The sequence below is a fragment of the Chanodichthys erythropterus genome, chromosome 11 (genome assembly GCF_024489055.1).
Source record: "Chanodichthys erythropterus isolate Z2021 chromosome 11, ASM2448905v1, whole genome shotgun sequence".
Lineage (NCBI taxonomy): Eukaryota > Metazoa > Chordata > Actinopteri > Cypriniformes > Xenocyprididae > Chanodichthys > Chanodichthys erythropterus.
Genome location: NC_090231.1, coordinates 26,427,866 through 26,499,954, shown reverse-complemented (window position 1 = coordinate 26,499,954; position 72,089 = coordinate 26,427,866). Strand labels below are relative to the sequence as shown.

General features: G+C 37.1%; 2 protein-coding genes across 7 annotated transcripts in view; one reads left to right on the top strand and one right to left on the bottom strand.

The window, feature by feature from the left end:
* The window catches only part of ptprn2 (protein tyrosine phosphatase receptor type N2), a 218,961-nt gene extending 199,662 nt beyond the window's left edge, over positions 1-19,299 (top strand). Inside the window, exons 17-23 of the mRNA XM_067400639.1 lie at positions 3,070-3,147; positions 6,594-6,713; positions 6,896-7,062; positions 11,021-11,074; positions 12,022-12,086; positions 16,368-16,441; positions 18,960-19,299. Of these exons, the coding sequence (XP_067256740.1) occupies positions 3,070-3,147; positions 6,594-6,713; positions 6,896-7,062; positions 11,021-11,074; positions 12,022-12,086; positions 16,368-16,441; positions 18,960-19,031 (630 nt within the window). The 3' untranslated portion in view covers positions 19,032-19,299. The remainder of the gene's footprint in view (positions 1-3,069; positions 3,148-6,593; positions 6,714-6,895; positions 7,063-11,020; positions 11,075-12,021; positions 12,087-16,367; positions 16,442-18,959) is intronic.
* A 19,256-nt stretch (positions 19,300-38,555) lies between these two features.
* dnajb6b (DnaJ heat shock protein family (Hsp40) member B6b) lies at positions 38,556-71,760 on the bottom strand. Of its 6 annotated transcripts, none has more exons than XM_067402162.1 (12): positions 71,471-71,759; positions 66,775-66,892; positions 62,311-62,420; positions 60,823-60,876; positions 60,612-60,725; positions 56,629-56,757; positions 56,372-56,516; positions 56,120-56,190; positions 43,944-43,994; positions 41,722-41,877; positions 41,181-41,269; positions 38,556-38,582 (listed from the first exon to the last, which is right to left on the bottom strand). In XM_067402162.1, the coding sequence occupies exons 2-12, from the start codon at positions 66,837-66,839 to the stop codon at positions 38,571-38,573; spliced, it is 996 nt and encodes a 331-aa protein (XP_067258263.1). In that variant the 5' UTR covers positions 66,840-66,892; positions 71,471-71,759; the 3' UTR covers positions 38,556-38,570. The 6 variants fall into 6 exon arrangements, with proteins under 6 accessions (XP_067258263.1, XP_067258260.1, XP_067258261.1 ...); XM_067402159.1 differs by lacking the exon at positions 38,556-38,582 and adding an exon at positions 39,719-40,796 and having other exon boundaries at positions 71,471-71,760; XM_067402160.1 differs by lacking the exons at positions 38,556-38,582; positions 71,471-71,759 and adding exons at positions 39,719-40,796; positions 67,512-68,244.
* Between the last annotated feature and the right edge of the window lie 329 nt (positions 71,761-72,089).

Below are 72,089 nucleotides of genomic sequence, written 5' to 3'. Positions count from 1 at the left end.
GTCAATGTTTGTAGCTTCTTTCTCATTAGTTGCAAGAAAGAAAAAGGCCTCAAAGTAAATCATTCGTGATATTTTTTCACAACCTCCTCACACCAACACCCTCTCCTCCAGTTTTGGTGACTTTTTGGTGTTGTGTTATGCTGTGGCTCTCCATTTCTCTCTCTTTCAAATATACGCATGAAAAAGGTACAGATAAAGCGTTTTGGATGATGATATCGCATCTTTCTCATAAATGGGGAAACATGAGTCCTTTTCAGTAATATTGAGTAAATTAAAGCAGGAATAAAATATTACATTCTGTGTTTAATTCTATTAATCTTGACTCCAAATAATTTTGATTTGCTATACAAAATATCAAGGAAATGTATCCTGCAAACACTTTTCTATAATATCATCTTATGCTCATATCTTTGAGATTTTCCCCATATAGAGCATCACAGGATGCTAAATGTACTGATAAACTGATAAAAATCTCAGATCTTTTTTAAAGTAATTAGACTTTAAGAGCATGATCACCTCTCTTGAGTGTGAAATGACAAATCGACTATAATAACACCCTTTATAGAGAGTGGGTAGTCAAAAAACAGTTTCATATAGACTGCCGGCATTAGCCAGCTTGTGTATATATAATTGTTCTACCCTTAAATTGCTCTTGCCAACAATTAAGGTTGTGCAAAGCAATTATATCCATTTTCTGCCATGCTAATGGGTGTGCGTGTCATTCACTGTAACCATGGGGTTTGAATCTGTCTCTCTCATGCAGTGGTGTTTGATCTTTTTGTGAAGCTATAGAGAAATTAGTGCAGAAGTACTGAACCATGCAATTACTTTAGCAAAAGTTTTGAAAGGCTTTGTGATCGGCTTTTGTGCTTTAAAGATATACATACTCCCAAACGCACTCACAAAGACAGACATACGTGCTATCAAGCACACACTCACAACGACGGCTCTAGCATTTGATCAGCTTGGAGAACTTTTCATCAAATCATTTCATCAGCATTTTGGACATGAAAATGGCCACATATATCAGCAGTACTATGCTTTTTTAAATGACCTAAGCTTGAAGCTTCAAGATCACACACACATGCACATGAAAGAGCAGCAGCAACTCTGGAAGTGTTTGGAGCTTGTGTTAGAGTCTCGTCCACTCTCTAAACCTTCCATCATTTAATAAGCTCAGGTCTGACACCCCTAACAAGACCGCATACCTTACCTCCTTACAGCAAACATGCTTTTTTTATAGCTCAAAATGGACACATTCCAACCTGATGACAGATTTCCCTTTTTCTTTTCTTTTTTATAAAGAGACATTTCGGGTCAGGAGTATGTTCTCCTGTAATGCATCTAGACAATAATATCTTTCTCTAATGAGGATGTGTTGCAGGCAATGAAATATATATATATATATATATATATATATATATATATATATATATATATATATATATATATATATATATATATATATAAAATGTGTTTGCTTCATTTTTTCTTTTAGACCTAATGAATGGTAGTTATGTTCTTTGATGGACAGATAGTGGGATGTGTGCACTAATGGTCAGAGTGGAAGACCGGATGCTGTACTTCAGACAAATTGTGAATTGTGGTCATCACAGCTTGTAGTTTATTAAATAAGAATTGATAAATAGCATGCCCCATTCTAACCATTCTCCTGTACTGCATAAATCAGTAATTGCCAATTAGGTTTGCATGTACCCCAGAATATTTGTGCTACTTGTATTGATCAGTATTGAACATTCTTTGTTTTGTTTTCTACTTTAATAATATTAATGATTGCGCTAAATGAAATTCAGTATAATATGATATTAAAAATTGTCATTTTTAAAATCATGTGAACAGAATAAAATGTTAATGTTAAATGTTGATGTGCTTCACGTTGTACCCTCTTAAATGAATTGGTTTTATGCAAGTCAAACATGTTGTTTAACTTCACTGAATCAATCTAAATGCACAATGTTTTACCATCAAAACTATATTTAAGGGATAGATAAGTAGAAATAGCTCCTTACAGTTACAACTTTTAACAGTGAACACATTCTGGTTTGTGTCAGTGAAGAGTTACTTGGGTCTTACTGATGGGAAAAAGGTTGAGAAACACTGGCATAGTTTGACAGTTAGCAAACCTATTAGATTAAATAAGTTAAAAGAGGTGGATTGTCCCTTTGCTGCAGTTTGAAATCTACTTTTGCTTGTTATAGTTTTGCTGCTGATTAGCTGAAATGCTGGAGAAAATCTTGCCTGTCATTATTTAATTGTGGCTAGTGCATTATGAATGTCATAGTCCATATCCATATCAAGTTTTTTTTTCTCCATCATTAGCCTTTTTTCCATCGGGACAGCTTTCACTCAGACAGACACACAATTACACACAGACACCCTCCTCCAGCCACTGAGCTTCTCATCAATAAATGCGTTTGATTAGAGAGATGCCTTGCTTTACTCCCAGAGCCGGCTTTAATCAGAGGTATTAAAGAATGCACATGCTCGAAGAGGACAGACAGAGGAGAGAGAGGAAGAAGAGGTGACTGGAGATGATAGAACGATATAGAAATGGAAGAGAGAGTGGATGTGGAGTAGATAAAAATGAGAACGAGAAAGACAGGGAGAGAGGGAGAGAGGGGTCGGGAGAGGGGAGGTGGTCGTGAGAGAGACAACTGTGCTCTCATTAGTGACAGGCCTCTGTGCCTTCTCTTTATTTGATTTGCTTTTCCTTTTTTTTCTCTCTCAAGCTTTTTAACTCTAAACAGAAATTGTGGACGTTCTGTTTCTCTTGGCAGGAAGTTTGTTTACCCCTTCCCAAAAGATCGGAGGGGACTGAAGAAATGTTCAGAAAGCAAATAAATAAGATAAATGAAACAGTGCAGTTTGCATAGAGGATTCATGTCTGAGGAGAGCACCATATAAACTTCCATCCTATCACATATCACTCTTAAGATATCCTTTAAATGTCTATCAACAAGCTGCAAGGTGTATCATTTTCAATATTATTTGAAAATGATCATTTCATGGATATTCATGGAATATTTACTCTGTCTTTTCACCTTTAAGATGGACCATGACCCCAGAAATCCAGCCTATATCAGCTCTCAAGGTCCTCTTCCCTCCACTGTGGCAGACTTCTGGCAGGTAAGATACTCAGTCTGGTCCACGTCTATTTTAAATAGATGAACACAAGTGCAAGAATGAAAATGTTGGTCTATGTTGGTTTTAGGTCAATGATTCATGATTTAAAATCACTATTCATCACTATTCAGAGTTCCTTTTTTCGGTATGAGACTTGTTCAGGCAAACCCATTAGCAAGAATTAGTTTTGCTTTCATATCGGTATTAATATCTATCTGTAAAAGCTGTAAAAGAACTCACATTATGAAAGCATCTGTGCACCATATGAACTCTCGAATAAAAAAAGGCAAATTGGGCCTTTTTTATAGTGTTAAAGGTGCTAAAGAGGATGATTTGTTTTATACATTTTTGCAATATTACTTGAAACTGTCTTTACTTACTGATAAAAGACTATTTATTAGGTGCACTGAAAGGAATAATATTAATATACATCATCTGTGCGCAAGGTAGGGCCTTAAAAACATCAGCCAATCGTTTACGCGATCATCAGTTGACGAAAAGATCCTCTTTATCACCTTTAAGGTTAGAAAGGACACTTTCCTGCAATCCACAAAAAACTACTTTATAAACATCACTTTGTTACCTTAATTACGGGGGTCAAAGCCAAAGTCCCATAAGGTTTGAGATTACTCGCTAGTAGAACTGCACAAAGTGTCAGTGCTGAAAATGTAAATATAATTGTTTTTCTCCAACACATATTTAAATATTTTCCAACTGATCTAATAATCTGCAGAAGTGCAGATAGCTGCAGCTTTGAACATGCTTTCTTTTTGATTCCTCTTTGTTTGTTTTTTTTTTTTTTGTTGTTGTTTTTTTGAAGATTAGATAAGTAGATGGTGTTAAATACAAACCCAAATCTACATTTTAATGAATTGACTGTGGTAATGTGTTGATGTCACTTGACCCTCTATAATCACAAAGATGTGTTTACAAACAGATGTGAGTGTGCACTAATTGATGTTATTGGTTGTTTGAATTTGTCATTTTGTCAATTACTGGCAGAAAATTAATGATCTAAATTGATTTAATTTCATACAGATGAATTATAGACAGTCAGGCCAGTTCTGAATCCAGAAAAACCTATTAGAAGTTCCATTTAAATTAAAATGAGTGCATTAATCCCTGTCAATTAAAGTAGTGATGTCATTGTCTCAGTGTTCCTCCTCATTAATGAAAAGGTGATTCATACCAAACAGAGCCAAGCTTTTAAAGTTTTCTCCTTAAGAAAGGGCACGAGTTAATAAAAAGATCAAATTATAGCCTATACATACAGTACATAATAGCCTATAGAGAATGTGAAGCTGACGTCACCCCGTGTTGAGTTCTGGGTATCCGTCTTGTTTAGACGCCATATTAGGAGGACCGCACTGCCTTACTGCTAGTGAGTTTAAGGCGGCATTTTGGTTTTCTGTCGTGATTGTGAAAAAAGTCACCATTGTAGTGACATGATCATCGGCATCAAATGAAATCATCATTCAGGGAGAAAATTGGACAATGCAGTTGACAATGTTTCTCCTTTTCTATGTGTAAAAACACTAAGGGAAGCAGGTTGAGGGGGGGATGTCGGATAGCAAATCCATTAATAATGTCACTGATTAAACCCACAATGATCACATTACCAGTGATCAATTTGCTGAGTGTTTTTGAAAGTTTTTTTTATTTTGTTTGGTTTAAAATTACCTTTGCTAGTCAGCTTGTGAATTAGCAGAACTTGCACACAGCCACTACAAAACTGTTCACAAGTTGCCTTCTAGAGATTTGAGTTTGGCTGTCGTGTGTTGAAATAAATGCATAAAAAAAATTAAAAAAACAACTGAATGCGACCCACTATCTCTGATTCCCCTCCGTGGCCATGGGAAAGGGAATATTTACAATGACATCCATAAATCAGAAGCAGAGGGAGATCCTCTTAAGATGGAGGTGCCGCCCCACATTGCAACGCAGGGTGATGTAGCTTCACATTCTCTATACACAGTAATTCATCATTCGAAGAACAATAGAAACAGTGCTGATTAGTGCTAAGCATCTATGTTGTTTAAAGGTCTGAAGTCATTCATTGAACATCTGTGAATATACATCTAAAAAAAGTGATTATTAAAGAGATAAATATAAAAAATGTAGTTAAACAAAACTGTACATTACATATTGATGTTTTATGTCATTTTAGTACTCCTCTGTAGCCATTACCACTGAACTCTTAAAGATAAGCAGTGATGATCCATTATAGTGACCCCCTTTAGGTCCACATGTTATAACATGATGTTTTAATATGAAGAATTGGAGATTTGTATGCCAAATGTCAAAAAGGAAATTTGTTTTACCTATGCATAATATTGTTAAATGGAACGTCTACATCTTTCAGGCTTGATTCATGCAGTATTCATTTGTCGCTTTGTGCAATTTTGATTCAAAACTCTGACAAAGCAAGAGCGCTCAGTTCTGATCGTTGTGCAGGATGTTCCAGAAGCGTGTTTGTTGGTTTTGTTTGACCTTTTCTGCATATTGCACTGCAAAGCTTAAACTCAACAATATTTGATCACCTGGTCTGGAACATTAGTACAAGCTCCTTCGATGACCTTCTACTCCTGTATTTAAGAATAATACAGCATTGCGATCTATGTATATGAGCTCATCCATCAGAATGACTTAAACTACACAGTATGTGTTTTTATAATGCTGAATAACATTCATTATTTAACATTTATCATTTAACATAATTTAACCATTAATGTGTACATCGAAAAGCATCTTTATTCCTGTAGGCTAATAGTTGTACCGTAAATGCTGCTAGGATGAAACTTGTGAAACAAAATTAAAACTCTATTGAATACTCAATGAAAGCTGCTTTGTATTGCCATCATTCTCTCATCATATAATCATGACTTTAAGACATTTTATTTTTCATCAATTCCATCTCCAGTGTTTTGTGAGATTAAAAATGATAACATATTCATAATGATAACTTTATATTGCTTTTTGAACCACTTTTTCCATGGTGTAATGTCTCCACATTTCTCTGATAATGACTCTGTGGGGACGTGTGGCACATGAGTTTGATTATTTTATGAACAGGATCATTGTATTTTATTGCTCCCATAAAAGTCAGTGTTTTCCCTCATTTTCCTAATGGTCGCAGTGGGCCTTTCCGTGATTGAAGGACATGGTAAAAGTGTGATTAGGGGAAATGGAGCAAGGCTGAGGAGGTTCAGTATACAAGGGAAAGGGGAGGTTGAGAGATAAAGGGCAAGAGAGGTTGGCTGAAAGACTAAACTAAACCTCAATTACACTGACGAGTGGGGTTGAGTTATTAAGACCAATTATGTTTAAAGTGAGTTCTGCTGAAACTCTTTGAATCCGGTCATGCTTTTGAGGAAAGAATTTTTATTTTTGGCTGTCCTTCCCTGGCTACATTATAACATTGCTTGTGCATTTTCTGCTCTGTTGTGTAGATGGTTTGGGAGAGTGGCTGTGTGGTGATTGTCATGCTGACACCTCTTGCTGAAAACGGCATCAAACAGTGTCATCAGTATTGGCCTGATGAAGGGTCGGACCTCTACCACATATATGAGGTAAAGCACATCTGGAAATGTATTTTATTATTATTATATTATTTCAGGTTTACCTTTTACCTTAATATAGATTTTCAAACTTGACAGCCTCAAATGTATATTCTGACTAATTTATGTTTAATCTTTAAAAATGATTAAGGCTGTTTGTAGTGTAAAATCACACTCTCTTTATGTTCTTGAAGGTAAATCTTGTCTCAGAGCATATCTGGTGTGATGATTTCCTGGTGCGCAGTTTCTACCTGAAGAACGTCCAGACTAATGAGAGCCGCACAGTCACTCAGTTCCACTTCTTGTCCTGGATGGACCAAAATGTTCCAGAGTCTGCTAGAACCTTGCTGGACTTCCGCAGGTATGTGTCCAGCTACTATATTTCACTGGGATGTTAATGCCAGAATGTCTACCAACTGTTTTTTTTTGTTTTTTTCCGTTAAAGGTTTTGACTAATATACTAATTTTCCTCATTAGTTTTTGTTTACTGACCTTCTTTTGACCTTCAGCCTATGTTTTAGAGTGAATAGAGAGTATGCTTTTGAAGAAGAAAAAATGTAGCCCTTTAGTTTAATTATATATATATATATATATATATATATATATATATATATATATATATATATATATATATATATATATGTGTATATATGTGTATATATGTGTATATATATATATATACAGCTATGGAAAAAATTAAGAGACCACTTAACATTGATTTCTGAACTTGGAGTGGTCTCTTAATTTTTTCCATAGCTGTATATATATATATATATATATATATATATATATATATACCAGATCCCTATATAAAAGGCGTAAAACTAACTTTTTGCCACACTTGCCAATGGCCAGTGACTTTTTACCGGGCATGAATCCTTATTAAAGTTACAAAAGTTATTCAGTCAAGAGCAGTGAGTGATTTTTCTTCGTCTTTTGTTGTTTGATTAACATTAAAAACAGACAGCAGCAGGAATATTAGGCTACTGTCATTTTAAGAGCTTATGCATGGGTCCAGTAAACTAATACACGTTTTTTTCTCAACTGTTTACATTCACTTAAGAAATTACTGACTATGTTTAAGAGGATACTTGCCAAGACGGGTATTTTAACATTATGACATAGGGATAGTCGTGGCCTAATTGTTAGAGAGTCAGACTGGTAATCCAAAAGTTGTGGGTTCGATTCTCAATACTGGAAGCAAATGACTGAGATGCCCTTGAGCAAGGCATCTAACCCCCAATTGCCTCCAGGCTGCCCACTGCTCCGAGTGTGTGTGTCTACGGTTTGCAGGGTGTGTGTTCACTACTCCTAATGTGTGTACAATAACTGGCTTACCATACTTGGCCTTCACATGTCACTTTCACGTTTTCACTTCACTTATTTTGTTTAAATATGTCTCTTCAAGTGCAAGAAGACATGAAGGAGAACTCAATTCAGTAATTACGCGCTGTCTGAGATGCAGATTTCTGGGTACACGCTTTGGATGTGTGTGCATATTAAACTTCCCACACAGCGTGAGTGACGAATTGAGTTCTCTTGGTCTTCTTGGGCTTGAATATTTAAATTGTCAAGGCTCAAACTTTTGTGACGATACAGAACTATCCTGAGGATCATTCACATTTGTTCACGTTAATGTTCTCACAACACAGCATTGTTAGTATTCATAAGAATTTTACCAACAACTGCCGATTGACACCGTTATATACACTCGCCAGCACAGCGCTAGGAGCCAGTAAATTTTAGGCCTCCCACATAAGACTCCCTCATTTTTCACCTGCTGTGAGCTTTCTGAAGAAAGGCAATAGGCCTCTGGGGTACAACCTTAAAGAAATTTAACAACCCTGGTATAGGTGGATGTATACCTGCAATCCATTTTGGTCTTCCAGTTTCGTTGTTCATACTCAAGCTGTTGTGCTGTTACATTTAGTTTATTAATTCCACTACTTCACCATATAATGTTTTCCCCTTTTTAAAGATATGGAGAGCGGTGCTTTAAATTTCAAATAGTTCTCCAAATAGCTACTAAACACAGTGTTTGTCTTGGGGAAATGTCTTATTCTTTTAAATATGCAGGTGAATTAAGAATTACCTGTCATGAGATTGAAATTTATGTGTTAACATTTCTATAGTGTCAGATGTGGAGTGCTGATTTTGTTTTATGGAATCATGGGAAGTGTGTTGGATCATATGCACAGAGCATTTAAATCTGGAATGCTGATATTGGATCTTGTGCCCTGATAAATAAGATATTATATGAATAGGGTGGTTCTGCTCCTCAATCAGCAGTCTTACTGATGATTAACATATGGTCCTTGGTTCTGAATTAGCACTCCTATTCTGAGACCCATCTTGAAAAATGTCCTTAATATTCTTTTCACTTTAGGGAAATTCTCCCAAAGTTTCAATGACACCTTGAGCATTGAGTCATGAGATGGTTTTAACCCCGGTGCTTCTGTTTGACTTGCTCTGGTTTCTGATGCCATTCTGAATATGTCCCCAAAGGCCTGTGACACAGTCTTGTCTCAAACACTGCCATGACTCACACTGAATCTGTCAAACGCTCCTCACTCACCTCTTGTTTTTTCGTTGGCCAGCTAATTAGCGGTTGCCAGTGTCATTTTTGTGATGTTGCAGCTAGTTATATGAGCCCAGTTGCATAGTCACAAAAGTGATCATTGGAAACTGTATCTCCTCTTCCAGGCCCTTGATTTTTCCTTGCCTCCCCTCCTGCATCTCTCATTTACCAGATCTCCCTGTTTCTCACACTCACCCACCCTTTTTCTCTGCCCCTCTGTCTTACCCAGAAACACGTTGCTGTCGTAAAGTCCCTAATGCATGATGATCCCCTCTGCACTCTTTCAGATCTGCCACATCTCAAACAAAACTACTCAAAGAATCACCTTTATTACATTTCTTGTGTAGAAAGCATCACACTTTATTTTATATTTCTTTCAAGGTCCAAAGTTAATTAATGTACGGATCTAGAATTCAGTTATTTTTTTAATAGAAATGTATTTTGCGCTATTTTTATTAAAACCATTTTTATTAAAAAACTCCTACTTTAATTTTTATGGCTTAATGCAATGAATATTTCACATTTGTATTGTTAAAAGAAAGAAAAAAAAAAACTTAAGGCATCCTACTGATGGTCATTTTTCCACACTATTAAAAATTTCTAGAAGATATGCAAGTCATGAGAATTGTTTTTTATTAATAGTTTTTCATAGTTTTTTTTTAATATTTTAATCGAGCATGGCACTTACATCAGCGTGGGTCAAATTGCCATTCTTACACTTTTGACTTAAACCATGTAAAATGCTGTAGTTCCTTATAAAGTTAAAGTTAATAAATTCTGTTAAATAAAATTCTCTCCAAAGCCAATTTTTCTTGCAGATGGTTGTTGGCGAGTGTTAATTTTGGACCCTGCTTTCTAAATAACATTATATAAATGTGTGCAGTCTGGGCTTTAGAATTGAAAGTCGTCTCATGAGCATTTAGATCTGATCCTAAAAACCTTTTTAGTGTCTTTTGTGAAATCAACCTTGAAGTATGAACAAAGCAGGGATTTTTTTTCTTTTTGGATGAGATAAACAATATGAGTTAACACAGGTTTCCATGGCAACAACACCTATGTGCCTTAAAATCCTGCAAGGCCTTATGGTTTTGCAGGCATTATAATTGTGCAAGGTTAATGTGTTTTGGATCGTGACACATAACCACACATCATTTTCTTAATGGCTTGTCACAATGTGGGGGATTTAAAAACCTCCCCATTTGTTTTAATTGTTTGGCATGGACCCTTTTTGTCTGTAAATGATTTTGATAGACTCATGTAAGAAAGTCCTAGTTATTTTCTGGTTGAAATAACATGTTTATATCAAAGGGATAGTTCACCCAAAAATGAAAATTCACTCATTTACTCACCCTCAAGTTGTTCATAACCTGCATACATTTCTTTCTTCTGTTGAACACAAAAGAAGATATTTTGAAGAATGTGAGTAATCAAACAGATGATGGTAGCATTTATTTCCATAGTAGGGAAAAAATACTATGGAAGCCAATGGCTACCATCAACCGTCTGGTTACCCACATTCTTCAAAATATCTTCTTTCAACAGAAGAAAGAAACTCAAACTCAGGTTTGGAACAACTTGAGGGTGAGTAAATAACAGAATTTTCATCTATCTCTTTAAGAAATGTCATATGTTCATATATTTCCATGTTTATAACAATTTCTAAAATGGCAAATGAATATGTCCCTGATCTAATAATTTGCACTTCATATATTAACGGTCTCTTTTTTTTCTGTCATTGCAGAAAGGTTAACAAGTGCTACCGGGGCAGGTCTTGTCCAATAATTGTTCATTGCAGGCAAGTACCACAATAATATAAAAATGCATTTATTAGTTAGTTGCACCAGTCTAAAATACTAAGACTATATATGCATGTGTGTGTGTTATTCTTAATATTATTAAATTACTGGTTTTTAGCCTTTTTGGTAAAAATAAATGGAGTATTCAGTGAATGGTATCTGTGTGACTGATTAAAAATGAATGCCCTTTGCCATGAGTATGAACTAGAAGAATATGAGAGTCTATGTAAACTAAAATATTTGTCAAATGATCTTTAACCTCAGGGGTTAACCTCAGCATGTTGTGCATTGTGGGCAGGTTTCACAGCTGTAAGGCATGTTTGAATAATTCAGAATGATATCAGGGGAGAGGGAGGAGTTTCCCTAAATAATTTTCTCTTCTTTCCCAAAACCCTCACTTCAATGTGTTTTTTCTGTGTGCTTAAACCTGAGCAACCCCAGAAAGTGGCATCCACATGCATTCATTCAGTAATACACTCATGATAATCAGCTGCATGTCTTGAAAAGTAACCTTGATTTCAAATCAAAATCAAAATGCTCAGCTGCGTCTGAGTTTGGCTGGTTCTCGCAATTTAGTAGATTGCGTAGAAGGTAAAACATGTTTAAAATGTTTTTACAAGTCACTTCAAATTCTCACTGTTCAGACACTCAAAAAAACTGTTTAGTTTTTGCTCTTAAAAGAGCTGTGTTGTATTCTTTTTTTTTTTTCTCTTTTTTTTTGCAAATGCAGTTTAGTTCTGCAAAGAACAGGAAAACAAGACAGCATTCGTCTTTGACAGAATTATTGTGAATGCTGAAGGATGATGCAACAGTCAACAATGCGGCTGAAACACAACAGAGAAATGAACGCTTTGTTTTCTTTTCGGCAGGCACACACTATAATGCTCATTCAGGCAGGTCTGCTCTTTTCTCAGAAGTGATAACGGGTTTCTGTCTTCATTTGCAGCGATGGTGGTGGAAGGAGTGGAACCTACATCCTGATTGACATGGTTCTAAATAAAATGGCCAAAGGTAAGAGCGCGCGGCACAGATGAGAAGGTGCTGTCACCACAACACACAACATTTCACACAGTGAAGCAGAGATGTTCACAAGTCTTATCTGGAGTCCGGGTCAAGTCTTGAGTCTTTTGTCACGAGTCTGAGTTGAGTCTCGAGTCATTAAAAAAAAAAAAAGATCTATTTTTATCCTAGTTGTATTATATAGACAAAATAATATGACCTTTCTATCATATGTTTTGTTTGTAATAAAGATCCTATGATGTAAGGGATAATGTACATCCAGCTTGTTACTTTATAATCCATAACAATGTACAAAACAATTGTCCTGGCAACACGAGTAGTTATTTTCAATACAGACGGCGCCAGTGAGTTTCGGTTTGTTATACAGCAGTTTGTTATACAGCTTCGTTGTTATTGACGACAGTCATTATCAGAAAATATCAAACCTCGGAACGTTTAAGTCAATAGAAAACTGTACGCATGCTGATTGCGTTAAAATATGATTAGCATCTCTTTCTCTCTCTCTCTTATGGACACACATGCTAGGTTTAAAGGCTAGATTTTTTTTTCATATTTTAACAGACTGGCGATCCAAATGAGCCATGCAGCTACACCTATAATAGCTAGCTGTGTGAGTTAAAGTAACTAACCTTTGTGGATGCGATGTCTCATAAAATTGGATGTTGTTGTTCCGGTGTCTTTAATTGTTTTCCCACATTCTGTACATTTGACGATCTGACATGTTAATAAACCCAAACAAAAGAACTTATGGCATGGTGGCTCTCGTCATGTTTCATGGGACTCTTATGACATTTCGGAGCTTATGCACAATATATGGACACACGTAATCAAATTCTATGACAAGAGTCCGATCTACGACGACACGCGGAAATATATGTGATGCAGCTATTATTAAGCCATTCAAACAAAACAAAAATTCTTTATTATATCAGCAGTTAAGGGTAAAACACTTGAGTTGTTTTTAAGTCTTTTGTGTCAAGTCAAGTAAAGTCTGAAGTAATTTCAGGTCGAGTCCGAGTCAAGTCTGAAGTCTATTAAAATGCGGCTCGAGTGCGACTCGAATCCGAGTCCCTATCTCTGCAGTGAAGGTCTCGCCATGCATTAGGAGATGATTGTGGTCTTCAATGAAAGGTTAAGGTTCTCAAAAGGCTAAAAGGCTGAAAGTGTGTGAAAAGCATAGACATTCCCCCTTATGTGATACTGCATTTCTCCCCGTGATTGCTCCGGTAAGCAACTGCGAAGGTTTCAGCTTTGCTTATTATGATTGACTTTTCACATGCAAATATTAAACATCGAGTGCTGCATAGAGTTTACCAAGTCATGTGAATCCAGCCACAGACACAAGAGGTGCCTTCATAACCTGTACAAATCATTTCTCCGGCACCGACACCATTCTTCCTGACCCCATCTGGTGAGGTCACCCATGCATTTGCCTCCCCCATCCTTCTCTGCTCTGGTCACTGGTCCATCCCTACTCCTGACCCGACCATGGTCCGTAGCTTTTACCATAATGGGGGATCAAAGGGCAGATGCCAGGGAGAGAGTCGCCGCATTTGTGGCTCTTTCCCATGCTGTCAGGCCGGGAGCCTCGGCCCTCAGCACCCCCCTCCATCTCCCTTTTGTCTGCTCTCTGGGAAGCAGGAGGGGCTCACAGGTTGCCCACTTTCCAGTGTTCACTTGTGTGATCAAAGCCTTAGAAAGTCCTGAACAACAGAAATCTCCCTCTTCCATTCCCCTTTTTCTTTCTGCTGTTCTTCATGTCTTCCTCCTCTCTCTCTCTTGCTCCTTTTTTTCCCTCAAATACCCCGTCGTATTTTTCTTTCGCTTTTCTTCATCTCTAGGAATGAATTGTAAATTAGCGAAGAATGCTGTTTTAATTCCAAAGGCTTTTCTTGTTAGATGCCCCCTCCTTTGCTCGCTCTCTGTCTTTCCCCCTAAACTTTGGAATCTTGCACTTCTTAAGACATGAAAGTGTTGGAGTACTTTTGAGGCTGGAACCCCAGCTGCACTCGCTCCCTTTCAGAAAGCATCTATAAGGATTCCCGCTTTTCTCATTCCTTTGCCCTCAAACTCTCCAAAATCTCTCTCTCTCTCTCTCTCTGTGTGTCATTCTGTGCAGAAGGAAGGGGGTAGTCTTTCTTTTCTTTTTGAAGAATGAATGAATGAGAAATAAGGCCTTGTTACACCTCTCCTCTCTCCTCTCATTTATGAGGAGAAACAACAATGAACCTGTAGAAAAAGTCATTCAAGCTAAAGGTGAAAGGGAGATTTCTTCTAATCAGCCTTTTCACTCTTCCCGCCATGTGAAAATTTTCATATTCACTTTCACATATTTTGGTTCAATCAGTGGTGACCTTGTAAATTCATATGGACAAGAACAACAGCTCTACATAAGTGCTTTAAAGCTGAAATTTGTAAAATGTTTGCAGTAAAATATCCAAAAACCACTAGGCCAGTGTTATATATTTTGTTCAGTTGAGTACTTACAATATCCCAAATGTTTCCAACTATTTGTAAATCGTGAGAAAATTGCTATTTTAACCAAGGCTCCGGGACGTGTGAGGAGTCGCCTGTCAATTGCGTCATACCCGCGTTACCCTCGGTTTCTGGTTTATTTTGTAGAAACCATGGAAACACCAAAGACGCTTTAATACATTACATGTTTTAATAGACAAGGGAACAACTGTTTGGTTACATTTATAGACAGAATACTATTGTTATATAGCTCAACAGTTTAGTCTTATTGTTTAAATTTATTGTCTAATTTTCTTGATTTTTTTGTGAGTACCATGCTTTACCATGCCTCAGAGACAAACAATGTTTTCTCAATTTTGTCAATTAGCTAACATAGCATAATCAGATGCTTTATTTTTAGTAACAGTAATACAGCATTTTCTCCATCATACAATATGTTTATCAACACAAGCCATCCAGCATTTAATATGATATTCTAAAATCGATCTAGTTTACTGCAGTGTCTCAAACAAGTGTTTCACAGCAGCCACCGAGTGAACACACAGAGTAACGTTATAACATAATTTTCAACACACTCAAATGTATCTAATATGATAAACAGAGCTGCGTTACCTCATACTCATGACCGGAAAAGCGGAAGCGGCACCGGCGACTGTGACATAATAAAAGTTCTGCTGCTTGTGAGGTGTGGCCTCGTTCAACTCCCACAACACTCGGTCCTGCTCTGCTTCATACTACAGTAACATTAATAATCTTATCCATGAACATGATTTCTGCCTGAGTCCTATACCGATTTATTTCCACCGGCTGTGAGGTGAACACTACATGTCCCAAGATTCCATGCTCAAACTTGGTGTCATCAAGCTACACCTTTGTTTTGAATAGGTGCCCCCTAGCGAATGGAAAAACTACATAGTGCACCTTTAACTCATGTAAAATGTGTGCCGGTTCAGTGGCTGTGTTTTCATGAGCTCTACTGGTATTAAAACCACAATCTCAGAATCTCCTAATGTAAGTGGTGTGTGTGTTACAAGTAAAATGATCTGCAGGCTTTGGCTATCTGCCAAATATAAAGCATCAAAGAGTATAAAATCAGGAAATTTTTCCAGGTGACCTACAAAATCTAAATAAAATTATTTTATTCAAGTAAAAATATATAAGATAGCATCAGTCAGACTAAACTCCTTGCACTTTTATGCATTTTTAGACATACATGATAACTATATTAGCATCCACACCAGCAGACGATATTGTTTTGTTTATTCTAAGTGCTCTGCAGTTTTGTCGTCCGTCACTTTAAATTCTTGAGCTCTTTAAAGTTGGGTGGATTTTTATTGGCTGCCAATGTTTTTATCGCTCATCAGCTGGAAAATAAAACATTCTGAAAGTGACGATATTGTTTTTCTTTGCCGTTATAGTTGTGATGTGGACTCATGCCATTCTTTTATAATTAGAATACATTTTAGAACAGTATATCGTTATCATTATTATCCTTGATGTGAATGGGCCTTCACTCTTTATATACTGTATAGATTAGATTTTTATCACTTGTATTATTGTATTCATTTTTGAATGTAGTTCTAGAATAAACTGTGAAGTTGTTATTTTGTTCTCTGAAGATCCTTTCCATTTCTTTAATGTGAACTAAAAACAAGGTAGAGAGACAGTCTAAAAGCTTTGTCCAACACTGTAAGGGGAATGTAATTCCACAGAAAAAGAGTGAGCGCTGGAGAGAGTGAAAGATGATATATGATTACACGCAGTACTTTGAACTCATGTTATGTGGCTCTGTTGCAGGTGCTAAGGAGATTGATATTGCTGCTACACTGGAGCACCTGAGGGACCAGAGATCAGGCATGGTACAGACCAAGGTATGGCAGCATGTAAAACTCTCTGCTTAAAGAACAGCATGGAAGTCTGAGATGATGGATGTTAGGTGTTTAGGGTCTCTGATAAAGATGTTGTACTGAAACCAGAAAGAAAAGAATTTCAAAAAATCTTTCAAAAATCTAAAAATAAATGTAGGGGTTTTTTAGTACTTCTCTAAGTACTCAATTTGGGTATGTCTGAAATTGCAGATAAAGCCTTGTATTTGGTGCATTTTTAGGTTAGATGTCTCTTTCATATAACAGTAATTCAATATTAATGCCAATACTATTATTCAGTTTAATACCATGCTAACTTCATCATCAGAAAGTAAAGTTCAGTCAGTTGCCCCTTAAGCAATGGAGCCATAAGTGCAATTTCACCTGCCTTCACCACCTTTCATCATCCTGAGATGTCCTGACCACACTGCTACAAATTAACATCGATTTCTAATCTAAAACCACATAGTCAATAAAGCACCAAAAGCCAAGCTCGAAAACAAGCAACCATGTTTATATATATATATATATATATATATATATATATATATATATATATATATATATATATAATTACAGCTGCTGTTTATAAAAGATAAAGCCCTGACTACCATACCTGATTAACTACTGTAAACTGAAAAAAAGATCTGCAAATCTATTTTGAGCATACTAAAAAGAAATGAAGGTGGTATTATATAAGTTTTAAATATTAGTAGTATATTAGCTCTCTATTAGGTTATTTTTTATAAATTTTTCATATATTTAGGTTAGTACATTTTTTGGAGCAATCAACCCTCTTTTTTGCTTGTTTTTTTTTTTGGGTTCATTTATGGTGTGCAACAAATTTGTAATACCAGACAGTGAATTTTGATTTACCAACAACCATCAGAATGTAAATAGTAATGATAGAGTGATGGAAAAAAAAACTTGCTGCATTTTTTTTAGCTAATCTGCATCCTTATCAGGTCCTAGTCACATTTTAGATATCATATCATATCAAAACTTTATTAAGGATACACATGGTTCAGAAATACAATACAACAGTACAACAGACCAAAAGATAGATAGATAGATAGATAGATAGATAGATAGATAGATAGATAGATAGATAGATAGATAGATAGATAGATAGATAGATAGATAGATAGATAGATAGATAGATAGATAGATAGATAGATAGATAGATAGATAGATAGATAGATAGATAGATAGATAGTGTATATTTTTGATTTTCTGACTGTGATGCAATGCTTGGCTTACTAATGTTTGGATCTTCCTGTTTGTGTAGTGTAATGTAATTATAATCATGTAATTGCTCTTGTACACCTTAGGACTTGCTGTTATGTTTTGAGTCACCTTTAAATTAACCATAAACATTTTTATTTAAAAGAAAATAATATATTAATGTATTTAATTACTTACATCAAGCCTAACATAACATGTTGTTTTCAAGTTCTGTTGCTTGTTCTGGACTGTACAGTACAGTAATTGTGTTCTTTACTATACTGTCCTGCTCAGTCAACACTTCATCTCTATGTTGCTCCAAAAGGCAGCATGTGCTTAAAAGATGCCCCCTCGCCCGCCACTTTTAGAACACTCTCAAATCAGGTACTCGTGTGTGAAATTGGTCTGCCTCCTAAAATCCATTCTACCCTCTCCATGGCCCAGAATAGGAATGTTTTGTGCATTAGCAGCTACACGAGCTCTCCGGCTTTTGTTTACCTTGGAAGAGAACCTCATAAACAGCTTGACTGATCAGATAAATATCCACAGCAATTCTTCATCATGTCTGGAGAACATCGAGGCATTAATGTGACACCATCTAGTGGCAAGACGGTCACATTTACACGTTCCCATGCAGTCGCCTTTTTCTTTCCAGATCACCTTGTATATGACAGTGAATGATATTTGTGAAAATTGTCAAATCTTTCTCATGCATTTATGGTCAGCTGCATGCATTCGGTGGTATGTCTCCAGCACAAGCTATTACTGCTCCAAAGTGAAATAACAGAATATTTATTCATGCTGACCTCACAAACCTTTACCTTCACTTTACACTGTTTTTTTAGAGACTAATTTTTGTTGGTTCAAAATACTGAAAAGTGCATGTAAACGTTAATTCAAGAGGGATTTTTATCCGTTTCTTGTTTTGTGAAGCTTTGCATCTAACTTAACGCCCACTTTAGCCTGGTTTATTCCGTGGCCTGCAGTGGGAGGCTTGAGTTTCAAACGTTAGTTTTGAGGGTCGCTCTTCAGACAATGATCGATCTTCACAGGGCGGCCCTCGGGGAAGAGACTGATTTTGAGTCATAGTTTGAACAGAGCACATTGAGTCACACATTCTCTGCAGCTTTAAACACACACATCTACACAAGGAAGAGGCACACATGGCGTTCTTTCTTCGTCTCTTCTGACTGTTCTTTTTTTTTATTATTATTATATTCTCTGGCATCTAATGTGCTTAGTGTAAAATGTTGGTGTTTTTCAAGTACTTAGCTTCCACTTTCTCTCCTTCTGTCTTCAGGAACAGTTTGAGTTTGCGTTGACTGCTGTAGCAGAAGAGGTGAACGCCATCCTGAAAGCTCTGCCTCAGTGAAGGAAACTTTCACAAACACTTCCAACCTTCTTCTTCCTCTCTTCTCTGTGTAACCTGGATGATAATGAAAATTGACACAATTTCAAGCTCTATCCAGATTCAGATGCATAGTATTGCATAAGACATTTCTTTGTACTTAGTGTGTGTGAAATTCTATAGCATTGAAATAATTGTTTAGAACGATATTCAACTAGCCAACCAGGCATGCAATCATAGATTGTATTTGCTGCTCGAATTGGTGTTTACATACCCACTAGTTGTGCATATGAAATATCTGAAATATAAGTGTTTGTGTGAAGCAGATGTGATCTTAGCGGTGTTGTATTACACTGTATTAGTCCACTGCAGTTACGTTCTTATACAGTGAGTTCATGTAACTACACTTAATAGTTATGGGTGAGCAATACTAATGTGAAAATGAGAATACTACAGTATATTACAGTTCTACAGTTGTGATCTCTTTGGAATCAACTTTCGTTGTTGTGATATATTGTTTCTAGATCAACTAATAAACAGGTTTTATTACGTATAGATTAATTGGTTATACATACAGAATGAACCATGTGATTAAAAATGGTCTGCCAAAATGTAATTGTACATATTATTTTTGTGTGTGCGATATATAAAAGTAACATAATAAATCTCAAAATGCTGAAGCTCGAGTGATAATTGCATTCATGAATCATTTTGTGTATAATGGATGGAGAAAGACAGGATGAGAGATCTTGTACTAACAGTTTTCCTCCCATGTTTTGTCACTCAGTTCTCCTAAATCTGTTAATTTGGAATATCTGGAGGTAAACGGGAAAAAAGGACCGTTTTCTGTTTTATTCATCCTTCAACAACTAATACACACTTACGTATACATAATACAAATGTATTATTGTTACAATTTATTTAGAAACTTTTCGCCTAGATGCATACATAAATATTCACACCTCTTAATTTCCTGTCTGCAGTGCTTTTATTGACAGCGCTTGTGACATCCATGTCCCTTCCTGCTATTTCTGTGTGTTGATTTGCATTCCATTTGCATATGTATCTGTCGCTTAACCTGCGTCTTATCAGTATGCAGCCAATCTGAATGTAAGGGGGGCATGCTAATCATCTTATGAATAACTATATGGTAACCATAATTGTGCATGTTTAATTGGTCGTCATCAGAGGGATACAAGTTTATTAGAAAAAATTACGGATGGTAATTGCTTCCTGCAGCAACTAGAGCATTATGCAGGATTGTGATATGCTGTCGTCTTCTGTTCAGGGAATTCATATTTCCTGGTATCGTTCAGCACTGCTAACACGATTAATTATTGCGTTTGGCGACAACTAGTTTAACTCAAGCTGATTTTTTAATTAACTTAGTTTCACTATCATTTATTTTAAAATTCATCCCTTTAGATTGTCCTTGATCATTTGCATTCTGATTATTCTCATCTGTTCCAAGTTGCTTAAATCAGAGTGTCATTATCCATTTTCTTTTCTCTCTTACGGGAAGATATCTCATTTTTACCACCACAATGTCCGTGTGTCAAAGAGAGGTATTACTGTTAGTACCATTAGTTCTAAATTATTCACTTTCATTACATTCACTGACACACTACAACTGCAAATAATGACCTATTTGCATGTTTTCCTTGAAATTGACAGCTCAAAACCTCAAGTGACCCAAAAACATCCAAAATTCCCCAAAACTTAGTTTGCAAGTCATGAGAGTTGATGTTAGGTGTCACTGATGATCACTAAATCAAACAAGTAGCATCAGAAATGCTGTTTTATGGAATATATTCAGAGCGGAGAGATGAAACAGCATTCTAATTGGTTTAACACAAGTTAAATCAGTACATAAGCATTTGACTTTTAGTGATAACAAACGACCTTGGGTGTTTCTGTACTAGTATGTAAGAGCTTTACTTCTACCTGCCACTACATTAGAGGATAAAAAGGAAACTAGAAACTGCAGAAAGACATAAAGCTACACTTTAACTCCCACACTATCAGATAGAACTATCCGAATGACTAATCAGTTCTTATTTAAAATACTTTGGGAATTTGTAATGCAGGCCACAACTTGTTAAATATGATTGAAGGCAGAGATACACTTGTGGCACAAGACTAGAAGCAAAGGTAAATTCTTTATTACTAATGTTTTTTATACAATTTATTAATATAATGTCTTTGCCATACCTTGATTTTAGGTAGTTTTGGGCTTGAATATAGTTGTTTGCAGAAGTGATAAGGTTGTTAGAAAAGTAAATCTATCAATTAAAAGTGTAATTATCTAATACAAATGTGAATGTTACAACATCACCCATGGATATTCAGGAAAGGAATTTGTTAGGAAACAACATTATTATATGCCATGTCTGTTCCATGTTTTGTTTTTGTTTTTTAATAAATGCATAGAACTCCTTGGTTCATGTTTAAATGTATGTTATGTATTAACATATTATCAAATTTATATTATGTATATAAATCGCTTCAGATTATGATACGACTTTTAGTTAGGAGATTTGCTTTGTTCCTGTCAATTAGTCTCTCCTCTAGTTAGTCTTGTTTACCCTTGTGTATTTAAACCCTTAAGTTTCCTGTATTTATTGTTTGGTGTTGTTCAATTATGGATGTTCCGTCAGTGTTGTCCTCAGTTCTGTTCCTCGGTTTTGATGGGCACTCGAGTTAAAGACTCGGACTCGAGTCGCATTTTAACAGACTTCAGACTCGGACTCGGACTCGAACTCGACCTGAAATGACTTCAGACTCGACTCGGCACAAAAGACTCGGAATATTTTAAAAACGACTCAAGTATTTTACCCTTAACTACTGATATAATAAATAAAGAATGTGTGTTGTATTTAAATGGTTTTATAATATCTGCGTCACATAATTCCTTACGTGCGTGTCGTGGTAGATTGGACGCCTGTCATAGAATTTGATTACGTATATCTGTGCGCATAAACCATAGACTGTAAAAAAATGGCATAAACTCAAAAATGTCATAATAAGAGTCCCATGCAACATGACGGGAGCCACCATGCCATAGGTTGTTTCGTTTGGGTTTATTATCACGTCAGATCAGCTAGACGCACAGAATGTTGGAAAACAATTAAAGACACCGTAACAACATCATCAAATTTTATGAGACATCGCACCCACAAAGGTTAGTCACATTAACTCACTAGCTATTATACTGTGGTGTAGCTGCATGGCTCATTTGAATTGCCAGCCTGTTAAAATATGAACAAAAAAATCTAGACTTTAAACCTAGCACTACGTTTTATGAATATTTTCGTATACTTTGCAGCTTTTCTATTTCTTAATTTGTGTCCATAAGAGAGAGAAAGAGATGTTAATCCATGTATTACTTAAAGCTCATATTTTAATGTATCACATTCAGCATGTGTAGAGTTTTCAACTGACATTCTTAAACATTGCGAAGTTTGATATTTTCTGATAATGACTGTCGTCACTAACAACGAAGCTGTATAACAAACCGTGACTTACTGGCGCCATCTTGTGTCCGTTTAGCGACCGTATTTAAAATGATTACTCGTGTTGCCAGGACGACTGTTTTGTACATTGTAATGGATTATAAAGTAACAAACTGGATGTACATTATCCCTTACATCATAGGACCTTAATTTCAAATAAAACAGATTATAGAAAGATCATATAATTTGGTCTATATATAATACAACTAGGATAAAATATAGGATTTGATTATGAGAATTTTTTTTTTTTTAATGACTCGAGACAAGACTCGTACTCGTGACAAAAGACTTAAGACTTGACTCAGACTCCAGTGATAAAGACTTCAGACTTGACTCGGACTCCAGATAAAAGACTCGTGAACATCTCTGGTTGTTAAATAACACTCTGCATCTAGATCCTACTTTTCTCCGTTTCTGTATTCATCGCCGTTACAGATATTATGAACATGGTCAGTGCATCTTATGTGTAAGGGTTCCCACAATATTCTGATATCACTTACTGATGTGAAGAAAGCGAGATTTCCCAGCTCAGAATTTTTCACAGTGAAAGGACTAAAAGTTATGATTAGAAGTCCTCAAGAGTATGACTCAATCAGAGCCATGTAGTGAAGCTCACTTAGAAACCCAATTATCTTTCTATATTATGCCTAAGTCCCCTCTGACAATCACTGGCCCAGTGTCCCAGCTCTTTAAGAGGACCCTTTTCAATAGGAGATTCCCTTCAATAGTACTTCAAACTCAGTTCCAATCCAGCTGATAATCATGTCTTTGCACCGTTACCCTCCTAAGAAATAGGCTGAGTCAAACCAAAAAAAGATGACAAAGAGAATCTAATATGTAAGCACAGTTTGGTATATACAATCTTAGTGTGGAAATGATTAAGACACATATATATAACAGCTATAATACAGTATGTCCACCTATACAAGAGATATTCAGAGAGCAAATTGGGCCTGTCTGAAATCCTAGGCTGTGTGACTTTCCTTTTTGCAGACTAGGATGTATATTTCCAATAAATATCTTTAAGCATAGTGCAAAATATCTGACATAGTTTGTTGGTATTAAATCAGAAGGTCTTTAGATAATCTAAGCACTTCTGGGTTTACCAGCAGCATTTCTGAAAATGAGCTGCTTTTAAAAGTACCTGTGTGATCAATAGGTGTCTGCACAGGTAGCCAGTTTTACTCCTTAAAAACAATGGTGAACCCTGGTGCTTTTTGGCTTGGATGACTTCCAGAAGAGGCATGTGGGATGTGATCCAGGTCTCCTTGAGATGGCTTACTGAAGTGAGGCTTGTGTTCTCCCATCTGAATGTGCAGGCTGTAATGAGAGGGGAGCAGATTGCAGCAGTAGCGTCTCATGTCTGGCCAGGACCCCTGCTTGCTTTGATCTCTTATAAAACACAAACAAGCTTTTTAAACATGGTGCTACAAGGCAGGGACTCTCACCATGTTCTCCACTGCAATGGACCTAGTGAATAGAGGAAACATGAATAGGAGTTTACACACACGAGCGTTCCCACTCTCCCAGTGCCTTGCTGGAATATGGATGGGGCTCTTTATGAAGCATCTTTCATGCCCTCACCAGACAAAAAAGAGGTTGATTTTATAATTGTTAAAATTTAAAAATAATGTTAACAAAATGTATTATTAATTTTATTGTCATTACATAGCAAGGTTTATATAAAAACATACATAACATTTACACAATTACATGAAATTAAAAGTATAGACTTTTTTTAAAAATCAACACACTACTATTGAAAAGTTGAAGTTTTTTGGAAATAAATTAATACTTTTATTCAGCAAGAATGCATTAAATTTATCAAAAGTTACAGTAAAGACCTTTATAATGTTTCAAATAAATGCTGTTCTTTTGATTTATTACGGGCCCGAGCACTGATGGTGTGAGGACCCTATTGTAATTGAAAGTCAATTATTCTTCTTTTCCAAAATGAATCGCGTTTTTGAGGACCTAAACATGCTCGAAAACTTTGCACACGTGTCAGAAGTGGTGAAAATTTGATATGGGTTTCAGAATTAGGTGTGGCAAAATGGCTCGATAGCGCCACCTACAAAATTATTTTCAATTAAGAAATGATAAGAAAGTGCTACGTTTCACGTACAGTTATGAAATTCGGTAGATACAATAGCCCAATACCTACAAAAAAGCCCCTCGGAAAATCTGAAAACCCAACAGAAAGTGAGATATTTTGAATTTTCTCTGCAAAATTTGTTCAGTTTTTGTCATTTCCAGACATTGTATTTTAATGAACTCCTCTTAGAGATTTTATTAGATCAACATTATATTTGGTCAACACGTTTTTGCTTCGCGAGCCAGTTAGCTAAATTCTAGTGTATAACTCACTTCTCCAAAAAACATCTATGAATAGACAAACAGTTATAAATATATATTAAACTCTACCATTACAAAAATGCTACTACTCAGTCATGTATTCGGCTACAGTAAAGCTTTAATCAGGATAAAACCGTATATTGAAAGCTAGCAAACAGCAGTGACAGCTTATCTAAACACTTTGACACAAATAAAAAAAAATGAAATACCATTCATAAACGTCCTTTAAAAGCCGCGATTGCAGCTTGACCCTCTTCATCTGGGTCTGATTCGGGCTCAATTTGATACAGCAATATAGACACCATTATTTACATTTTCACTGAAGCAACGGATGGGGGCGTGGCGTTTCCGGACGCTTCAGCGAATCACGATACACTGGGCCAGATACCAACCTGCTAACCAATCTGAGCACATTGCGTATTTCAGAGGGAGTGGCTTCATAGAAGCAGGAAGTCAAACGAGCTGTTCATATGACAATGGAAACAGAGGTGAAAAATAAAGGTAAAATATATGAAAAATACAGCATTAAGACATGTTAAACTGTGCCCCAAAAACACAATCAAGCCTAAAAAAAAAAACAAAGAAACACCCCTTTAAGTTGTTTTCACTATTCTGTATTTCTCCATTTTCTGTATTTTTGATCAAATGCAGAGCACAAAAGACTGGCAAAATGTTTCAACATCAAAAAAAAAAATCTTACAGACCTCAAACTTTTGGAGAGTAGGGAAAATTGTGTAGTTAAAAGATTTTCATTTCAGAATTTAAATTTCCTGATAATTCACCTCCATGTCATCCAAGATGTTCATTTCTTTCTTTCTTCAGTCAAAAAGATTTTTCTCCATATAGTGGACTTCAAACCTTACCAAATTGCAGTTTCATTGCAGCTTCAAAGGGCTCTACACAATCCCAGCCGAGGAATAAGGATCGTATCTAGCAAAATGATCAGTCATACTTTTTAACCACAAATACTCATCTTGCACTAGCTCTGCGATGCACCATGCATTACGTAATCATGTTGGAAAGGTCACGGAAGTACCGTGGGTGAAAAACTCAAAATCGTCTGACATCATTGTTTTAACTTGTTTTGTAAAGGCCGTTTGACTTAGTCTTTGCACATTCGCTTTGTAAACACTTGCTTGGTACTTCCGTCTACGTCACACGTGACCTTTCCAACATGATTACATAATGTGTGGCGCATCGCAGAATTAATGCAAGACCAGCATTTGTGGTTAAAGGGTAGATAATCATTTCGCTAGATACAACCCTTACTCCTCGGCTGGGATCGTGCAGAGCCCTTTGAAGCTTCACTGAAACTGCAATTTGGACCTTCAAATCGTTGATAACCATTGAAGTCCACTATTTGGAGAAAAATCCTGGAATGTTTTCCTCAAAATTCCTCAGAATCTATTTTTGACTGAAGAAAGAAAGACATGGGCATGAGTAAATTATCAGGAAATTTTAATTCTGAAGTGGACTAATCCTTTAAAGTAACATTGGATGCAATATAACATGAATTCATGCATATGTACAGTATATTTGGTTACACCAGGTTATTTAACACCCAAGGTGACTTCCACATGTTGAGGAAGTCAGAGTTAGATAAGGGAAATCTCCTGATCTGAATAAGAATCTCCTCTCATTACACTTCAAGATCTCAAATGGTTATTAACCATAGAGGAAGCACAAGGAGGGGCTGACAACACAAACAAGGAGAAAGAAAAAAACAGACTGACATTTCACAAGCTTTCATCCCTGTCCCATCATGCATCAGGGGACACTTCTGGCATTTTGTCTCCTCTTTTTTCCTCGTTTTCATCAGTGTCGTCGACGGAGGTCACCTCCGTGACCCCAATATTGCAAACTGTCACTCAGAGTAAGTGAGTTTATCAACACACATCTAATCGGCCAGCCTCTCCGCAGGGAATTTAACCATCTGCATACTGAGATTGGCTTTTCCCTCCCTTTCCTGCTTGGAGTCGAGGAGGCGTCGCCCCGTGCTCGCATAATTATCAACGATAAAGAGCGGCGCTAACAAGAATGTCATGGTATATTAGTGTCACAGACACATTTAGACACCTAAATGATATGGATTCTGTAGTTGAAAGTCAGAGGTCAACGATAACATGGGAGGCTTAAGAGGGTATTTACAGTTCTGAAACTTAACAAATTATCATATATGGTAAGATCTTTGCAAACAAGCAGCAGTATATATGTATATAAGCCCGAAGAACTAAAAACACAATCTGACTCGAAAATCCCGAAAAGAACGATGTGGAATCGGCAGAAACGTGCTTAGGTGTAATTTAGGCAATAATTATGTTCCTGTGGCCTTTTTCTGCACGTGCCAGATAATTGGTAGGTTTTACAATACGCTGCTGACCTTATTCTCCCCCCTACTGTTGCAAGTGAGCTCTTTTTTTTTTTTTATAAGCTTTTTTGTGAGACCATGTGCTGTCACCGTGTAGGTGTATGTGCATGTGTTTCTGTGTTTGTGACATTGAAACAGCAGGCTCCATATTGTCCTTCATCTGTTTATGTTAATTATGGCTTTTGTACCTTCTCAGCACAGGAGGCTAGTCGGCCCGAAAGGTTCAAACGCTTTATAGGGTAACATCTGCACTAGTAAAGCCCTTTGTATCAAGCATGCGTGTGTTTTCCTTTTCTTATATAAAGGATGAAATATCATGTGCTTGTCACAGCAAAATCCCTTCCTATGTTCATTGTACAAAAATTCAATAACGTGTTATTAAAAATGCTCGCAGCCATTGTAAAGACGACCCGCATGTTTAGACCGAGGTGGAGAGATGATAACGCATTTTAATGAGAGTGTGATTCACGGCAAGAAAAAGGTGGATAAAAGACTGAAAAACAAAATGTGTCATGCGGAACAATAAGCTGCAACAACTATATCTGCATTCTGACAGAGTTACATAAAACACTGGAAAGGGCTGCTCAGACTCTGTGTTCATTTCGGCTAAATGTGGAGGACATGTCTGTGTGTAACTTTGCTCTTCATATTGACAACCAAAGTGGTCCACTAAGGGTCTCATCCAGTTTCACATTTGCCATTACATAGGCACATCCTTCTCTCTCCGTACTTCAGATGTTTTTTCCTCTCATTTCATACCTATTCATCCCAAATTTTCCTATCTCTCCTATCTGACTGTCCTTTCTCCCTCCTCCTGCTACATCCCTCTCTTTTCCCCTCTCTTAGTGCCTTGTCATTCATCAGTGGCTAATCTCTTAGGTTAGTGGAGGTCAGGTAAGATCAAGAGGCCAACTCCCTGGTGCTCCTGCTGAACAAATAACAGATAGTGAACTCTGAACCTCGCCTTTGCATGAGAATCAACATCATTTTTCTGCAGCTGGTTACCACAGCAACCAGGACTCTGCCAAATGCCTGCCCTAGGGTTTGAGACACCCCTCTCTTTCTTTCTCTCCCTCTCTCTCTCTCACTTACTTCCCTCTCATCTGCATCACAGATGAGTCCTCTCTCTACTCTGCACAAAAAAGAGGGGGGAAAAAATCATTCATCCATAATTCATTGTGTGTGTGTCCCACCCCCCTTCCGGCACGACAGCCCATCCTAGTAACAGGAACCTAGCAACAGCAACAACTCTCCACTAGGCTTTCAGCCTATGGGGAACTTTCAAATCTCATCAAATTCAGCCAATAGGGTGAGAGAGGAGGGGAGAGGAGGGAAGGGGAGAATAGTGTGTTTCTAGACAACTGTGTAGCACAGTCATGGTGTGTTCCAATCGTTCAATAGTGCCCTGCCAAGTGAACTTCAAATGGGATTCATCTTAAGTGAGTATAAATCACATAAGATATGTCCATTACAATGCATGAACGTGGGTTACACAACTGTAAAGAAGACACATCATATTTATTTTTATATTAAACTTTGCAACATTTTCACTAAATAAAAGGATTTCAGGCATGTTGATTTATAATTAATGATTTATGTTTTTTGTTATAAATTGCTATTATTATATACATATTAATGTAATTATTATGTTCTTTATTAATTATATCATTGTAATTTATATAATAATATGTAACATTTATATAATAATTTTATATATAGTATAATGTTATCATACTCAAAACAACTAATCTGCAGCGTTTCTAATGTTTGATGACTTTGCAAGACATTCAATAAAAGATTTGTCCTTGAGCTGATAGGACCAATAATAAAGCAAGTCCAATATTTTTATTTTAAATAAATACATATTGAAATATCTTATAGTAGGACTATTTAAGCTCTTACAGGAACACACAACACTAGTACAGAATAATGAATTCTGATCATTTATCTTTTCTGGGCCACTTGACCTATTGACATATGCAGTGAACCATATGACAAAGAGACCAGAGCAATGCACATTAACAATTATCCTGTCCAATGATGGAAAATTAAAGCCCTGCATTTGTCAAACTGAACGTGAAGATTTCTGAAGAACCCAAAAAATGTGTTCCAGGTCTGTTCTGATCAGCCAGACAGCAGGGAAAAACAATGCTAAATGCAAATATCAAAAGGCGTTTATTATGAAAGGATTATAAATGTGTACATTATCTTGACAAATGAGGTCCTACATGAGGTGCAGGAGGTACAGATGTTGCAGTGTACACTGGTCCATCGGCTACAGTAGGACATAAATGAAGAATCTTGGTCAGCTTATATAACCAAACATCTAAACATCAGAGAGAGTTTGTTCACTATTTTGGGTTCCAGCCAGTATAACTTTGGTCATATTTGATCTATGGTGTTTTTGGCAGCCAGCTGTCCAGCAACTGGTGCTAGCCAAGCAGTTACATGCAGTTATTATAGTCTATGTCTTACAAGAGATCTTTTTCACCATGAAATGTGAAGCTGGCTTGAGGATTTTTTTTATTATATACTGTTGTAGCCTTTGAGTTGATCATGTTCTCTCTGTATGCAGCAAAAATCCAGAGGATATATCTGTAAGAAAATAAAATGTTAGCACTATTAGCATTAGTCATTTGCATAATTTCTTTGGAGTGACCCTCCAGGTTGTCTTTTTTACACAGCGTCAATTTTAGCCTATTCAGTCCTGGCAAGTTGTATTCTCTGGGTATAGTATAAGATACAATGGAAAGCTGACTGTATATTAAATTAAATTGCTGAAAGACTTACAAACAATATTTTAAAACATTTATGATAATGAAAAAACATTTACTAATAATGTGCTGTTCATGAGAGACTTGGAAAACAAAGAAGCAATGAATCACATTTTAAACTAAAGTATTCAGATAATGCCATTAGAATGAGTTCCTCAAATGCATGAAACTATAGGTTACTGGAAAAGTATGGTCTGGACGCACATCAAGGATTTGATGCTTTCAGCTAGGTAAGGAACATGTCCTGATTTTGCCAGGTTAGTTGTGTTACTGAAACAACATTTTTGTCTGAAAATTTAATCTTAAGAGATTTAATCCTGAGAACGATGACCACCCTAATAGTGCACATTTTAGCTGAGCGATTTGGAACTGAGGCATCCAAGCCTGCTCCATCGGCATGTGCTCCAAGCCGCAGAGCAAGGAAAATCCAGCGCTTCAAGGAAGAACTCAGGCTGCTTAAGAGGCAATACAAGTCAGCAGGGGAAGTCGAGAGAGCTGGTCTAGCAGATCTGAGAGCAATCTTAAGGAAACAACTGTTGACCTTACGGAGGGCAGAGTTCCACAGAAGGAGGCGGAAGGAGAGAGATAGGAAGAGGGCAGCATTCTTGGCCAACCCATTTAAGTTGAGCAAACAGCTCCTTGGCCAAAAGAGGGATGGCCGCCTGACCTGCTCCAAAGATGCCATAAACGACCACCTCGAGGCCACCTACAGTGACTCCATGAGAAATCAACTGCTGGGTCCATGTGCTGTGCTTAAAAAAAACACCACCAGAGCCTTCATCAGAGTTCGACCTGAAGGTGCACCACCTAAAGGAAGTGGAGGAAGTGGTGAGGAGAGCAAGATTGAGCTCAGCACCAGGCCCAAGTGGAGTGCCCTACAAGGTGTATAAGAACTTCCCAAATCTATTACATCAGCTTTGGAGGGTACTGAAGGTGATCTGGAGGAGAGGGAAGATCGCCCAGCCATGGCGTTATGTTGAGGGAGTGTGCATACCAAAAGAGGAGAAGTCTGAGAATATCGACCAGTTTCGGGTCATCTCCTTGCTTAGTGTGGAGAGTAAAATCTTCTTTAGCATTGTGGCTAAGAGGCTTTCCAACTTCCTGTTGAGTAATAAGTACATTGACACGTCGGTGCAAAAGGGAGGTATACCAGGAGCTCCCGGTTGTCTGGAACTCACGGGCATGGTAACCCAGCTTATCAGGGAAGCAAGAGAAGGCATAGGGGACCTGGCTGTACTGTGGCTGGACCTCACCAATGTCTATGGCTCAATACCCCACATGCTGGTGGAGGTCGCAGTGGAGAAGTACTATGTACCGCAGAAGGTGAAAGATCTCATCCTGGACTATTACAGCAAGTTCAGCCTGAGAGTCTCCACAGGCCAGCTTACATCTGACTGGCACCAGCTGGAGGTGGGGATAATCACTGGCTGTACCATCTCAGTGACCCTCTTTGCGCTGGCAATGAATATGCTGGTCAAGGCAGCTGAAACAGAGCGCAGAGGCCCTCTCAGCAAGTCTGGAGTAAGGCAACCTCCCATAAGAGCCTTCATGGACGATCTCACAGTTACAACAACGGAGGTACCAGGAGCCAGGTGGATCCTACAGGGGTTGGAGAGACTCATGGTATGGGCACACATGAGCTTCAAACCTGCAAAATCCAGGTCCTTGGTTGTAAAGAAGGGGAAGGTTACAGACAGATTCCGCTTCAGGCTGGGAGAATTTCATCAGTCACTGAGAAACTAGTAAAGAGCCTTGGAAAGGTCTTCAAATGCAGCCTGAATGACAGAGACTCCATTAAGACAACCGGTTCTGACTTGGAGGGATGGTTGAGAAAGTCTGGGCTCCCTAGAATATTCAAGGCCTGGGTCTACCAGCATGGAATCCTCCTAAGAATCCTCTGGCCTCTGCTTATCTATGAGGTCCCCATGACTGTGGTGGAAGGTTTTGAGCAAAAGGTGAGCAGCTATTTACGCAGATGGTTGGGTCTACCTCGCAGCCTAAGTAACATCGGGCTATATGGGAACACCAACAAGCTTAGGTTCCCCTTTAGCTCAGTAAGAGAGGAGTTCATCATTGCAAGGGCACAGGAACACCTGCAGTACTCTGGATCCAGAGATGCCAAAGTGTCTGGTACAGGGATTGCTGTGAGGACAGGGAGGAAGTGGAGGGCAGCAGAGGCATTCCAGCAAGCGGAGTCTCAGCTGCAGCACAAGGCCATCCTTGAGACAGTAGCGCAAGGCAGAGCTGGACTTGGAAGCCTAAGAGTGACTCTGCCAGTGGAAGGGAGAGGCAGAGGCTGGTACAGGAGGAGGTGCAAGCTTCAGTCGAGGAAGAGCGAACCAGCAGAACAGTGGCCATGCGGCAGCAAGGTTTCTGGATGAAGTGGGAGCAGGCGATGGAGCAGAGTGTCACCTGGAAGGACAAATCAAGTTCTTGATTCAGGGGGTCTATGATGTCCTCCCAAGTCCATCCAACCTGTGTAGATGGGGCAAAATAGAAACACCTGCATGCCCCCTTTGTTCCAAAATAGGGACAATGGAACACATCCTGAGCAGCTGCCCCAAGGCGCGGGGTGAGGGCCAGTATTGATGGAGACACGACCAGGTCCTCAAATCCATCGCTGAGGCAATCAGCAAGGGGATCAAGGACAGCCGTCATACCCAAGGCCATTCACTTTGTCCGGGAGGAACAAAAGCCAGAGAAAGCATCGAAAAACTGCTCTGTAGGTTTGCTCTCTACAGCTCAGGACTGGGTAATGACAGTTGACCTGGAAAGGCAGCTGAAAATTCCAACACACATTACACAGTCCAAGATGAGACCTGACATCATCTTGGTCACTGAGGGCACGAAACAACTGATCTTGCTGGAGCTGACAGTGCCCTGGGAGGAGAGGATGGAGGAGGCTCAAAAGAGAAAGAGGGAGAAATATAAAGAACTGGTGGAGGACAGTCAGAGGAATGGAAATGGAGGACCAGTTGCATGCCAGTAGAGGTGGTCAGCAGGGGATTTGCCAGCCACTCCCTGAGCAAGGCCTACAGTACGCTGGGCATAACAGGTGCTAACCAAAGAAGAGCCATAGGCAACAACGTGGAGGCAGCAGAAAAACCATCCAGATGGCTCTGGGTGAAGAGGGGAGAGCCATGGGGGCAGTAGAATGCCATTTGGTCACAGGCCGGGGTCTGATTAGCCTCGGTCTCGTCGCCAGGACGAGGGTGTCTGTTTTAAGACTCATTGAAAAGAAAAATATATATTTTGTGTCCAAGGTTGTCCAAGGTTGTGCATCAGAAGATGTTTCTGTAAACTAAACATATCCCAACCCCTAAACTTAACCCTAAATAGGTTATCCCTAAAATCAAAGAGAAATTATATAAATAACACTGATGTTGAAGCACCTAACTTTGGCTGTAAGCCTAAACTTGACATAAACTGTAAACTTGTCCCTCAAATCTGATTGTTGTTCCAGATCTGATTGCTGAAATGTTGTTCCAGAATCAACAAGATGTTATTTCAGGAGCATGTTGTATTTCAGGAGCATGATGTACTTGGTGAAATCAGGTTCTGTAGATTCATTCTTTAATAAAGCATGCGGAAGGTGCAGATTTTTATGACTCCAACTCTATGGGGAAGATGTTCAATTGAGAAAAATGATGGAATCAGGAAAATCAACAACCAAAGAGCTTCAAAAAGGTAAAATCACAAGTAAATATTGTTCCAGAATATTGAAGTACTAAAACATAAATAAGTAGACATGAGCTTAGCAGGTCTGCAGGAATTACAATACAATAATTATGGGCAGGTGGTTGTAGACAAAAATCCAACATCAAAGAGGCTCAAATGTCTGTCATTCATGCATCACAGCAGACAAATGAAACCAAAGCAACAATTCAATTAAAAAAAAAAAAAAAAAAAAAAACACACACAGCCATTACAGACAAATGTCATTGACAGTCATTTTATTAAAAAAAAAAAAAAAAAAAAAAACATTTTGTTTAATTCCAGTCTATTATTATATTATTGTTATTATTATTATATTATTATTATTTAGTTGTTATTTGTCAATAATTTCAGATTTACTGCCCCCTACATGAAATGTGAATTTTCAGTGATATGACTCGTTTGTGGTTTATTGTTGCTGTGAGAACTCAAAGTGTTGCTGTTATCATGTCAATCATCACAATTTCATGAGTGACCAGTGTTCCATACAATAATTGACTCGACTCTTCTGGTGCAGCGTAGTGGAAATTGTGAGAAAATTAAGTACAAAATTAAATCTTGAGGAAGTGGTACACATCAGGACAAAGCAATTTTGATATGATCCACCTTTATGCTAAATATATTTAAAGCTTTTGGAACTCAAAATTATGTTTTAATATAATATACTAAAATGTAATATTTATAATTATTTACTTAACTATAATACTATAATGGTATACTATACTTAATACTATACCGGAAGCTCACATAAAAACTGACATTTTAGTAGAAATATGTAGGCAGTAGGTATACATACAGTCTGTTGAGGGATTCAATCACACATTTAAATACAGTTGTCAATCATAAACCTTGCATATACACATGGTTCTTTGCTCGTGATCATTGCTCTATTAAGTAAAAATTACAATAGCAGACAAAACTTTTACATAATTGATAAGATCATTTGAATCGATTTTGCTTATTTGTTTTCATAAACAGTTTCAAAGGAAATCTATGAAATAATGTATGTTATAGAAAGAAAAAACTCCAGTCAAATTAGAACCTTCAGGTCATCAGACCAGATCTTTCACTTCTAATGCTGTAACACACAACAGAGTTCCACAATCCTGCACAATACACCAACCCCTGGTTTCACATACAAGGTTTAAGCTATTAAGCATGTTTGAGCTGTTTTAACTGAAAGCAACTTGTACTGACATATCTTAAAATATGTCAGTGCCATTGTTTTGTCTGAAGATGCGCACCAGTAATGTTTTTTAAAGGGTATGTTTATAAAAGCTACTCAAATGCCCTAATTGAACTAAGGCCTAATCCTGGCTTAGGCTAAGCCCTGTCTGTGAAACTGGGCCTAAATGTTTAAAATCCTTTTAGGTTAGACTTTTGATGGTCCACTTTTGACAACTGTAAGTAACTTTGCAACTACATGTCAGATAACTCCCATTAGAGTATTAGTTGACTTTAGTAGACTGTTAGGTTAGGGTTAGGTATGTTAGGGTTACAGTTAGTAGAATAAATTGACATGTAGTTGCAAAGTTACTTATAGTCAGTAGAATGTCTGTTGGAGGACTGTCAAAATAAAGTGTTAGCAGATATTAAACAGATAGTCTACTATACTCTAATGAGAGTTAATTGACATGTAGTTTCAAAGTTACTTATAGTAAGTAGAATGTATAAAGTGGACTGTTGAAATTTAAAGTGTTACCTCTTTTTATCTTTTAAGATAGCATTTTATCTTTGAATATTTAATATCCCTGAAGCATACAGTATGTTACTGAGAAATGTGGTCACTCACAGATCAGACTTCCCATAGCAGTGTAGCACTCTAGCTGTTCCTCCACACCACCAATTGAGCTGTGGCCACGGCAGGCCGTTTCCCCTTGGATACATAAAACAGGCAGCTAATTACTGTGTTAAACCCATTCATAAATCATGTCTGCTCATATTGAACTAATGCCACATGAGATGCTGTGTCAACGTTTTCTTTTGCATGAGTGTGTTAACTACGAGACATGCAAAAACAAATTAATGCAATGCTTGCTATTAAGGATCAGTAAATAAAAGCATAACTGAACACACAAGCACAGATAACACTGTTTAGGGAGTTTTTAGGGCCTTTATTCCATGAGTTGGCTTAATGGCTTAATGAAGTTGTTCATTATAATGTGATAATTTGGGTATAATCTTAACACTGGTAAAGAGAAAATGACCTTACAGATTTTAAGCCTGCATATTTGCTGACTTTTTTTTTCTTATATAATATATATAATGGGGAACGCCTCACCTTGACCAGTGTCTGAAGCACGTGTTAAAATGCTACAATTGTATTGGACGGTGACAGCCTGACATCACTACTCGTGCAACTGTGTGGTATAAAAGGACCTGAAAGGACCATACAGGCAGCCCAGATGCATGGCAATGAGACGCAGTGTCTTGTTCCCCTTCTCAGGGAATCAAGGTTACATTTGTAACCCAAGATGTTCCCCTTCAAATGGGAACAAATGCCCACTCCGCCATGCTGAAGGGAATGCATGCCATATTGGCTGTGACTAAGCACAAGAAAAATAACTCGAATGGCCTGACTACCAGAGTTGAATTCCCCAAAGGTGCACACCAGTAATAGACAGTAGACATTACTCCCTATGGCCACTGCCCAAGCTACAATCTTACCATTCACCTCGCAAGGTCAAACGGAAGGACTTGACCACACGCAGAGTTTAAAGGCTTTGAATCATAATCCTAAGAAAAATTCCTTTAAGGGAATATGGCCAGGGACAAAAAAGGGACCCTGGCCTGTCATCTTAAAGGGGGATCTAAACGTCAACCCCTTAAACCACCAGGGAGGCCAACTTTGTTCCATCTTAACCTAATCAGCCTACAACCTGTCTGCTTAACAGAATCTCTATAGTTCTCCTCTATCAGAGGCCTCCAATGAGAAGGAGTGCATAATGACAATAACCGAAACACATCAGATTTCAGAGACGGGCGTCCTGGGGAGCAAGACTCAACATAACAACCCTCCAAGTGAGGGGAGTGACACTGCTCATCCCAAAAAGGAATCTCCAGGACCTACAAAGCATAAAAATCACTCTGGGGAAGCTGAGTACCCTCAATGAGGGGAGTACCTAACAAACTCTTCTAAAACAAGTCTATCAGGAAGACTTGATACTACCTATCAGGAAGACTTCAACCTGATACTACCTCACTTTTAAGAGGCCACAGGAAAGCCTATCGTTATCCAGCCCTGGGAAGCACAGTACTCTGCAGATCGACCATTGTAAACAAGGGGAGTACTAAATAGCCGCGTTTCCACTGCCGGGCCAAAGGCGGGCATGCTAGTGCGTGCCAGGGCCGGTCACGTTTCCACTGTCACTTCTGGGGCTTGATCGTGCCTCTTCTGTGCTTCCTCAGTGCCAAAGGCACGGGTTTTTCAGCCCGCCGAAAACCTTGGTCCAAAGCGGGCCAGCTGGGGCTTGAGGCGCGGTCGAGGTGAAAGGCCGAGCTAATCGTAGTCAGGTGATGGTCTACACGCTGAAATGGGTTGGGTTGTGTGACGTTTGATCAAGGGAGGTGTGTTTAAGGGCGGTTTTTAGATCAGTGCTGCGGAGCTAGTGGACCGACAGTGGAAACGCAATTTGATTTTGGCCTCGGTGCCTAAGGTCTGTGGCATTAGGCCCAGCCCGGCATGCTGTTTGTCCTGGCTCGCACTGGCCCAACAGTGGAAAAGTGGCTAATAAGTATAATCAAGGACAGAGTGCACAGATAGTCATGTGTGTCATCAGGTGTCAAAAATCTTGCACACAGATCCGCACACTTCTTGAAATGCTTATCACAAGACATACTGAATTGCTTTCTTACTGTATTTCAAACAAAACAGTCCCTGAAGACGAAGAAGAGGATGACATGTTTTCTAGGTGCCCTTTTATACCTCATGGTCGCACTAGTAGTGACGACATAGGCTGTAGCCAGCCAATACAAATGTTGCATTTTAACACATGCTTCAGACACCGGTCACACTGAGGTGTTCCTCATTAGTGTCCTAGGATGCAGTGCGAGTTCCCATTGGAAAGGGAACTTTAAGAAATAATATTTGGGCAGGTACAAGGATGCATCTAGTGTCAGTGTGGTCCAGACCTGTTACAGTATATATTTAAGCTATACAAAGACAGATACAGTAGGTAATAAAAGCGGTTTCACATGGAAAATATCATGTGTGTCTCTATGCTAAAGAGATGTCTGATGATGGTTGAAACCAACTGGGGCTATAATTTAGAAGCAAATTGTCCTCAGGCAGAGACAGAGGAAAGGTGGGGAGTAAAGAGACGTAAGGGAAAAAAAAGAGAATAGACTCGGAGAAAAGATCTCACAGGAGAGCTGTGTGTTAGAGCATTGTTTACCTGAGATGGGTCGATGTGTGGGAGGTGAGGGGGTAGACTACTCTCCGTATCTGTCTTTCCTTCATTCTCCATCTCACAAAGACAATGTTTTTTTTTAACATTGTAAGCCTACGGCAGTGATTGCTATCTGTTGACCAGACTGTCTTAGTCATCACCCAGTTTACAACAGATGATTCTAAATCAGTTTTCAGAATATGCCAAATGCCTGTTGGTAAGCTTTAAATGGAGCATAATGTTTGTCTATAGTGTAAAACATTTGTGACAACTTTTATTCACATTTTAATTATCTGCTGAACTGTGGTCTTAAATGCTGTAATTGACCAATCATAATCATTTTCTTAAGACAGTCATATAATGATAAAGCAGTAAGTCATGTGAGGCAGTGTTTAATGAAACTAAGTATGAATTCAGAGCCTGGAGAAAATATTCTTTCTTGGAGAAGCAGTTCAACTGTTCAGCTGTAAAACATAAAACCACAGGAGTGTCTTGTTTTAGGTAGTGTCAGTGATCATAAATAAATGCTATATGAAAACAGTTATACCAACAAAATTATTAACCCTATATATATATATATCAGTAGTATTATATATATGCTGTAAAATACTGAACCAGAATACTGCAGGTAACTGAGAAATATCTCAACAAAAAGTGAACAAACTTATGGTTCAAGTTCCTGAATTTGAATTGAATTTGAGATCTATCTATCTATCTATCTATCTATCTATCTATCTATCTATCTATCTATCTATCTATCTATCTATCTATCTATCTATCTATCTATCTATCTATCTATCTATCTATCTATCTATCTATCTATCTATCTATCTATCTATCTATCTATCTATCTATCTATCTATCTATCTAATGTTATCTAAGATAACACCACTTTAATGTTTCCTCCTTTGCTGAACTGATAAACATCTCCACCTAGTGTTACTCCAAACACAGACCTCTCAAACACATCCGTCATTTAAAGACATGCTAACTGTGATGGCAAAATCACTGTTAGGATTACCAGTATTATGAAACTTTTAACAAGGTCAGTTGTAGCTGTATCAGTATTTCTGAGCTCTTTCAATAAACTCTTTGCAATGTTATATTTAATAGGTTCATTTTTGAGGCCCTAAAGTTAATTTGCAAGCACAGCTTTTTTAATAATTCTGAAGAATTAAAAACCAGAGATGACAACACCTACTTCAAAGGTCCATGCATGGCATGTTTATAAACAGTACATTTGACTTCTCTCAATCATTAAGAATCACCTGAATCTGAAGCGTTCCTTCCCATCAGGATCTATATTAATCTGAGTTGAGACAGATTGCAAATTGAAAGCAATGGAAGGTGAGCCACTGATATATCTGGTGCTGTGCTTTTTAATTAAGCCCTGTGAGACTTCAGTCAACCAAACAAAACCCAAATTACTCTACAGGTCATGTGCACATGCCTTGCCATGAATAATACTGTACTCAACAAGCTGCTTTAATACACTGGCAATTATGTCTTCTGTAATAAAATATATATACATAAATATAGATTTTTTTTTTTTTGTGATCATACATTTAAAGAACATACAAAAATGCTTTATTTGTGTATGTTAAAAAGAAAAAAAAAGAAACAACCAGACATACACACATCAGAAATAAGCCTTTTTGTCAATATTACAAAGTAAAACCTTCACAGCTGTAAGTAAACGGCAAGCTATTTTCTAGTATGGTTAAAATATTTTTGTTTTGAGTGTTTTTCCCCCACAACACAATTTATTAGTTATTGCAATACAGCATGAACAGACATTCATGGCTTTGAAAATAACAGCACTTGATTAAAAATGCCTCAGTTTACACCAATACCAATTAACAGCATAAATATGTATCAACAAATAATACATATTCATTAGGCATCAGCAAAAAAGTACTATAACAAATCAGAGTAGAAGCTTTTTAATATGTATTACTAAAAATGTGTCTATGTAGCTTGTCATTTAATTAGTTTTTATATCCCTTTTTAATATAGAAACTATGATTTTGCAAAGATTTAAGTCTCTGTTCCATATCGAAAAACAAAATGAAACGCATACATGCAGTAGTTGGAGAAAAATTAAAGCCATGCTCCCAGTTCTGGAAGGACATACCACATCTGGAGTATTTTCTGAAATATTCATACAGTGCTTAAGACTGGATCAAAAGGCAGACTGGTGAAAACGTGTTCTCTCACATTGGTAAATTAATAATTTAAAAATCCTTTGCCCCTCTTTCTCTTCCTGGTCCCTCCCACTTTCCTCAGATACCTTAGTCTGACCTGTTCTGTCTTCTCTCATCATCCTGTCTCTTTTTGTCTCTTCCATGGTTACTCTTTCAAGCATCTTTTAAATATCATGTCAATCCTGAGTTTGTACTCCATCATTTAATACAAAATGCACACAAACTCACAAACTTTAAAGTGCCTAACTTTTATGTTTATAATGAATTATTTTCTTCATCAAAAATATATCAAAGTGTTGAAAACAGTCTTGCAAGTAAATTTAACATACTTTACAGAATAATGAAGAGATCTGTTTAATGTTTAAAAACATGAATAAATGTATTTCAGCTGGGTTTAATTATCCAATGAGTGATGTCTTTAGGCTCTTTCTTGAACTGCCCGTTTTCAACACCACAGCAATGGAGGGGGGTGTCCTACGATATGAGTGCGATTGTTTTTTATACATCAGATCAGGAAAATGAAAGATTTTTGCAGCATATGCATGGTGATGGATGTGGGAAAATCATGAGTTTGTGAAATGAAAGGGGAAAAAAAAGGTTACAATAGTTACAATAAGCAGATGTTACAACGACTTTTATAGTGGGTCGTACAGACTTTGACAACACTACATGAATGCAACATGTCAAAGCAGAACATTTAGGAAGAAACTTTCTATGTGTGCTATTTAAAAAGAATAATTTGAATAATTTGTGTGACAGTATTTAATGTCTTTATATCCCCTCAGTTTTTAGAAAATGAACAGTAAAGACAACACACAAAAAATATACTGTATATAGTAACAATTGTTAGAACCACACCCCAATCCGAGGAGCCAGTCTTGGCATCCGCTTCTTTTTAGTGTCAGACTCCTTCAACAATAGCTTCTTTCTCCTGGTGTCAAAAAACCCTATAAAATTAAAAGATATGTACTATAAGGAAATCTGATGAGCTTTGACATTTGTCATTAATACCACAAAACAACGAGATAAAATAACCAAAAACTAATATTTGAAAACATCCCTTTAATTGTTTACTAGACATTAACTCTGGCTCTAGGACACAGAAGGGAAAAAAAATCAATCACTTTAAATCAATAACTGGAACATCTTTGTTTGAAGTTCTTTTCCAGATGCTGTTGAGAGCTTGAAGCAGTCAAAAGCAAGTTGTATTGGCTAAAAAATTTGCCTGCTGACATATATGTCATGAGAAAGTAGATACTGCCTCCACCATGCTGACAAATCTTACCTTTTAATATCTGACTCACTGATGCAACCTTGAAAAATACAAAACTCAATATCTTTATGAATCAACACTGCATGAAACCGCCCTACAGGCACAGCATCCAGCAGGGACACAAACCTTTGGCAAGTCCCAGATTCTGCAGGCCTCTGTCCTCCACCTCCTCCTCCTCCGAAGGGTTCTGGGCCACATTTCGGAGGTAGCGGTTGTGTGGGGCAGAGCTAGAGAGAGCGTTCTGTCTGCGGCTTTCCTCCAATGCATTGTCATCAGAAATACCTGTGATCAAGACCAGACGAAGCTCAGATGAATTTGCATTAAATGGTGATTGCCTATGTACAGTATGTTGTTTTTATAATTATTTCACTTTTGCAGATTTGTGCATGCTTCAAATGTACCCTCTTGTCTTTAGAATATAGCCTGGTCACAGTCTTTAAAGCATGACAAAATGTTCTTTTCAAGTACAATTAAAGTCACCACTCTAACACTAACAGTCCCTTTGAAACACATTGCAGTTGTCATTTCACAAATATAATGCACATCAGTGCAAGAACCTTTTTTTGTCCCAAAATGACGTACTATACACAGCACTTTCACTATGTACTTCATTTATATATGAGGTTATTTTGTGATTGTCTGTCCCCCACTGCTATGTAAGTAAAGCTGTGACTGTTGAGTGCATGAAGTGTATGACATTCCACACTTTTTACACCATTATTTTTCAGTTAAATAAATGCACTTCTTCTTGGAATTTTCAGAACCCTATTTATACTACAAAATAGCACTAAATAGTGCATTAATACACAAACTGGGACACACCTAATATTATAATCGAGTCATTATAAGAGTTTTTCTCTCAGTAAAGTTGCCACACTATTTCAAGTCATGAAAGTCATAAAAAGTACTTAAATGAAAATGTTTTACAAATAACACTTCAGAAAAAAACATACTGAGATCAATAAGGATCAATATGTGGTTTAGAACCAGTAGTAGGAGTCCTGTGGCTGGTTAATAGTACAAACAAACCCAAACAGAAGGAAGCTTGGTGTAGTGCTTGCTCAAATCCAGTTTTTATGTAAGCACAGACTCAAGCGTGATCTTTGGGCATTTATTTATTTCTCTAAAATCTGACATCATATGATTTGCTTCAGGGCATCAATTCCTTCTCATATTTTTCTGCATTGTTTATAAGCAAAAGTAGACAGAGGGCTTAAACTCGAACAGAAAAACTATAACATCAGTGTAATAACACACAAGACGACAAACTATACAACATCTATACTCCATCATAATCTGTGATGATAATATTCAATACACAATCAATCATTTAGTCAACCTTCATGAATTATGTTAATTTAATCACTGCAACTTACTGTACCGCATAAAACAGACAAATGATACGGAACATTAGCAGTTTATAATAAATAGATTGGGTTTAATGTTTCATTCATGTGAAAAATCTGTCATAAAACAAACATGATCAAGTTGGTGATTATTGAATTCCTGAGATTTCCAAAAAGCATACAAATCAGAAATATTGCTCATTTTGGAAAGGCGCAATCAGTTTATCTATATCAGATCATGCCTTGCATGTATTAGTCATTATGCATACATGCAAGACTCTCATATGCAAAAGCACCTTTATTTATTTACTGAATTGATTCCATTTATGTAAGTGTTTACATCTCACAACTTTTGCCTGAAAAGCAAAGTATCAGTTAAATGCTGAAGTTTTGACAATATTTCATCTGCTTTTGCCATTTAGCAAGGAGTAACACTGGTTACACTATCTGACACAGATAGATTTCGTGTTTTTAGCTAAATAATTATATAATTCATCAGGATCCTCAATTTCTTAAGGTCATATTCATCAGACTTTATATTTACCATTATAAGTGTTGTCCCCAATGATACTACTAACAGTCTTACACATTTATTCATATCACACAACCTGCCTTTTACAGACACTCCACAAACACAAAAGTGTGTGAGGAAACTGTAAAAAAAAACAAAAAAAAAACAACAACAAAAACTAACTCCTAAAGCACTCTTTGCCTGACACCCACAACCCCCTTTTCCCCATAATCGAGATGCATTCATTCATATTTCACGTGGAACGCGTTTATTGTGATTAGTCATGTAAATAGATTGAGATTTCTTTATTCTTTTCGCGTGTTAATTTACATTTATATTGAATTAGCGTACGGAATAGGGGCTCGGAAGAGAGAAAAGAGAGGCTGATTATGTGTGCAGATTATGGGCACATCTCGTGGCTATTGTGTTGTGTAATTAAAGGGGAGAGAGGAGAAGAAAAGGGACAGATGCTGCTTCTCAAACTACCGGACCTTTTTTCATCTCCGGAAAAGGCCTGCGTCTGCTGCAACACCCTCCTCCACCTACCCACAATCCCCCACAGAAAAGATGAAAAATAGAATACATTTAGAAGACAAGCCACATTTCTTGTTGTCTGGCAGACCCTTGTATTTGAGTTTGGAGAAGGGGATCACTGTGACCTGGACCACAACAGCAACTGCCTATAAGGTGACACCAGGAAATGTCATTGTTTGTAGTATATGAATCTTATAAAAGCTTTTAGAATCAACAAGCTAATTAGTTTAAGTGATAACATATAGTTAAAAGGTATAGATAACAATAACAAAGATAACAATATTATGTTAAAAGGTAAAGTTCACTCAAAAATGAAAAACCTGTCATACTTTAATTACTCTACTCTGTCATTCTAAACCTGTTTGACTCTCTTCTGCGGAACATAAAAGAAGATATTTTGAAGAAAGTTGGTAACAAATATTTTCACTAGGACATTTCTCAAAATATCTTCTGTGTTCAGCAGAATAAAGAAAGTAATACAGGTTTGGAGCAAAATGAACAGAAATTTCATTTTTGGTTTAACTATCCCTTTAAAGTTTTTTTTTTTTTTTTTTTTACAAGATGCACAAGAAAGCCCCTTCGAATCGTATTTACGACTGGGAACATCGAAGACCGTTTTGATATTCCAGTGGATGATAACCTTCAACATTACAGAAAAGAGGACAGTTTCATTGAATGGTTGCAAATGATTGATTATCGTAAATATAGCTACCCTTTTTAGCTGTTGCAGTTTCAGACATAAACATTTATGTTTGTTGCTCACTGTTTTTACACTGAAGAGTACATGAATTGGACCATATAGTCGGAAAGATGGCCAGCTAGTTTCCTATTGTCATAAAATGTGATATACTTCTAAATACAACCTGTGATGCATGCTCTTCCAACAAGCATGTGAAGGCAGCAAAAGACCTCCCCCAAACTTTTGTAGTATTAATCAAAACCAATAGAAATTTGCTCATGTATCTCTAACCTGATCCTCTGGCAGGGAAAAAAAGAAAACAAATGAAGGCTCAGCAGAGGGGAAAATGGCAAAAGAGAGTGACACATGAAATGAAAGATGAAGGAAGTGATATAGATGAGAGAACGTGACAGTAAGAAAAGGATAGAAAAGAGGCTCAAATGTCAGCACAAAGCGTAACAAGTATGGTCAAACAGAGCCAAAAGCAGTCTCAATTTCAACACAAATGATTGGACGTACTGCGGGGTAGCCGTAAAATCACAGTCTATTACCGATGGTGCACGTCCATACAAACATGCATTCAGATGCTTTTCTGAGCAAATTGAGGCGCGGTAAATCCCAGTCAGGGACTGTACGTGAAAAATAAGTGTCCCACTCACTAGCTCTCAGTGGAGTAAAAACCCTTGGCGTTAAGGTTTCTCTTCCTCGTCGAGCTTTGAATAACAAGCAGTGTTTATTCGTCCATGAAAGGCAGCGGGAGAGATCATATCTAGCTTTTTAAATATGGAAGGGAAATAAAAAAGGAAATAGAGTGGCTTTCACAAGCCTGGTGTATTCAAGAAGGAGGGGGATTCAGTGTGGTGTTTTTATTGTTTGAAAGTGTCCTTGCTTTTAGATCAGTATATTATGTGGTTATGGTGGTTACTGGTTATCCCTGTGGTAACACAGGAAATGTTCTAATCCATTAGCCTATCACTTAATTACTCTGTTGTTCTCCAAAAATATTTATTTCACCACGCAATGAATAAAATGGCAATAAATGCTGATTAAATATATGCTAATAAATGCTTTTAATACTAATTAAGCAAAAAAAAATTAAATCTGCTCAAATCTTTTTTTTTTTTCATTAGATGGTTTGTTTCAAAGAAGATGTGCTTTGTTATGTGTGAGCTGCAAATGGCATAAACTGTCATGCGTTAAAGTGACCCATTAAGTCTGTAATAATTTTATTAGTTTGATTAAATTTGCACTCATTATTTTTCCACATTAAGGTTTTAAACATCAAAAAATTGGTAGTATTTATGAAGAAAAATATGTTTGAAATAAAAGTTTGTGTGTGAAGACTCATTTCAGTGTAGCTGTTCTGTTTTACATGGAGCAGGTCCCCTTATGGGGGCTACCATGTTGAGGTCACATGACCAACTGAATACTACTAGATCTGTTTCCTATTGGCAAGCAAAACCCTCAAAAGAAAATCAAAACTGGAATAGTTGTCAGCACATATCTATGTAATTTCAATGGATTTGGAATTTTGCCAGAATTTTGGCAAGTTTTGATTTTCATGTGAGGTTATTTTGTCTGTAATACTCTTGGTGCAAACTGTTGGCTGGTGTTTTCCATACATAAGTTAGTGAGCTTTATACGTGCAACTACTAATGACAGTTTCGGCACTGGATCCCCAGATTTTCAAGTATTGTCCCTACGGTTGTTTGTTTGATGTTCCCGTTGATGCCTTGAGGTGTTATGTGGAGACTAATGTTCAATTCAGACAGTCAGACCAGTTATTTCTCTGCTATGGTGGTGTGAAGAAAGCCGCTTCTGTGACGAAACAGAGAATGTCTAACTGGATAGTGGAGACGATTACACTGGCTTACAAGGCAGCAGGGAACCCATTGCCCTGGGGTCTAACTTGTCATTCCACTAGAGCTATCTCATCTTCATGGGCTGCCTTTAGAGGAGTCTCACTGACGGACATCTGCACTGTTGCTCGTTGTGCTTCTCTGTGCATTTTTGCCAGGTTTTATAAGGTCAATGTTGTGACTCATTATGTTGCGAATCAGGAACAGTCTTGTTTTTCATCAGATGGGTGGCATCCCTCATGACTGTATTGGGATTTGTCATCCTGTATTTGCCTCTAGGAGTGAGAATGAAACAGAAAACTAGTTATGTGTGCCTTCAATGGCTGAAAAACTATGTATCCATATTAGCCAGTGCAACATAAGCAAAAAATTACTGAGTGCACCTTTAAGTGACATGAAAAACAAACAAAAAATGGATGGCAGTCACTGAGAATATACTGGATATGTGCGGTAAAGTTTAGCACTCTTCCATCCATTCTGTCTAACACCAATTTATTGACACAGCCAGGCTAACCAAGCACCACCATCTTTAAATGAGACCACAGTCAACAGCAGCCACTTCCCACTGTTCTGACATTCTGATAGCATCACAGCAGGCACTAAAAGAAGCCCAGAGGTGGTCTTATGTTTTCCTCTTCTAGCACTCCTATCTTTACCATCTTTCATAAGCATTGGGAGGACGAGCAGTAAAACATGAGGGAAAACATTTTTCATCAGTTTCATCACAGCTGTGTATCATTTTGATCAAATTTGGATAATTAAAAGAAAGAGGCAACAAAAAAAAATGTAGGAAGAAAATGAACATCTATTTTTGTCTACATAGATTCGATCAGTGTTGTGCAAGTTACTTCCAAACTGTAATACATTATAGATTACTTTACAATATTACTGTCTCAGAATTGTAATGCGTTACATTACTCCTGTATTACTTTTGAGTTACTTTCACCAAAATAACTACAGGAGTAACATTCTAAAATGACAAAATGTACTGCAGAGCATTTTACATCCAGTGGAGGGCGATATGATGTAGTATAATGACTGTGGGCTATCCAGGGCAGGCTACTAACAATAATTGGCAAAGTGAAGGCTCAAGACAATGCAAGAAAAGATGACAGACAATCACAAACGATCCAAGTCTGTTAAAAGTATGGTAGAGGTAAAGTGATTATCTGACAAACTCGAAGTAATGCGCATAGGCCCATCTCGCAAATGCACAGGCTTCTTCTGACATCTTCAGACGCTTTTCCACTGGCCAGCGCGAGCACAGAGGATGAAAACATGCCGCGTTTCCACTGTCGGGCCAGTTGCCTCGCGGCACTCCTGTAAAACCTTAAACACGCCTTCAATGGAGTACGTCACACAATACAAAGTTACACCAGCCAGAGGGAGAGGAATGAAATAAATCACTAAATAAATATATCAGAAGCTGTCATTAGTCTTACAAACTTGGACACCACAAGCGGCTATTGACTGCCACGAGATGGCGGGCCAGAACATAGTCAAAGGAGACTTGAATAAGCCCATTAATCAAGAAGTCATGCTCTTAACAAACTATGTTTTATTTCCTCTTCTCATATTGTGAATAATAAATGTGTATCATTTAATTTGCTTGTTACACAATGCAGCCTAACTTATTGTAATAATTATTTGACGTTGCCTACTTCTACACCCAGAATTATTCTTTGGCATCCTCACGTAGCCTACTAAACTGCATTTATTTAAACGGTTTGCGTGATGGAGGTACGCTATTACGTCGAGTGCAGTGATGTTAACGTTTAAGCTCTGGTGAGAGAATATGGCACTATCAAAGTGTCAAAAGTTAACAGCAAAAATAGGGCATACAACAAAGAATGGAAAAACAACTATGCGTTCATCCTACCTGGTTTTGTGAATACAAAGCTGGTGTGTCTTATCTGCAACGAAGTTGTCGCTGTTTGCAAAGAATATAATAGGGGTCGTTCGCATGTCGCGTCTACAAAACGCGTGGAAAGCGCGCCCGCGCCTCTTTCTCCTCCTTTCCAAAGCGCTTGCTCACAACTAGGCTTGTGACGGTATCAAATTTTCATGTTGCAATTAATTGATGAAGCTTTTATCACGGTATACGGTATTATCACGGTATTAAAATAAGTTGCAAAACCATTTTTGTCATAGTTTAACAGGTTTAAGAACTCTTTTTGTAATCAAACAAAAACAACTGACTGAAATTTTCAAACAGATTAAAATGCAAAAGAAGGCTATAAAGACCAACAGATAACACTTTACTCTGTTTAATGCATTAACTAAGATTGCGCAATAGCTACATTTGTTACAGAAAGTGTTATTTTTTGTTAATGTTAGTTTAGAAACACAACTGATCATTGTTAGCTTTATCTCAGGTCCATTAAATAAGTTATTTTGATTTTAGTAATGTTACTAAATGGTAACTAAGAAATTAACATTAATTAATAATAATTAATATTTTATAAGTATTTTTATTGTCAGTTTAGTGATAATGAATTAACATGTTAACTAATGAAAGTTTTACTGAACAATAACAAATAATCAGAACATTTCTAATCATTGGGGCATGTTGTAGTCCAGATTAAAATAAAAGGATATTTATTTTCAAACCTAAACATTTTTATAAGTCTTTTGTAAGTATTCAGTATTTGGTGCTGTGATGAACAACACTAAGATTACAAAAAAATGAATGGCTGTTTGAAGCATTTTAAAAACTTCACTAGCGCAGTTACTTTGTACGGTTTCGTGCGGTGTTGTGCATTTTATACGATTGATGGGTAAAGTATTCTTAATTGCCTTATAAAAAATTAATAATTGGTAATAAATTATTATTTACGGTATTCTCTAGTGCCAACGATTACAATATCGTGCATATTCATTATCGCAATTTATTGCATTACCGAATATCGGCACAAGTCTACTCACAACATAAGGGCATTAAACATTACATTACGTCAGGGCTTCCCAGACTAGGGTAAGTTATATTAGATCAAAATAGGTTTGGCTGACAAAAATGTTTAGGGATACCTGCATTACATGTAAATATGAAATGACATGAATTCGTGAATTTTTATGTCTTTGAAAAACAAAAACCTTCCAAAGACAGTAATAGGCTACGGTTAAATGAATCACCAGGGCCGGCGATTGCTATAGGCGAACTAGGCGGTTGCCTAGGGCGACAAATATGTTGGGGGCGCGGGCGCCCTCTAGGGTCGCCGTTACGTTACGTTAGGTGCGCAGTTGATGAAGAAAATGAAGCGGTCTAATAAACCCTCCGGTGCACAGGGACGAAAACGGAGAAAGATAAAAGGAAAACCCAGTATAGAGGTAAATCTTCTCATCTCAGCCATTAAGGTGTTAAATTAAATAAATGTGCTTAGTATTGTGCATCATCACCTTGAACTAGCGGTTAAACGGATTGTTGTTGATCCGTGATCCGTTCGGATCAAGCCCCGGTTCTGGACGCATGTGATTCACGGATCATTTGCAAGTTTCACCGCAATAGAGTGAACAGGTTATAATTTGAACGTGTTTTGTTTTGCTATTTCACACATTAAATAGATATAAAACTATTCCAGCGCTAGAAGAGGAAAAAGAGGATTTAATTCGGTATCGCACGCAGGTGTTATCGGTACGCGCAGACGCGCATACAAGGCTCGCGCGCACAGAGAGCTAAAAAAAGAGAGAGAGGCGCGTTCCAGATAGCTCTTAAACCCTAAATGAATTTCTCTTTCGCGTCCTCAATGCACTTGGATGGTCACATACACGCATTATGTCAGTCAAAATAATAAAATAATAAAGTATTCTCGAAAACACATTCGGTTATGTCTTAATTGAACGAGGTGAGAATTCGGAATCGGATGTGTATATTGGATGTGCGCGTGCATGGAGTCTTACTCTTAAAGTGACAGCAACCTAAAAATACCTGCGGTTGTCTGTCATGTCAAACAACAAAACACAGCTTTAACAAAGATTAATCTATATTACATTACATTTACACAGTGAACAGTTTCATTTTATATTTAATTATTACATTTCTGTACACGAATTAATACTACAGTTAGAACTAGGGCTGGGTACCGAACTCGATACTTTTTAGGTACCGAACGAACTGCCTCGATACTACCGAGTATCGAAAAGTGTCTTGTCATTCGGTACCAAATTTCGGTACCTCAGAATGGAGCCGAGGAGAGGGGCGGAGAAATGCTTTCGCTGTCTCGTTGAGGAGCAAGTAACGTTGCGCTACATTGTTATTTATATCTAAATATATAAAACTATACGCGCGAGAGAGACCCTATGTGCGAGAGGGCGATTGAATCAACGGTTTCGTTTTCAGTTTATCTCCGAATGGACGGGTGAGAAACGGCTGTTTATGTGAGCAGCCGGTTCACTACAGATACTGTTAACAGAAAAAAAAAGTGTAGCACTGCCTGCAGAAACAGCGGAACGCGCAATGTTTTTTGTAGTCTAAGGTACAACACACAGCAGCTTTACATCAGCGTTCGTCCCTCAAGTCTATGGAAACACGCGACCGGTTCGTGACGGCCTCTAGTTCGCCTGCACGAGCACAGGCTCTGCCTCTGGCTCCAGAACGCGAACAATTCTGCTGAAAAAGAGGTATCAGCGTCCTCCTGATACTGCGGATAATTTGCGGGTCGGGCCAAGTAATAAAAAAAAAAATAACATTCAAATTAATTGCGGGTAGGGCTGCACGATTAATCGCATGCTATTCTCACGCGCATTTCGTCAGTAAAGCCGGTTCCCTGATTACCGCTAAATCGCCATCACCTGTTTTTAAACGGAGCGCCTTTTAATAGACAGAGCCGTAGTTCACAGACAAGCCACGTTCATTATCGCAGGCGATTCATCTGCGATATGAACGCGATATTGCGTGGCTTATCAGTGATCTACGGCTCTGTCTATTAAATGCCGCTCCATTTGAAAGCAGGTGATGGCGATTTAGCGGTAATCAGGGAACCGGCTTTACTGACGAAATGCGCGTGAGAATAGCATGCGATTAATCGTGCAGCCCTAATTGCGGGTGGATGAGAGATGAATCATTAATGTGTTGATTTTAATAAAGACACAGAACTCTTATTTCACGGTAAGACGCAAGCGTCACTCTTACTTCCACTTTGATCTTGTTAATAATAATTAATTTTTTGAAGAACAATTGCTGAGTGATTTAAAAAAGAGCCTCACATACTTAATTTTTGCATTGAAAACTAAACTTTATTAAAACTATTTGCACTGATTTATTGTGTTGGGTAAATTTTTTTAATTTGTGCTTTTTTTATTCCCCGCAGTGGCTCAGGAGATGAGTCTTTGAGTCTGAAAAAAAGTCAACAAAGTTAAAATATAAAACCAAAGATTTTTTTGAGGTTATGTAATCTTGTTTAAACATATTTTATAAAACTGGTACCGAAAAAGGTATCGTTTAGGTATCGGTATCGAAGTCAAGGTATCGGTATCGTCTCGGTATCGAAAATTTTTGAACGATACCCAGCCCTAGTTAGAACTCATATTTTATTTGTAACTTTATGTTGCATTTATCTATGCTTGTAGTTGGTGTATAGTATTTGTCCTTTGGGGGGAGGGGGGCTAGGGCAATCTCGCCTAGGGCAACCAAAGGGCTAGAGCCGGCCCTGTGAATCACCTAGTGATAATTCAAATGTATTCATCAGGAGTTGATTAGATATGCAATGTTGAGAAAATACTCTTTAAAAATTAAATGATTTCTGTGAATTCAGTGGTGAAGTGCTGTGTTTGCTCCCCTTTTAAAAAAAATAAATAAAGAAAAAAAGAAAAAAAAAAGAAATAAGAATTGGGGAGAATCGATAAATTATGAATGATTTTCTACATTGTGTGAATATGTAATCAATAAAAATGTAACTTTAGTTTGATTATGAGTAGGCCCCATTTTAAAATGTAATATAATCCTTTTACAAGTACTTCATTTTTGGAATCTGATTACATAATCCAGATTACAAATAATCAGTTACTATCCAGCATTGTCTACATACGGTCAGTCATTTGTGCCACACCTTGTCTGTTGAAAAGTTTCAGTTAAATTCATCTTATACACCTATTGGAAACAGACATTCTGCACATCAAAGACATTGAAATCACTGAAGAAATGGCGCCCTCTAGTGCTGTAATGTCATTAATGATTAGATCAAGGCTGGGCAACTCTGGCCCTCAAGATCCACGCAGACTTTAGCACCAACCCTGAGTAAACTCACTTGCCTGTAATTTTAAAGTGATCCTGAAGATCTTGATTAGCTTGTGCAGGTATGTATACGGTGTGAGCTCAACTTTGCAGAAAAGTGGACTTCTAGATTAGATGCTACATTTGCCTTTCAGGGCACAATATGTGGTAAAAATTACACAGTCACAAAAAAAGGTCATTCATAATTAATAAATCAAATCTATTTTGCTAACTTTTACTTAAGGACAAGACAAGACTGACCCTTAGAGGAATGGAAAAGGATGTAGGTGTAACATGTAGATTACAGGGGGCGTCAGTGGACTACAAATAACTCAGCACAGCTTTCAGCTTAATCCACACATAGTCATAAACTGCTTCCTGTTGCAGAAATTCGTTCAAAAGTTTGGGGTCAGTAAGATTATTATTATTATTTTTTTTTAAAGAAATTAATATTTTTATTTAATAAAAATTGATCAAAAGTGATACAAATCTTTTGTAACAATGTAAAAGTATTTACTATTTCAAATAAATACTGTTCTTTTGAACTTTTAAATTCATTGAAGAATCTTTAAAAAAAAATGTTTTAAGCAACACAAATGTTTTGAACATTGATGATGATGATGATAATAATAATAATAATAATAATAATAATAAATGCTCTTGAGGACCAAATCAGCATTTTAAAATCATTTCTGAACTGAAGGATCATGTGATATTAAAGACTGGAGTAATGATGCTGAAAATTCAATACCATCACATGAATAAATTACATTTCAAAACATTCAAATAGAAAACAGCTATTGTAATAATATTTCACCATAGTAGGCCTGCTGTTTTTATTATACTTTAAATCAAATAAATCTGTAACAATTTAAAATAAGGTTAAATTCGTTAACATTACTTAACATGAACATCAATAAAAAACACTTATAAAGCATGTATTACTCTTAATGATAATTTCAACTTTTACTAATAAATTATTCAAATCAAAAGTTGCATCTATTGACCTGAGCTAACATGAACTAAGAATGCACAGTTTTTGTATTAACTGATATTAACAAAGATTAATAAATACTGTAACAAATGTATTGCTCATTGTTAATGTCATGGGACCAAATCTTACCCTAAACTTTTGAATGGTTAAAAATGTAAATAAATAAACTGGTTACACATTTAAGGTGTCCTTAATACAGTGTAATTATATATTTACCTACTAAGTAATATCAATTAGCAACATGTACTTAGGGTAGGGTTAGGTTGAGGGTTAGTTGTTTGTATTTATGCATAATTTACTGTTATTATAACAGTAAGTACATGTAACATATGTAACAAGGAGACTGTAAAATAAAGTGTTACCAATAAACCTTTTAATGTTTATTTTAGAAAGAAGTCATCTTAATTTCTGTTTTTGAGTTTAATTCTAGAAATAGATTACATCAAAATACAAAGGAAAGGAAGGTAGTGTTTGTATGAAGGAATATCTGCTCATGTTCAACAACAGTTCTTTCCAACTTACCTTAATGAGTGCATAAAAAAAACACACACACACACGGTTTCCATGTTTTCCATAGACAATCATTTTATACAGTAAAAACTGTATATTCTATCCTCTACCCCTACCCCTAAATCTACCCATCATAGAAAACTTTCTGCATTTTTACATTTTCAAAAAAACAGTGCCATACTTGGTATGATTTATTAGCCGTTTTCCTTTCCCTTGTGGATGTCCCTACTCCTCACAACGTAGGGAATGCCCATCTCTCTCTCTCTATTTTTTTGTGTGTGTGTGTGTGTGTGTGTGTGTGTGTGTGTGTGTGTGTGTGTGTGTGTGTGTGTGTGTGTGTGTGTGTGTGTGTGTGTGTGTGTGTGTGTGTGTGTGTGTGTGTGTGTGTGTGTGTGTGTTTTATGAGGACTCTCCATAGACATGAATTTTATACTGTACAAACTACATTCCATCCTCTAATCCTAAACCTAACCGGTACAGAAAACAACTAGCTGTTTCAATCATGGGAACCAGAATTTTGTAGGGAACACCTGGACCAGTTGTGAATACCTGGAAGTTGGTTGTCATCATGATAAGTATAGATTAATTATAATATATTCAGAAATTATATTTCTGATTCTCCATAGTTCTTCTCATACTGTAATGCCCTGCACTGTGTATGAGCTAGTCATAAAGTGAGTCTATCATTCTAAAGACAATCTTTACATCTAGAAAAGAGTTCCTGTAAAAAATATAAACAATTCATTATTAGTTTTACTATGATAGCTAGCATTCACAATTTTGAGGATTGAAGTTTTTCACATCAATATAAAAGGGACAAGGTTTGGATGAATGAGCATCTGCTGATGTTTTGAGCTTTTCATGGCTGTTAGAGAGTGCAGAAGCAATTGATATTTACATATACTTATAGTTAATCAAAAATGAAATCTTGTATTTGTGTGCATAAATTGAGATGTAATATAAAATAAACCAAATAAAACCAGTCAAGTACAGTATGTGCACATGCATGTGTGGATATTTTAGAGCCTAGTAGTAGCGATGTGAAAGGCAATGTTTTACTCTTTTTAATTGTGTGAGTGCAAGCAAAATGATACACACCTACATACAAATTAGAGGCGAGTCTGTGTTTCTTGAAGCCACCGCAAAGAAACTGTGAGTGCAACATTCCAAACAGGTGAAAGTGAGATTTATTGAACCTGAAACTTTGTCCATCTTTGCTTTTTTTTTCTTACAAAGAACAAAATTCCAGCATATAAAGTCACACAATATATTCTCATTAATGGAAAGGTCTCAGGTTATGCAACAGTTAGATGTGAAGCAAAATAAGAAAAGTAATTGATCAACAGCGTAATATTATCAACAAATGGTAGCTACTAACATTAGTTAGATCATAGTAAATATTTGAATGGAGAGGTTAAGACTTCAACATTTCAACAGTTGCATGGCTCTACAGCAGAAAGCAGATATAACCCGTTACGCTCCAGTTTCAATCAAGCAATAAGCATTTATGGATGAAAGAACAGCCATCAGCTGACAGAAAGGAATGAATTGTGCTTGTTCAAAAACTGAGGTCTCCAGGTTTTGTGAGGAATGGTCCCCAAGAAAAAAAGAAAAAGAAAAAAAAATGCTTAGTTTGGAATGAGTGTTCACCCTGTTTATGTCTGCAATTCACTGCACGGAGGGTAACAGCATCACATCACTTGGATGCGTCACATGTGACCTGCTCTTGGATTGCTGACTAGTGGAGAGCCGATGCATTGGTAGCCATCGGCCTGGTTGCTAGGGTTGCTTATCTTTAGGAATGTTTGGGTTTAAACTGTTTGAATGTTCATCTGCAGAGTTCAGAGATCACTAGTTGTCCAGTCGTAGAAGCTGCTCCTTACCATTGACTGTGAGAGATCTGAGCTGACCGTCCTCCTCTACCTCCACTCTCTCTTGACCATTCTCTACAATGCTGTAATGACACAAAAGTTAGCTGTACAGTGAGATTACATTAACGTGAGATTATAATTACCATATCTAGTGGTGAAGGCTTAGTCAAATAAGCAGCACTTTGAGCAATTTGCATAGATATGTAGTGGCTGAATAACTGCTGTTACTGAACTGTACTGCTATTATAGAATGATCTCTGGTACCGTTTGGTGGTGATTCTCCTTCCGTTGACGAATTTGGTGGATGTGGAGACAGAGCGGAAGTTTCCCATTCCACCTCCACCACCAAATGAAGAGGAGGAAAATGAGGTGAAACCACCCCCACGCATTGGGCCGAATGGGGTGAATCCTACAGAAATTATTGATGATGATGTTCAAATACACAAAAAGTATGGTAATCTTACCCAAAAGTACTTGTTGTAATCAGTGATTTTTCACTGGATACACACAGATTGGCATACCTGTGTCAAACCCAGAAAAGGCGGGACCAAATGGAGAAAATCCGGGAAAGAATGAACCTGTCGTCCTGCTCCTGCTCACACCCCTATGACGCCGCCCACCACCAAAGAAATCTTCAAAGGGGTCATCAGCTAAATTGTTTTAAAAAGAAAAGGTGCTTAGTGAAAAACAATGTCATGACTGTAAGATATATGTTAGAATAAAGTGGTTCTAGATTAAGTGTTTATCGATAACTACTGAACAACAGATAAACATGCTTGATCTCACAAAGTACAAAGACCAGGGGTGTGCAAAAATAGTTGAATATTCGATCTGTAATATTCGAAAAATAAAAATGCTATTCAAATATTACTATTTTTCTTTGCTGGCCGTAAATGCAGCAAATCCATGATAAATCTAAGCACTAAAACTCACAGTTATAACTAAATGCATGTGGAGCGTGTTTAACTTGTTTATTTCATTTGATCGTCACAATGTCGTCAGCCTCGCGAAGTTTGGAATTACTTGGATGAAAATTATCTTACATAATGGAATTACTTGATCAAATGAATTAATGAAACCGAGTTATTATAATATCACCACCATATTGAGAAAGCACATGAAATCTAAACACCCGTCGAATGAGGAAAGACAGCTGTCCATCACTGCATTCACGACAGGTAAGTTATCCCTGAGTGAGCCGAGAAGATAACATCTGACAGCAAAATGATTTTGAGACATATGCTTCCTTTAAATTTCATTGAGGGAGACATATTTACAAACAGAAAACACAACGTGCTAGGCTACTTGGCATACCGTTATGTATTATCGTTATCTTTGTTTTGTCGGCACAGCTCGTATTCTCACCCGAGCATATGGATATTAATTTTCTCAACATGAACATGTGAAACAAAATCTTGATGAATATAAAAAAAATAACGTCCTTCTTGTTTAACGTCATTTAAATAAACTTTTTTTTTTTTTATTATTATTATTTTTTTATGAGCCCAAATATTCAAATACAATATTTTGGAAAAATGCCCTTCCCTACACTGAACCATTCGCACAATATTGGGTCCCATTTTATTTTAGGTGTCCTTAACTACTATGTACTTAAATAAAAAAATGAGTAAAATCCACTGATTGTGTTCGTATTGTATATGGTAAGCTTAGGGAAAGGTTTGGTGGTATGGGTAGGTTTAAGGGTGGGTTAAGGTATTTTTAAAATATAAGTACAATGTAGAAACATGTATGTACACAATAAGTGCATTGTATCAAATTATTCATTTAAATGTAAGTGCATAGTAGTTAAGGCCTCCTAATATAAAATGGGACCCAATATTGTATTACAGAACCTCTTTACAGCACCTAAATGTGGACACAGTGAGGAAAATCACTTTTTCTGAATTTTGCCATTCAAAAACAGCACAAAAAAAACAAGGTAAAGAAAATCAATTCTTGATGATTTATTGAATAGGAAAGTGGTTCTCAACCAGGGGGACAAGGCTGACTGGTGGCCTCAGCAAACTTCCAAGGGGGGCACAGCATGACTTAAAGGGTTAATTCACCCAAAAATGAAAATTATGTCATTAATGACTCGCCCTCATGTCGTTCCAAACCCGTAAGACTTTTGTTCATCTTCGGAACACAGTTTAAGATATTTTAGATTTAGTCCGAGAGCTTTCTGTCCCTCCATTGAAAATGTATGTACGTATACTGTCCATGTCCAGAAAGGTAATAAAAACATCATCAAAGTAGTCCAAATAAATAATTAGAATGCAAATATAAAATAAATAAAAATCAAGATGTAAAATGAAATTACATATTTTTTCTCCCTCAATTACTACTTAAGAACATATAGAATCAGAATCTTGAATTCTCTGGAATCCTCTGGGAGTCTTGATATATTAAATAATTTAACAATGATGCATTTCACGGTTCAATTTAATTTAACAATACTCCCAGTCTCCCAAGAGGTTTGAAAATGAGCAGCATCGTCATCATAGTTACAGCCGAAATATCATAGCCAATAGTGGGCCTTCGAATACTGTGCTGGACAACAGGGGGAGGGGGGTTGAGTGAGGTGTTGGGTTGGTTGGCTAAAAAGGTCATCAGTTTGATCCATCTGCTTGTTTTAGTCAGAAAATACCATTATTGGCCATGGCCAACTTATTATTCATTTATTGGCCAACTCTGGCCTTTTGCCACTCAGAGTGATGAAACTGCATTTAAAGGGAACCAGTTTTTTCATGCCATGGAAAATCAGATTGCCCATGCACTTTTAAATGAAAGTAATTATTATACCATTTGTTACAACCAAACTGAAAAAAAAAAAAATGCTTGTACAAAATCTTCATAAGGTTGTGACAAGACAATAATGAACATTTTGTTGAATACTAGGTTGTTGGGGTTCTACAAAAGTCTATTTTTATTCATTCTCATAATGTTGGGACCAGTGTAGATACAGTATGCCAGCTAAAACATGCCCAGATCAATATTTCTCCATTTTCAGGCACTCAGCACCTTCACATGAACTTTCCCATCTCCTTCAAGCAGTTTGATTTGGCAGGCAGAACCAAGCCTGATATCTTCCCCAACAGATGAACACACAGTTATTCTAACCCACCCCCAACTTTGTCATGGCTACATAAACACAAGTAAACACTAATGACCTTCTATCATCAAGGATGGTGTTCCTGAAACATTCACATGTATACCCGCATCTATTTAACGACTATAGAAATAATTTTCAGTACTCTGACATTTGCTCACTGATAAACACATATGCGAACGCATTCATGCTGAACACATCTCGTTCTCACTCTCTGTAGCGAGCTATGAACATTCCCTTTCTCTTGTTGCTCTTTTATTCGGAAGCTATTTCTGAGAACATTCCTAGTGGATGATGCACGGCCTCTTCTCGTCCCACTGGTCTGAGCACCCACACCATATTTAGAGTGCCTGCCTGTATGTTTTACACACATGCCGTTGAGCCATTTGTTCCCAGCAGTTAGAGTCAGTGGGCATGGGGTAGCACTTTAGTGTTTAACAGATAGCTAAAGTGTGTTATCTATGATCAGCCCAACAACACTATTTTTTACTAGTTCATCAATACCTATATCAGCATTCATGCCTTTAATAACTTGTTCAACAACACATCAAACCTAAGGTAAAGTTCATCCCAAAATGAAAATAACGTCATTGTTTGCTTGCCCTCATGTCATTCCAAACCCATATGTTATGTTATCTAAAATAATTTTTGAAATCTTCACATATATTTCTATATTTTACACTATAGTAACACGTCTCGAGCTCTAAAAAGATATTTATATTAAGCCATTATTCATGGATAATCCTCAGAAGACTTGGAATGTAGCACACAAGTCATATGGACTACATTCATGGTGCTTTAATGTCCTTTTCTAAGCTTGGCAGTCTGTGATTAACTGTTGTATAAATAAATCAAAATTGAGATGTGTTGTGTTTATGATGTGTTTCACAGCAGCAAAAACAAAACAGCATACAGGTGTGAAATGGCATTAAAGAAAATATCTATTTTATGTACAAAAAGTAAAAAAAAAAGAAAACTTAATGTGAGAAAAATGGTTCCCATAATACACACCCATGTTAAGAGCACATTTCTGAGAGTATTTTTAGTGAACATTATAATTAAAGTAGATTAACAGAAAGCTAATCAGCTAATGAACCCAAGCTCCGATAAGTTCATGCAAAATCTAATTACCTAATTATAACTCAAACCACATTATTACTGTCATAGAGACACTGTGAGAGATTAAATGACCTTCATTTCCTCTCTTTGGGAAATTTGTTCTCATTTGTCACTGACAATAACCTCTTTATTCTGAAATTATGCAGGTTAAATGTGGTTTTGCTATTAAAAATCGAAATAAAGTAATAGTGAAATTTTTTTATTTTATGTGCCCTTTTTCTATTCCACCTTTATATTTCACTTCATTAAATCAATATAAATTAAGCATGCACCTACCAAAGAAATCTGCAAAATTTGCAAATGGATCTCGGCCTCCAAAGAATTCCCTGAAGACATCTTCTGGATTACGGAATGTGAATCCGCCCATGAAATCCTCGTCATAATGACCACCTGTCCCAACAAGGAATAATTAGGAGGAAAACCACATTTCCAAAAACAAGTAAAAATGTGAACTGATATCATCTATATAAGGAATAACTTCACTTACCTCTATTAGAGAGGCCTTCTTTACCATATCTATCATACTGTCTCCGTTTGTTTTCTGTATGAAAGAGGAATGCTGCTTTTAGTTTCACACAAAACAGACACAGATTATAACAATTACACACTCCTCCCACCACACCTTCACAACATCAGAGCCAATAAAGGGTGTTGTTCAGTGCCAAAACTATGGTTTATAATATAATGTCAGTTGATTGTTACTACAAGCAATCTATGCTTAGAAAAACATTTATGCACACATGGACAACAACTCACAATGTAATTGAGGTGTCGAGTCTATAAATAATGCAACATAAGCAGCCTTCACACACTCATGTAAACAAACACACACCAAATATTACCTTTTGCCTCAGAAAGGTACACTGTTGCCATTTGCAAGCTTTCTAAAACCTATTTTAGGTGATTCTAATACTTGTGTGACAATCCATACCATACACGATTAAATGCTGCATTTTCTACACGGCTTAAAGGGATAGTTCACCCAAAAATAAAAATTCTGTCATCATTTACTCACCCTCAAGTCGTTCCAAACCTGTATACATTTTTTCTGAGCACAAAGGAAGATATTTTGATAAAAGTTTGTAACCAGGCCACTTTGGGGCACCACTGACTTCCATAGTAGGAAAAAAAACTACTATGGAAGTCAATGGTGTCCCAAAACACAAAAATATCTTCCTTTGTGTTCAACAGAACAACAAGATTTATACAGGTTTGGGACAAAATGAGGGTGAGTAAATGATGATAGAATCTTCTTTTTTGGGTGAACCATCCCTTCAAAAAAGGAAAGATGACATAACCATCTATAAATCTCCTGCATTCAACTAGGACATAATTATCCAATAAAAAGTTAAATGGCAAGGACACACACAAAAACAAATGCAGACATGCAAGGACATGCAAGGACAACTACTCAAGGAAGGACAAATGAAACAGTTCAGAAATGTTGGCTTGTAGAGTCGAGATTTAATCCAGGGCACTTAAACTCTCCGGTTTTATCCAAATTCCTTCCTATTCTGAGGACGTGTGCCATGATACAACAACACTTAAAACATTTTTGAATCAAACATTTCAACTACTGACTGCCTTATTAGACTTATTCTGGATACAGCTCTTCACATTGTTTTTATCAGTATAAAATGAATGTCTCATGGGCATTCATTCCACAATTGTTAATGTCTTAAGTCAACTATTGATGTTAGTAAATTAAAACATTTAACTCAAATAAAAATGAACAGGGCATCATATTTGGAAAAAAAAAAGAAAAAAAGTAACACTTTATTTTAAAGTGTCCTTGTTACACATTACATGTAGTTGCTGTAGTAATAACAGTAAATTATGCATATACTGTACACACAACTAACCCTAAACCAAAACAAACCCTAATCCTAATCTTACTTAGTACTTAAATGTAGAATTACACTGTAACATGGACACCATAAAACAAAGTCTAGCCAAAAATATATATAGCCAATACCATCTGACAGGACTTCATATGCTTCTGAGATCTCTTTAAACTTGATCTCTGCCTCTTCTTTTATGTCTGGGTTTTTGTCTGGATGCCACTTTAGTGCTTGTTTTCTGTACCTGTAAAACACACACAGTCTTATTAAGGGTGAAAAAGGCAACATTCTTAGTATATCCAAAATTACAACAGTGACAATGTACCTTAAACTGGATGTAGTTGGCATTAAACATTTTTGGATGTTAATTAATTTATAATTATTATACATGAAACTTTTATAAACTCATATTAATGGAGAGACAACATGGAATAGTTGTAATTTTAGAAAACTCATGTCAAAGAGCAGGACAATTTAAAATGCACTAGTGAGGATAAGAATTAAAAATTGAGGGAAAAACAAAAGGAAATGACCAGTGACAAGACCCAAAGATGGTTCTTCACCAAAATTCTTCTTGATGCTGATTTAATAATAATAATAATAATAATAAAGTCTGTGACTGCCCATTTGTTTTTATCAAAATGTGCAGATTTGCTAAACTAGCAAGGAATCCATTTTCATGGCAATAGATAAAGTTACAGTTTACATGCACCAATTTTCATCAATCTGAATGAATTGAATCCGATTGCAGATCTGTTTACATGTACTCTAAACATTGTAATCTGATTCAAATATCCATTTATATGTGTTTTATATACATTCCGATTAAAACGTTTGCGCACGCGCTCTGCTTGGGTGACGTCATATCAATCACACTTGCAGTAACCCGGGTTGCGTCAACAGACGATCATGTATCGACGATAAGTGAAGTGACATGTGGCCAAGTATGGAGACCCATACTCGGAATTTGTGCTCTGCATTTAACCCATCCAAGTGCACACACACAGCAGTGAACACACACCTGGAGCAGTGGGCAGCCATTGCTGCGGCGCCCGGGGAGCAATTGGGGGTACGGTGCCTTGCTCAAGGGTCTCACCTCAGTCGTGGTATTGAGGGTGGGGAGAGCGCTGGACATTCACTCCCCTCACCGACAATCCCTGCCGGACCTGAGACTCGAACCCATGACCTTTGGGTTACAAGTCCGACTCTCTATCCATTAGGCCACGACTGCCCCCAGAGATGTTGTCAAAAGCATCAAATCTTGGCAATATTAAGAGGATTTGGCGCCATAAATGATGCAAAATTTGCACGTTGTTTCTTGTGTGATATCCATTGGCTCCGCTTCTTGTTTTAAAACGGATTTCCAATATTATGACGAAGGGATACAGCTACTCCACTTCCTGTTGGACTACATCTTTACAACTAAAGACGTGCTCACTGCGTAATGTGTGTCAACGTTGCACTGCGCATGTGCCCCAGAGACTTCTGAATACGATTGAGAAAGTAGTCGGATTCAAGCGTTTACATGGTCATTTTTTGCTGTTGGAACGGATTAGAAAAGGAATAAACCACCCCTTCCAATCCAATTGAAATTTCATTCCAATCGAGCTCAATCGGATCGATTAGGGTGTTTACATGAACGTTTTTCAATCCGATTGGGCCGTCAATCCGATTACAAATGGATTATTTGGGTGCATGTAAATGTAGCGAATGATTAAAGAATTAGTTCACTTTCAAATGAAAATTACCCCAATCTTTACTCACCCTCAAGCCATCCTAGGTGTATATGACTTTCTTCTTTCTGATGAACACAATCGGACATACATTAAAGTTGATAAAGAGGATCTTTTCGTCAACTGAGAAACCAAAGACTGTCAGTGAGTTTTTGAAATGAGCGCATGCGTAAGAATAGCCCCCCTCCTTCACAGCTCATTTCAAGGGAACGTCTCCCAAAACTCGTGCAGGAGTATTGGAACACGAGTGTTTATCACCGGCATTCACTGTGTCGTGTTAGTGGATTCATTATGTCGGACTCACCGCAGGTAACTCATAATCTGCAGTTGTTACTCCTGACGAAAATCATTGCATGCGGCTCCTGCAGAGCGTGGAAAGTTACTGGAGCGCGCAGCCGCGCTCGTCTCTCACAAGGAACGTCATGGCAGTGATTGACAAGCCAGAGGGCCAATCGTTTACGTGATGATCGCGTAAACGATTGGCTGATGTTTTTAAGGCCCTTCCTCGTGCACAGATTATGTATATTAATATTATTCCTTTCAGTACACCTAATAAATAGTCTTTTATCAGTTAGTAAAGACATTTTCAAGTAATATTGCAAAAATGTATAAAACAAAACATCCTCTTTGACACCTTTAATAAATATCCTGACGCATCCGAGCTTTATAATAGCAGTGAGCGGGATCAACGAGTATGAGCTGAAGAAAGTGTCTCCATCCACATCCATCCATCATAAACATGCCATACCATACTCCACATGGCTTTGGGGCCTTCTGAAGCAAAGCAATGCATTTGTGTAAAAAAAAAAAAAAAAGTTATGAACTAAAATATCTAGCTTCTGCCAGACCGCCTTCCGTATTCAAGTTACAAAGAAAGTGTAAAAGTTTTGCAGTTCAAAAAGCTACGTCCTACTCCTTCCCTATTTAAAAAAAATAAATAAAAAAAAATAAAAAAATTTAAGTGACAAAGCCAGTTCCGTTTTTTCCCAAAATTTTAATATGGAAGGCAGTCTGGCAGAAGCTAGACATTTTACTTCATGACTTGTTAAATATGGATATTTTTTTGGATGTGGATGGAGGCACTTTCTTCAGCTCATACTCGATCCCAATCCCGGCCATTATAAAGCTCAGATGCATCAGGATATTTATTAATTTTCTCAGATTGTGTTCATCAGAAAGAATAAAATCGTATACACCTAGGATGGCTTGAGGTAATTTTCATTTGAAAGTGAACTAATCCTTGAACTGATGCTATAGTATAAGAATTGTTTTACATATGTATATTATTGTCTTAAATGGCACACATTTGTTTAAATTAATAGTTATAAGACATAACAATATTAATACATTTCAAGGACACACATTTTCCATTGTAAAGTACTGCAAGGTCCTCATATATGATGCTGGCTCATCACTGCATTACAAAGACACACACCTCTTAACAACCACTTTCAATACAGGTCATGCTGCACAATACGACTTCGGTAGGTGTGACAACAGGTCAGCATCTCTGCACACTAAGCCTGAGTCAGCGATACACACCCAACCAGCAGCACACAGCGGGGTCAATGGCCTAAACCAAACACTCCATACACCAGGGGATTTGTCCTTTGCACATCTTTTAATAGTGTTTGCCCTCCGTAGCTCTGTGCTTTAGAAATTCCTCTCATAACCATCAGCAAATTCAGTGACCTACAGAACCAGGATTCAATAGACATTTGCTTACCTGAAAAACAAAGGACTAAACACCCTTTCTAGGGAAGTAGAGGAACAAGGCACTGGGCATAAGGGCACAACATGTCTGAATACCACTGAATGCTGTACTCCTCATTCATCCATATACTACATTCCCTTTCTCTGTCAATTTCAATTTTAAATTTAGAGTACTTTAATGGTATGACCATGTTTACATACATACAACACTGCCAAAATATTAGCCTATACACAAAACAAGTAATGAAAAGAAAAAAAAAAAAAAGAAATATACAATATAACAAAACAATAAAAAAATAATGAAATAAGATGGAATAATAAAAATAATAATAATTTCTGAGGGTGTGCAGCTGCAATTGATGGGTAACTGTCTTCTCCAAATAACATCTGCTGTTTCGACTTTTTCTCCAAGGCTGCGGAAGCATGGTAGTGGACTTGTGTTTTAGTTATGCACTTCAATCCACCGGGAGTCGTTTGTTTTTCTTCTTATTTACTTAAATCTAGAATAATTGATTTACAAAACATCAAATGAAATTAAGATATAAATTATACAAAACGAAATACAAACAAACTTCAAAGATCGTCTCATTTCCACACCCTTCCACCTTTCCACACATTTGACTTATCCAATTTACACTACTTTCTGTCTTAATTAACATAGATTAAGTTAAACCCAAACATAAACAAACAATATTATAATACTGAAACAAAAATATAAACTAAAGTTTTTTTAAATGGCTACAACATCTGCATCTGATCAGTTTCTGAAGAATAAAACTGGCATGAGGTTAGAGAGTTTGTCAAAGTAATTCTCTCTCCCCTCTTTTTATACCACAATGTGTCTCTGTTTCAACGTCACCAGTGTCACAGAGGGCACAAACTCGTTCTTCTTTTGGCAGTCGTGTCTGTGACTGCTCTGCCTTTTTCTATTGGCAAACTATATCTGTGTTATTATCATGGAGTGCTGATTTTTATTTACGGAAAACATTAGAAGCGATGGATTGAGACAATCACGCATTAATAAAGACAAGCAGCAAAGAGCACAGGTCTCACATGGACGGTATCAACTAACCCCTGTCACTGTTATCATTACTGCTCTACTATGTCCCCTGTGTAAAAATAGATGGCCATGACAGGACACAGAGTACTTACGCTTTCTTTATATCATCATGGGATGCATTTTTCGTCACACCCAGGATATCGTAATAATCCCCCATGTCTCAGGTTTTGGTTTTCGACCCCACTGGTTGACAAATTTTCAGCAGTGGCCCTGGAGAGAAAGAGAAAGAGAGAGAGAGAGAGAGAGAGAGAGAGAGAGAGAGAGAGAGAGAGAGAGAGAGAGAGAGAGAGAGAGAGAGAGAGAGAGAGAGAGAGAGAGAGAGAGAGAGAGAGAGAGAGAGAGATCTAGTTGAAGAAGACATAAAAGAGGGGACAACAAACAGAGGGTGTGTTTTGGTAGCTATGTGGGTGTGTGGCTACTGTGAGGGACAACCTCAAACCAACTTGTCATGTGAAAGCATGTTTATACATTACATCTCATACATAAAAGCATTTATAAGGAACCAACTGATTCATGGCTGCATTTGTTATGCACTCTTGTCTCCTGTATAAGATTTCAATTTCCTTTTGGGAAATCCTAATATCTCCTTATCTACATGGCCATACTCCAGCTTACTCTGGTTTAAACCTAATAAGATATCAACATAGTAAATATACTAAATAAATCAATAAATCATTTTCAAAAAGCACTTTACACCATTTACTGTATATAACCCATTTATAATACCTAAAACCAAGCCATATTTAAAACCGCTTTGAGTCATCTCAAATCCAAACATCTTATGAAAAACAAAATGTCAACTGCTTTCAAACAACCATGGGCCAAATACCCAGTTCCAGGAGCTTTCCAGCTGGACCTCATTGGTGTTATTTATATCTGCAGTGTCCTTCAGGACAGGCCCAGAGGTGATCATGGCACAGCACTGGCTTTCCTCTGCGTTGTCCAAGTAAAGGCTGGAATACACTACACGACTTTTAACATCTGAACAGATTTTAAAACAACAGGCATCATACACTTGCCGACTTTGTAAACGGTCAGAAAAACTGGGCATCATACACTAAATGAATGAAGATCACACCAACAGATGGTCAAGTCGTTCCAAACACAACAAACTCACAGAGAATCATGTGCCTTGTTGCCAGGAGATGCATGACAGATGAAAACAAAGTGTTCTAAAATAAGCTCAAAATATCAAACATGTTTGACATCCTCCGACTGATGAAATCACAGTATGAAGCTTAAACAAGTCTGTGCCCATCATACACTACACAATAATCTGTGAAATCCATCAACTCACACTGGCCAAAATCTGCAGACTGATTCTTCGGACTAGGCAACTTTAGCATAGACTCCTCCAGACTGCAAACTGGGGCAAAGTGTATTCCAGTCTTAAAGTACAACTTAATATTGATTGATATGTATAACTAATATAACCTAGTCTTTTGCTCAAATATCAGCTGAGACCAGATTTTTTTTTTTTAGGTTTCTCTATTTTTGGTTTGCATTCATTTCCCTTTAATTGGATGTGTTCTTTAAAATTAATTAGTCCATTGGCTAAACAAGGGCTACTAAAGTTGATGCACCCACACACAAATGAAAAAAAAAAAAAAAAAAAAAAAAAAAAATGATTTGTATTGGCAATATTCAAACCTTGGATCTTAACAACCGAGAGAAAGATTATATTACACCTGCAGGCCAAACCAGCATGCTCAAATTTCACAACAATCTTTGGCAAAGATTAGTCAGGAAGATCTACCAGTGTACTATATTTCATAAAAATGGTACACACACACAAAAACAATTTAATAGTGAACATTAATGGCCACAACAACTAAGACAATTTAAGGTTGAAAATCTGTTACTGCAAAAAGGAAATTTCACAAAATACCCAATAGTATTTCTGTGCTGATTTTAAGGTATAAACCGAAGAATTCTGTGGAATGGATTTAAATATGACGACCTGTGTTAAAGCAACAGAGAGTTTTTAGCTGAAAGCACAATAAAATTAGAAAAAAATATTTACTAAATGAATACAACACAAGGGTGAAAGATAAGTTGAACTTTGACTGATGCAAATTTCTGCAGATGCAAATTCGATCGCAATACACACCCTCTATTTCACGTCCTCTCTTCACCCACTTGGATCATTAAGTGCTTTTCTTTCAAACCACACCTTCTGCCCTACAGCCAACATTCCTGACTCATGCTAGAGTCAATCTTTTCCACCTTTTTGAGAGCCTATTCATTGAAATATACTTTTAAGCAACAGTCCCCTCTTCTTCGTCATCTTTCCTCCGCCATATCTTCCTCCAAACAAGTCGCACATTCCTTTGCTACTTGTCATGAAACAGCAGTCAGGGCAAGCTCACAAATGTGTGAACAGATGTGAAATGGCTGCTGAATTCTCTGGAGCTTGTTTTCTGGCTTCTCATAGTGGCACTAAGAGGAGGCTGTCAGCTCAGCTCAAAGCAAATCACTTGACTGCAACAAGTACAGCCAAATTTGCACCAAATATGACCACAGCTCAGTCAGTTTTTGTTAGTGGAAACTGCTTTGAATTAAAAGGCTAGACTTCTACATGTGAAAGGCAAAGAGTTACACAACATGACCTGTCCTAAAATAACTCAGTATGATAGTATGAGGTGTTTACAGGATGAAGGATCAGATCAAAAAACTGAATAGCTGGATATGCTTGCTGACCAGGTGTTGCCATAATAATTACAAGATGATTTGTCCATTGTGGCCATTTGTTCTCTCTTCTTTTTCTTTCTATAAGAATTTAGGAAAAAGAAAGTATTTGACTTGTCAATGCGAGTAAGATGAGCCATTGCTATCTAGGACAATGGAAATCATTATTTTGCAAGGGTCTGTGACCGACTGAACCAGAGGACAGCTTGATACTTCTGTGTTTCAGGTTTATATTCAACTGAACCAAATTTCTGACTGTTACAATTAGAAAACAAAAATTAGGAAAAGAAATTAAGTTTCTCTTTCTGTCTTTGAACGAGTACGGCGACATTCATTGTGGACATTTATAGTACAAAGATTTACAATAGCAGCCTGCGGCAACCAAAAACTCAAGAGTAACTTCCTTGTCCAAAAGAGGGAGTGTAACACAAATAGGCCTGAGAGTATATGTATATTCCTGTAAAATCTTTACATTTGATTATTCTAGCAGAATGTTAAAATACGTTTTTTAAGTACTACCCTATAACTATACAGACTAAACCAATGTGTTTATGATAACAGACATATAAAATAATAAATATTGTCTGTCGGCCACACAAAAAAAGGCTAATTAAGTATTTTTACAGCTAAAATAACTGGAAGCGGCTGACCGGAAGCCGTACACAAAAAGCTGTTCTTATGTTGAAATCAAGCTGGATAGTGTTATAGCTCTAGACACTGGTACCTCCTCAAAAGTTAAAAGCTACACTGGCCACATTTAATAGCATTAATCTCTAAATGGGATACATTGACAAATCACAGAGAATTAAAGGGGAATTTAGTTGGTCCACTTGATGATGAAGGCTGTCATTACGCCTTTTCAATGTATTGTCAAACTGGCTTGTTATGCAACTAATGTTATCCATTTTATCCCTTAAGCAGATGAATAGATTTGAAAAAAACACTTGTAAAATGATACACTTCCCTTCAAAATTAAAGCCAAGCCATTAACAGACATCACTTAAACTACTCTCCATTCTTCTGAAATGTAAGACTTATGCTGTTAACTAAATGAAAATGCGACAAATGATAACCATGCCTAAATATGAACATGTCAGTTTGAAATTGCAGATCAAAACCATAAACTACAGCTCACCAAATAATCAACAATGCATTTAAATTTAAAGAAACGCATCAATATGTAATTCTCTCAATAGTATGCTAGTGTCACTTCCACATCCATTTAGCAGATGTAAACTGATGCTTGAGAAAGAGAAACTGATACTTCCAATAAATTAAATAAAAAAAACGAGAGGACTTTCTGTCAAACACAGGTGTCCCATTGCCATGCATGAGCAATCTTATAATCTTTTTCTAGATTTTTCCCTGTCCTGGTGTTGTTCTACAAGCAACGCGCTCTTAAATGTCTTTGCATGAACGCTATGAACTCTATCAGAAGAACTAATCGTGGAAATCATCTCATGCACGTCTCAGGTTCGTGTGACATTTGAAAGCAGCATGTTTACAGGTGTGGAAAGACACGTAATGTTCTGGAAAGTCAAAGCCGGTGACTAATCGTTTCACCTACATAGAAACTATTTGACATTTACATCCATTATCTTCCCATAGACTTACTATATTTGTAGGCTTTTCAGAACAATAACGTTACTTAAACCATTACTATACTGACGTCCGCTTATCAGAACTTAAAGCAGAAATCATATCAAACTTTAGAAGTCAAGAGAAATTGTGCGTCTGCTGGTTACAGTGAGCCAAATCGTTCGTCTTTTGTAAAATTATTAGTATTAAACATTTATTTATTTCCATCTACCATTTTCATATAGACGTCTGCTGCTATTGCTCTCATTTGTTTATGGATTAAAAAAGTCGCTCCAGTGATCACCGAAGACACCGTGTCCGTGTCTCATATAAGCTGCCTGCCTAAACGGTACATTCGGGCATCATATGCGCGAAACAAATCAGCCAACTGAAAACGCGCCAATGATGCTGTCTAGGTAGGCATCTCACTAGCATTTGACACAAGCACCGTATATGTTTTTCATCTCGTTTTTATAACAAACCGAAAAAACCTCAACATATCTCAAAGTTAAACTCACAAACCTTATGTAACGAAGACAAGTGTCCTTATCCCGGTGCTTTATTTGGACCTCCGCTGTGTATCCCAGTGATGAGGTCGAGTTTCTTTATTTGAAATACTATTCCAGCAGGGGTTATTCTGTTTGGTCCGAGGTCTGTCTGTTTGTAAAACAGTCTCAGGTGATCGGAGTAACTTCCCTGTGTGAAAGACAGAGATGTATATGTGTGAATCTTTATCACTGAAATTGGGCTGTCGCTAATGTTCTCCAACAATCCGCCGACCTCTATAAAGCGACTTGATTCTAGTGCAATTTCGTCACTTCCTGTTACCCAAACAGCTGAAGGAGATTGCTCAGTAAAAAAAAAAAAAACTCAGTAAGTGTGATGTGTCAGGTAGTAGCCTAATGGTTTTGTAATATACTAAGAAGCAAAAGACGTTCTTGAGGGAAACGTATTCATTTTCATATCTCATTTTCATAATCCATTCATAAAAATATATCTAATTGTAAAACTAATATATAGCTATGCTCCTGAGACAGAAGTGGTGTGAAAGTGCAGCTTCCACATTCAAAGGTGGAGGAAGGGTGAGGTCAGGAGAGGTTTGACCGGTTACTGGCCTAGACAGTCACCATAACTCAGTCTT

Coding starts and splice junctions, on each gene's coding strand:
- dnajb6b (XM_067402159.1), bottom strand. CDS start 66,839: ATGGGGGATTATTACGATATCCTGGGTGTGACGAAAAATGCATCCCAT. Junction 56,517..56,628: donor CTTTTCTGGGTTTGACACAG/GTATGCCAATCT, acceptor TAATTTCTGTAG/GATTCACCCCATTCGGCCCA. Junction 41,878..43,943: donor TTTTCCGGAGATGAAAAAAG/GTCCGGTAGTTT, acceptor TCTTGATCACAG/GTATTTCTGATGACAATGCA.